This window comes from Zingiber officinale, chromosome 7B, assembly GCF_018446385.1.
Source record: "Zingiber officinale cultivar Zhangliang chromosome 7B, Zo_v1.1, whole genome shotgun sequence".
NCBI lineage: Eukaryota > Viridiplantae > Streptophyta > Magnoliopsida > Zingiberales > Zingiberaceae > Zingiber > Zingiber officinale.
Genome location: NC_055999.1, coordinates 82,168,133 through 82,240,221, shown reverse-complemented (window position 1 = coordinate 82,240,221; position 72,089 = coordinate 82,168,133). Strand labels below are relative to the sequence as shown.

Sequence of the window (72,089 nt, the reverse complement as noted above, 5' to 3'; positions counted from 1 at the left end):
TTCGAAGAATCTCATGGTTGGTGACCTCTACTTTCCCGTTGCTCTGAGGGTAGGATATTGAGGTGAAAGCTTCCTGAATGCTATACCCCTCGTACGATTCTTTGAGCCTCCGACCGGTGAACTGCTTCCCATTATCTTAGATGAGCCAGCGTGGGATGCCGAATCGACAAATAATGTTTTGTCATATGAACTTGATAACCATTTGTTTGGTTATCTTAGCAAGTGGCTCGGCTTCGATCCACTTTGAGAAATAGTCCACCACGACGAGTAGGAACTTCCGCTGACCTATCGCCATTGGGAACGACCCTACAATGTCCATGCCCCACTGGTCAAACGAGCAAGAGAACGTGGACGTCTTCATCTCTTCGGTCGATCGGTGTGAGAAGCTATGATATTTCTAGCATGACAGGCAAGTGAACACCATCCGAGCGGCATCTTCCTGGAAGGTCGGCCAAAAATATTCGGCCAGCAGAATCTTTCTTATCAATGAACGGTCACCCGGATATCCTCCACGAGATCCTTGGAGCACTTCTTGTAGTATGTAGTCGATGTCTTCCAATCTAACACACTTGAGCAAAGGTCGGGAGAAGACTTTCTTATATAACTGGTCTCCGATTAGAGTGAATCGTCCGACCCTTTTTCTCAACAACTGAGCCTCCTCTTGGTCAGAAGGGGTTATATAGGCTGATTTAGTGTAACTAATCGATTAACATAGACCTATGTGCACAATTTTATAATAATCTAGTTCAAGTAGATGACTTGACTTTTTCTACTAGAGTTGCTGGTAAGAATTTTAGATTTTCTCCTACAGTCCTTGTTGATCACGTAGGACTGAGGCCATCTTCTGTTAGCTTTTGTATTACCCTAGTAGGGAGTTACCACTTGACACATCCTATTCCCATATTATTTTGGATACCATCCATTTGTATTTTTTGAGGGCAGAAAGGGTTCCTATCGTGATTGACTTTATATCCCTCTCCCTGAGGGTACAAGACTATGTTTTGTATTGAATCTTTACTGTCTTTATCCTGCCAGTCACATCTTGCGATGTTGTTATGATGCGTCCTTCTTATTCTTTTTTTATGTATGCATTATGTCAGGGGTTGAATATAGATATTGTTCTTCATACGTTTCAAATCATTATTCATTCATCTAGCATTGTCATTAGGGGACGAGTCCATATATCCTATTGTCACATGTTGATGTCTATGTTTTCAACCATAGGAGTAGATGTCACCCAGGGTACTCTCACTCCCCTTAGTGAGTATGACGTCTTTGGTCAGAGGTCACTACAACAAAAACCTTCATAGACATCGGTTTTCCACCGGTGTCTATTTCATTTTCGACCGATGTCTATGAAGCCGATGTTAAAAGTCTGCCATTTTAGACATCGGGTTAAAACCGGTGTAGTATCACTTAACGACACCGTTTCATCAACGGTGTAAAACCGATGTAATATTGCATGTTAATAACACCAGTTTTGGCAACGATAAATGACCGATGTAATATTAGTTAATAACACCGGTTTTGCAGTGGTGGAAAACCGATGTAATATGTATATTTTTTAACAGCACAAATTTGATTTCCCAAACAATGAAAAACCGACAATAACAAAAAAAAATACACAAATATTCACAAATTATACTAATATTCTTCATTCAATAATATCCATAAAATACACAAATATTCACAAATTATATAAATAATCTTCTTACAACAATATTCATAAAATACTCAAACATTCTTTTTACATCAAAAGCTAGCTAATAGATATCAAAATCAAGGTAGAACATTCTTTTAACACATCAAGGTAGAACCGCACTTCAAATGTAATCTAGCATGCATTCAACCCACTCGAACCGTACTTCATCAATTTCAACTCTGGAGTACTTGAGATTTGTAAACTGTAAAAACACATAAATCCACCATATGTCAAATAACTAAAACAAATGTGTACATGTATCAAATAAAATAGAATACTGAGTTTTTAAAGGCTGCTGTGGAAGATAACGAATATAACATAGAATCTAAAACTTTCATATATGACACTTAGTATATGCTGCTTAGAATATAACATAGATAATTTGCTCCTTCTAATTCAAGTGTACAGATTGATAAGAACCGACAGCATCATACAACAACTTACTAGGCATACATGATAATGGTTGAACAAAGAAATATGACTACACAACAAATCCAGTGAAGGAAGCATAGAAGAACAAAGCTACCTCTGATGAAGAGATATACTATTTATTGTACTACCTCTGATGTCATCTTGGTATCCTGAATATCCTGCACTAAGCCCCCTATTTTCTGTGATTTCTGCTACCAACCACAGCAGCAAGGATGCGGCAAGAAAGCAGCTACCTCCTTAGTTCAGCACCCAAAACAGCAAGTTAGTAAGTAGAAACTATTTTCCCTTTGGTTTATGATGGATTTGGAGTGTCTTGACCTAAGATATAATCTTCTTGTAGCCCTCTATATTAAAGGCCAGCATACATGGAAAATTCAGCATGTTCTTCTGAAGTCATAACAGGGTAGGTAAACTTTACTTGTAGTTTTTATTCATTTGCTTCATGTAGGAGTAGATTCTAGTAAATTCCCACACATTTAATGTTTAATGATCGGCTAGGGATAAGATTAGGGATCAACATGATCATTTCCTCACTATGATTCAGTGTGTTTCTTTTTTGCGATTTCTATATAAATTCCATAAAATCATGGTTTAGTAAGTAATGAAGTCCTGTTGGGAGAAATTTTTCTTGCTAGTGAATTGATACAACGGTTACTGTTGAGCTGGGTGATTTTTTATCTTTTTTTATTTAAGGCTGAATTTGGATTCAGAAAAGGGTTAATCAGATAGATTGATGTAACAAATGCTAGATTTCATATACCATTGCTTGTTAGACTCTATATAATTTTGATAACATTTTTATACCATGATCTTGGTTGTTATCACATTGATAAACTGATTATTCTTGTAATATAAATTTTATGAAATTTAGTTGCATAAAATTATTTAAATGAATATCCTAAGGTTCAAAAAATGTAATCAATACTTTAATCCTAAGGTTACCATTTAAGATAGCTTATCCAGCCACTCTACTCACTGCAGCTCCTAATCTCTAATTCCTTTCTTCTTAGGCAATCATTTAGTCTCCAACTAGTATCTGGTTTGTAACAAAAGCATAGCATCCGGTTTGTATCAAAAAAATCATTGTAACAAAAGCATAGCATCCGGTTTGTATCAAAAAAATCATAGCAAGCACCAGGGGAAAAGCATAGAAATTATCAAAATCACCAGGGGAAAAGCATCCGGTTGTTCACAAAAAAATCATTGTAACATAGAAACACATCAAGCACCATGGGAAAAGCATAGCAGTAGCAAGATCTCAAAAGCTAAGAGACGTTTATAATCAATCAAAATCAATGAGTTTGTATCAATTATGATACTGAAACAGTGTTGGAAAATGAAAAATGGAAAATGGAAAATGGAAAATATTGTATTATTACCATTGCTGGAAGTGAATCCTTGTGGTCAACTCCAAAATTTTCAATTATATCTTTCATATATCGTATGACATAAAAATCACATTGCTCCACATCCGGTTGTTGAGGAGCCTATGTTAGAAAAGAAATATCGGAATAACTCCTTCAAGGATAGTGAAACAATTGCTAATCAAAAGGACATACCTTGACAACTACCCATGTTGGTTGTTTTTTCCCTTTCCTTCCAGCCTCCGCATTATACATTTTCAAGGTCCTACATGCATATAACCCGTGGGAATTGTATTGCCACATCAAAATACTTACATGTTTCAACAAAGGTAAGAAAAGAAGCCAAAAAACTTACATGTTGACAACATATTTCCAATCTTGGTCACGAATGCGGTGACTAAGAGGATCCAACAAAAAAATAATCTCCTTCTCAACATTGATGATAGTCAAAATCCAGTGAAAACTACACAAAGAAATATAATTAGTGTAAGGGTCTTGGCACATTCTCTGTTTCATCAAGACGCTGAAAATAACTATATAAGATGTGTAAGGGTCTTGGCACATTGGACGATTGTAACTTAGACTTCTCTTGTCTGTTGTCAACTTGTTTCTTCCTGGTCTTCTACATATGTAGATGCAACCATATATATATTAGATATGTGACATACTTTAAATGTACACAAAATTTAGACAACACTTTATCACATTTACCTCATCCCGTATGCTGATTAAGTGAACAGGCCAAGCCACATGGCAACCTACAGCATCCCCAATACTCTGACATGCAGACGGGATTGCAACAGGCAGTGGTGCTGATTGATCAATTGCTTTATCAATGGCAATCCTCATGCAATTCACGGGTAATGGAACATCATCAATAAAGTTGCCAGGTCCATTAACAGAGACAATTGTCCCATATGCAACAATCTTGTCGTTAGGCTGCAATAACAACATCACTGCTTTTCCCTATAAGACAAACAATTCATGAATCTTCAACAGATAGTGCTTTACAAGATTCATTAGATACTAACGATGGGATAATAATATCAACGTGAAATATATATTTAACCTGTAAAGCCGAATCCTTCTCAATAACTTGCACATCATCATCATCATGTTCTTCTAGGCCTTCATTTGAGAGGCGCCTATGACGTTCAACTTCAGGTTTTATATCGAGGAGGCATTGTGGTTTAACTGAGCAGCTACCCTTCTCCTCACTCTAAAATTCTCGACCAGAAAGTTTCAACACCATTGCTTCCAATTTTTCTATTCTGTCACCTTGGTCAGAAAGCATAGCTTTTGCCTCCTTAAACTCTTTCTGTTGCCTTTCATAGGCAGCCTTATCAATTTGCACCTTCCCTCTAACAAGCTTGAAGAAGGATGATGGAGTGACATTTGCTCCTATGCCTCTCACACGTCCACCATGTTCGTTAGAATTCAAGGCCTTCGTGAGAATATCCTCAAATGGTCTATGTTCTCTTGAAGAAAATCCTAGTACCATAGCTGTTAGTATGATAAACAAAAACCTTGTATCTGCCGTAATCCCAAGTTAAATTGAATACTTTCCTAGCTAACCTTAGATATCAAGACAAACGCTACCCAGAGAACTCGGATTATTACCTCAATTATTCATCTTTTGTATTCTCATGATAAACATAAGAGAGTTGTTCATTCCTCTAATTAAATATAATATCTGTTGAAGTATATTATAAATATGTAAAATTCATAAGCAAAACGATAGTTTGATCTCTATCTATAGCACAAGTTAGTGATTGATCCATCTAGAATTAAACAAAACAAGCTACGAAAGTGAATTAGCCTTTCAAAATCTCTCTAACAGCATGACATAGGTCTCTGCAAGTGGTGAACTATCCTAATAATGAAACAATGCAAAAGCGAGCAGCACTAAAAGCTAAGTAAACTCCAGTCAAACTGGTATCTTGCAATCCCAACCGCTTTCAATCTACAAAAATCTATGAACCCTAACTTCTGATAGATCACAGAAGATCCACAGTAACTTCTGGCGACAAATGCCCAATACAAAAGGAAGGAAACGTGCTAGGAGCTAAAAATGATCAGTTTTATTAAAATCACGTCTAAAAATGGAATTTGCAGCCGGATCCTCACAATGCAATTCAACCACGAGAAAAAACCAAGTCACGAAGCAGCTAAAGAATAAAGAAATAAAGTAGTTACTTGATGTAAGCCCGACCATCTCCGATCCGTAGGGGACCAAGGGCGTCGAGGCGGGACGCGACGATGCCCTCGCTGCCGCCGGAGAGGAGGAGCACGTTCCCTACCTCCCTGAAGGGCTCGAGGTCGTAGGCGTGGATCGGGGCCTCCGTCCCCAAGGTCACCACCGCGGCGACGAGGAGCACGGCGATTGGGGCCACCAGATCCATAGCTGGATATCGGAGAAGAGAAAGGAGGCTGGAGAGATCTCGCCAGGAGAGCGAGCGAGCGAGCGAGCGAGTGAAAACAGGGAGAGAGATGAGATGCTTCTTCAGAAAGGGACCCACACGAGGAGACCACGGTGTAGTCGCGCGTGAGGCGGTCGAACGACAAGGCGAGCGCGTTGAACTGGGGGGAGGAGCCGCCGGGGACTCAAGGAAGCAACTTCCAGTCTCTCTTGATGGGATTGCCGACCAATAAGCGATCTCCGTCATTGGTGTTCATCAAGCAAACCAGGCCACCGGAGGAGGACGTGCGCCAGATGCTCTTTTCTAAGCGGGGGAAGTCGAAGTTATACCACTGGACGAAGCAAGGGTCGTACAAGTGGCCTAAGAAGGCGCAATCGTGAAAGCAGAACCTGAAGAACAAGGGCTTGTGTGGCGCCATCATCGCCCACGACAACGGGGGGCTAGAGTGAACCACCTCGTGTCTTGATCCTGATCGGGAGAGGATCTAGGAAGGGGGAAGAGGGAGATGAGGTTGAGAGAGATGGTCGGAGGTTTAGGTTTAGGCTGAGAGAGATGGTCGGATGGTCAGAGGTTTTAGGTTTAGGTTTACGCGAGAGAGATGGTCGCGCGGAGGAAGGGGCGGGATATAGATTTAGGTTTGGAGGGAACTTCACAGTGTTGCAAATTTTGGCTTGTGGGGAAATTAAAATATTTTATTTTGGTTCATTAACATCGGATTTTAAAAATCGCTGTTAAAATCGGTGTCTATTAACGAAAAAAAGGGCGCTCATAGACATCGCCTAAAAAACCGATGTCTATGAGCTAAAATCTGCGCTCATAGACACCGGTTTTTAGAAAAACCGGCGTAAAATACTTAAAGACATCGGTTTTAGCTTAAAACCGTTGTTGTTCCACTGATGTCTATGAGGGATTTTGTTGTAGTGGGTAGTTATCATTAGTACATATAGAGGTTGTTGCTAGGGGGTCTGATTTGGCGAGGGGGTATCCCGCTAGCTATACCAGCCAAGGCCGATGAGGTAGCCAAACTTCACCTTCCCCGTTATATTTGCATCTCTCTCATCTCTGACCCACCTCCGACTGCCCATCCCTTGGAGGAGAGAGTTTCTAGGCTAGAGGAGTCAACATCTATTATATAGCAGCCAGTCTCCAGTCTTTGTGTGAAGGTTGCTGCTAGATTTCAGCGGATAGAGGACCTTATTCTTTCCTCACGTGTGACTCACCCTCCTCCACCCCCATCAGTTGACGATTCTTAGACTTTATAGTTATTTTGGATTGTGTCTTTTAGATATTCTTGTACTTATTCGATGGATTCTTTTCATCCATTTAACTTATTTACTAGATCTTTTGGATTATATTTATCTATTACTTTAGATACATGTTGATTGCTTTCTACTTGTTTTTCGCATATTTTGATATATGTTAAAGGGGGAGGATAATGGATTAGATAATTATATAACTCAAAAACTCAAGAAAAAAATCAAAACAAAAATCATGTTGTTATTTATGTTGTTGTTTTTCTGTTATTTTCTAACTTTAATTCTGGTTGTCATTATATAAAAAATGAGGAGATTGTTGATGTAATCAGCACTAATAATCAAACTCAAGCTTTGATGTATGACAACATGTTAAAGTAAGATTATGTGTGATTTAATTTTTACCAAACGTTTAGAGTAAAGGACTTGATGAGTCTAAAGGACTTGACACCAGGCTGAAGTACAGTTAGGTTCGAAGGACCTGATAACTGGAAAGAAACCCAGATAGGTTAAGAGCAGACCTGATATTTGACAGGAAATCCAGTTAGGTTTATAGGACTTGACAACTGTCTAAAGTCCAAATATGGCATCCGGCAGGAAGACTTGGTGGGTCAGACAACAAGTCAAGTGATTCTACAAATGGTAAGTAAGGTAAATCACTAGAGGAGAGAGATCCAGTGAAGACGAGTCTCGGTGGGACTGTAAGTGCTGGTCCAACTTAGATTTATTTTTAAAATATAAATTGAAATCAAGACTATATCCTGTCATGTCAGACAGGATCTAATTCATAATTTTTTTATGTGTGATAACTTTATTTTGTAGATATTTTTTTATTGTTGTTGGACTAACATGTTTTACATGAGTAAAAAATATGCCTTGGATAAATAGTATTTGAGGCGCCTCATTTGAATGGAAGATGCCTTGGATAAATAGTGTTGGAGGCTCTCTGGATGGCTAGAGGCACCTCAGTATAGATAAACTTCACGGATAAAGTTTCATTCATCGAAGGCACCTTGAGTTGGTTGGAGGCGCCTCAGACGACAATGGAGACTCCCTTAAACGAGTTGGGGTGCCTCCAGAAAGATAAAGTCAATAGCCTTTGGATCAGATAAGCTCGAATGGAGGCTCCTAGGGTCATTGGAGGCACCTCCAATGCAGCATAAAAGAAGTTCGTCTACCTCTTTCAATAAAGCTTTCACACAAGCATTCTAGCTCTTTCTATTGTGTCGTCTCTCTGATACTGTACTGCTACAACTCTACTATGCCTAACTACAGCAAACACACTGACATGAAGCTTCGATCCTTAGCTACATTTTTGTTGGTAAAATCAGTGTTTTCTAATCAAGTAATTGTCTATTATTCTTGCATAAGAGAGTGTAACATGTTGCACTTTCTTTATTTGTAACTGAGATTCAAGTTTTAGTAGATTACCCAATCGATACAGTTCAAGGGATCGTGGGCCTTGGAGTAAGAGTCGTCGAAGACTTTGAATCAAGTAAAATCAATTTGTATACTCTCATTGTTTTTGTTGTAATCCTTATTTTCGCTGCATACTCGTGTTTTCAAAAAGGTTTCAAAAAAGGAAAAGTTTTTAAAAACGTGATTCATCCTCTCGCTTTCATTCTTTTCCTTCAGATTCTCTCCCTTATTTACCTCAATAAATAATTAAAAGGACGAAGCTTGCAAACTTCGATGGAGATTGGTTTTTGGATCAAAGTCATGTCTTCTCAATAGTCTCCATAAAAGGGGAAAATTTAATTTGTCTATTCCCTTTAGTGTGATGTGGGGTGGCAGGGCATGGATAAGTTTGCTGACGCCAAAGCTGAGACCGGAGAGATCACCTCCTCCTTCATCGTCATGGCCCAAGATCGCCCAGCATCTCTGTTGGAACCCCAAGGTTGTTTTGATGTGATCAACAAGTTAAGTTAGGTCCTGTGGTGTTTTAATCTTGTGTCTAAGTGTGCAGGAGCTTAGGAGCATAGGGGGTTGAGCAAAAGACGCAGCTAGCGAGAAGGACGACACGGGAGAGAGCCGACGGGCTCGGTGCGCCCGAGGGACGAGGTACTACAGAAGAGTACGCGGGCGGACGAGAAGGAGGCGCGCGACATTTCTGAGGGACGAGAAGCCGGAGCATAAGGTTGCTCGAGAAGATTGAAATTGAGTTCAGGTGAGTCTTATTTCGGTTGACTGAAATCACCCAAGCGAGTAGAGCCGGAGCGGAAGACCCTGACCGAGGCGAGCTATACCGGAGCAGAGGAGCCCGGACCAAAAAGTCAACATTGTTGACTTTCTTGGTTCGGGCACCCGGACCTGAATTTTTATCCAGATCACGGTCAAACATGATCTACGCGAAAGGGATAAAGTTTTATCCCCTTCCCAGGCACCTGGAACCCTCCAGGCGCCTCGACCAAGGCTATAAATACAGCCTTGGTCCAGAAGCTATTCATTCATTCAAGAATTAGCAATTCAACAATTGTACGCTTCCTTGTTAGTTTAGCTTCGTTCTTTTTGCGCTTTCACTGTTGTAAGAGGCTTCTCCGCCTGAAAGAGATCTTTTAGTGTGTGATTCATTTCTTGGATTAACAACCTTCCCGGTTGTAACCAAGTCATGTCTGTGAGCCTCTTCTTTTGTTTATTGCTTTCTTTATTTAATTATATGCAAGTGTTTAAGTTATAAGTTCAAGAAGGGTATTTTGTGTTTATATTTTTTTAGGGTTATTCAACCCCCTTCTAACTGACCAACGCGCTCCAACAAGTGGTATCATAGTCAGGACGCTTCAGGAGGACTAACCACCGATCGAAGCACCAAATCAATGGTCGGACCAAGCATATACTCGCCGAAGTTCGAAGAGGAATTTGCTAGCTAGAAAAAGTGAATGCAGGTATTTTTTTAAAATAGACTTTGAGTTACTTTTAATTATGAAATTCGGTTTTATAGCACCCGAAGGTAAGGAAGAATACCAGTGGACAAAAAAAGGAGCAGGCCGACTACATGGCAAACGACAAAGCAGAGTTCCATCTTCTTAGCGTCCTTCCGCCATAAGAAGTCAACCGGATTAACACCTACAATTCAGCAAAGGAACTTTGGGAGAAGTTTCTTGAACTACACGAAGGGGCGTCTGAAGCCAAACTCGCAAGACGGGACTTACTTCGCAACCAGTTCACCAACCTGTGACTTGAAGAAGACAAGACAATTGCACATCTACACTCGAGAATTAAGGAGCTCATCACCGAACTTTCGAATCTCAGAGAAAAGGTAAGTAATCGAGATTCGCTAAGGTACATACTCAATTCTTTTCCTAGAAATACTAAATGGGCATCACTAGTAGTTGCTTTTTTTATATCTAAGGACTTAGAAACTATTTTCTTAGAAGAATTATTTTCCACATTTGAAGTGCATGAATCGAGATGTGCAGGTACAAAGGAGTCGAAGCACAACATCACCCTAAAGGCATTGAGAGACGAACAAGAGTCAGAATCCTCTCTCGACGATGAAGAAATGGTAATGATGGTAAGATGATTTAAGAATTTATGTAAATCTAGAAAAATTAACCATCTGCAGGGTAGAAAGAAAAAGACGATCCGATGCTACCACTACAACGAAGAAGGGCACGTCAAAGACAACTACCCCAAGCTAAGAAACAAGGACAAAGGAAAGAAGCCTATCCGACCGAACAAATTCAAGACACTAAAAGCGACGTGGGACGTGTTAGTGAGAGCCCTAGAGCCAATCATGTGATGGTTACTTTTTGGACTCTTTGTATCATATTCTTGTACATATATTTCTGATATATAAATAAAGGCATTGTGATTATTATACTTGTGTGTATTTGTGCTATATAAATAAGTATAATAATGTCCTAGGGTAGTAGGTTCATATCTATATCAATCGATTAGTTGAATCGATAGTGAGATGATATAGAGAACACTACACTTAATTATTCCTAGTCAAGTATTAACATAGAAGGACAATGTTAATGCATTGAGACTAGCATGTAGGTCAACATCATGACTTGATCTCACAAGTCATGGATATGAGATATCAAGTTGACACATGGGTATACATTGGAGAATGTATACTGAATGACCCGCCATGAGAAAGTATCATGGATCGTTATATGAGTGTCATATACTTTCTCAAGTGACTATTAGTATGACTTTAGTCCTTAGACATGAAGTCACCATGGTTCCCTACATAAGGAGTTATGTACTTTGGTTTCGTCAAACGTCACCCGTAACTGGGTGGACTATAAAGGCGATTATTGGGTATGTAACAAATTATGCGGAGGAATGTGAGTGATGTAGATGGGATCTATCCCTCCTATATTACAGGAGTGATATCATAGTCTTGATAGAGTGAGATCACTAAGTGCATGGCCATGCCCAAATAAGGCAATATGTGATATTGTGCTTATTTGATTATAGTGAGTCTACTTGGAGTTCAAGACACTTAGATTGATTGGAGGATGACACGGTCTATGCCTCATATAAGATCAATCTAGATATCAAGGATAGAAGGACAATGTCACATATTGTGAGAGTCACAATTATTAGTCATATTGGTGATGTTGGATCTCAACATTCTTGTAACTTGGGTAGCAATGATGTGTTGCTAGATACCTCTCATTGCTTATGTCCCTAATTGGATTTAGGGACATTGCCAACATTGACAAGAACCTATAGGGTCACACACATAGAGCAATAGATGGAGACTAGTTCATATGATGAACCAAGAGGAAAGATGAAGTCAAGTTTGACTTGGCTAAATATGGAAAGTCTATAAAAGGCAAGTTTGACTTGACCTAAATCCACAAGTTTGACTTGACTATGAGTTAGACTCAAGTATGATCCAAATGTTGGATAAATCAATTAAGGGAGTTAATTTGGTCATGTTTGACTTTGGCCAAATTAGGAAGGTTGAAAGTCAATATTGACTTGACTTGGATGCCACCACATTTGATGAGGTGGCATGGGAGAACCAATGGGGATGCTACACATCACCATGCCACCTCATGCTTGCCACCTCATGGGAGGTTACCCATGAGTGGCCGGCCACATTAAGGGGGCAATTAAGAGCATTAATTGCCCACTTAATGACATTTATGTGGCCGGCCACATGATATGGTGGATTGATTGAATTTTTGAATTCAATTTTTTTTTTATTCTTCTTCTTCCTTGGTGCTCTCGGCAACTTCTCCCTCTCTTCCTCCTCTTCTTGGCCGAAAACCACATAGGTGCTAGCACACCTTGTTTCGGTCATCTTCTCCACCTAATTGCTTGTGTGGACACATATAGAGGGGCTCTACTTTGTGCCCTCTAGATCCAACTTCAACCTTAGTCGAGCGGGATAAGCGAAGGGCACGCATCAAAGGTAGTTTTTCTTTAAACTATAGATCTAGGAGTAGATCTAACATATTCGGGTATTAAGCATGATATAAATACGTGGAATTTTTCGAATCGGATTTTTCTTTGCACGAGATCCTTGGCTAGGGTGTTTCGGGGTTTCCGCGACGCGAAAAGCGGTTTTCGTGGTCCGAAAAATTCTAACAGGACGATACGTCATCCGAATCGAAAGTCGATGCCTTCTCCAGACTTGCATTAATGGCAAGTAATCAAGATTAGGACTATGATTCAAGCTCGTCTGAAATGAGCATCGAGAGCATCGATGAAGGGGGAGCTACGCCGGAAGAAAGCAGCAGTTCAGGGGGAGACACAGATAACGAGATCGACAAGGTAAGTTAGGTACGATCTCTTCCTCCCGATAAATTATTTAAGTTCGTTAAATTATTAATTAAGGATTGTTGTAAGTTAGAAAAAGAGATTAAAAATTTAAAAGTAATTCTAGATAAATGTTGTTCATTAGAAGAATTAGACAAAGTAAAGTTAGCAAATGAAAATTTGAAAATACAAGTAGATAATTTGAAAATCATACATGTTCATCAAATACAAGCTATAAAAAATTTACTAATTTAAATTGGTATTATAGATATCACAAGGGATAAATTAGGAATATTCCAAAGAGTGCCTCTAAGAAATTCTTAGTTAATTAAGTTGGTTGGAACCTATAGTGGGTTCCAAAGTCTTGCTTAATCTAAAACATTGAATTAGACTTAGCGTTTTCAACAAGAAAATTAAACGTTAAATTTCTTTATGAGACTTTGTTTAAGAAAGTAGTTGTTGCTCCAATAACCAAGAAGGCCTAGTGCCTCGCCACTGTCTGGAAGCCAAAATATTGAAATAAAATGTTTAATTAACTTCCTGATAAAGAATTAAAATTGAAATTAAATAATGCTTTAAAAAAAATTTAAACATTTTTTCTAAAAAAAAAATTATTTAAAATTCTTTTTAATGGTAGAATTTTTAACTTAGAAAATTTTTCTTGCTTTAATTTTTTTTTTTGAAAAGTTCTCAAAACTATTTATGCTTGCAAATTTTTTTTTTTTTGATAATTTTTTACAAAATTGTCTAAACTTAGAATTTTTTTAAAACTTAAATTTTTTTTTAAAAAAAATCTTTTACTTATATTTTTTTTAAAAAAATAATTTACTTAGAAAATTTTTTCCTAAGTATTAAAATAAGTTATTGCGAATTTTTGATGATATCGATAATTTTCAAAAAATTTAAAGTTTTCAAAATTATTACCCTTAGAGTTTTTCTTAATACCCTAATTTTTTATGTGATCAAAGGGGAAAAAAAAATGTTAAGTCTAGGGGAGGTAGATTACATTTTTTTTATTATTTTTTTGTACTTTATTGCAATATTATTTGTTTTTCTTTTATGTCTATTTACTCTAGCTTAACTTAGGTTGCTCACATTAAAAAGGGGGAGATTGTTGAAACCCCAAGGTTGTTTTGATGTGATCAACAAGTTAAGTTAAATCTTGTGGTGTTTTAACCTTGTGTCTAAGTGTGCAGGAGATTAGGAGCACATGGGGTCGAGCAAAAGACGCAACTAGTGAGAAGGACGACATAAGAGAGAGCTGACGAGCTCGGTGCGTCCAAGGGATGAGGTGCTGCGGAAGAGTACGCAAACGGATGAGAAGGAGGTGCGCGACATTTCTGAGGGATGAGAAGCCGGAGCGGAAGGTTTCTCGAGAAGGTCGAAATTGGGTTCGGGTGAGCCTTATTTAGGTTGACTGAAATCACCCAAGCCAGCGGAGCTGAAGCGGAAGACCCGAACCGAGGCGAGCTAAACCGGAGCAGAGGGGCCCGAACCGAAAAGTCAACATTGTTGACTTTCTTGGTCCGGGCGCCCGGACCTGGATTTTTATCCAGATCGCGGTCAAACATGATCTACGCGAAAGGGATAAAGTTTTATCCCCTTCCCAAGCGCCCGAGGGGTTCCGGGCGCTCGGACTAGTCCGGGGCGCCCGGAACCCTTCCAGGCGCCCGGACCTGGATTTTTATCCAAATCGCGATCAAATGCGATCTACGTGAAAGGGATAAAGTTTTATCCCCTTCCCAGCTGCCTGGAACCCTCCAGGCGCCTGGAACCCTCCAAGCGCCCCGATCAAGACTATAAATACAGCCTTGGTCCAGAAGCTATTCATTCATTCAAGAATTAGCGATTCAACACTTGTACGCTTCCTTGTTACTTTAGCTTTATTCTTTTTGCGCCTTCACTGCTGTAAGAAGCTTCTCCGCCTGAAGGAGATCTTTTAGTGTGCGATTCATTGCTTGGATTAACAACTTCCCCGGTTGTAATCAAGTCAAGTTTGTGAGCCTCTTCTTTTAGTTTATTGCTTTCTTTATTTAATTATATGCAAGTGTTTAAGTTATAAGTTCGAGAATTGTGTTTTGTGTTTGTGTTTTTTTAGGGATATTCAACCCCCCTTCTATCCGGGCAACGTGCTCCAACAATCTTGACCCCCAATGTCACTACCCCCCTCGTAATGCCTATTCGACTCCCTTGATTCCTCATCGAAGAGATGTGCTGATGTATCTGACATCCTCAGTGGTGGAGGGTCGATGGATTTGCAAGAGGAAAATTAGGGTTTTACCTAAGAGTACAAGACGCGTGTGAATCAATTGCATGGATTCACATGTTGAAGAGCATCGAGGAGGGTATAGAGATTTGGGGTTTTTCGAGGGTCGCAAGCCACGTAGAGGTGGTGAGGGAGAGGATCCATGAACATTGGATATGCAACCTTCCCTCGCCACTGATGAGATCAGAGAACTCGAATCTGCTACTCGAATCTGCTGTGAGAGAGTAGTCAATGGTTCCGCACCTTCCCTCAGGTGGTGTAGGGTGGCGTTGACACAACTCAATGAGGAAGGAAGAAAGGACAATTTGTTTTAAGGCTTTGACTCTTCTTTGGTTCATTCTTTTAACAAGTGTGTATGTAAATTTATTAGTTTAATTAATTTTTTAAAAAATAATTAAAGATAATAGTTTATTAAAATGATTTCTTTGATTATATAAAATAATAAAAAAACTTAAGGATTTAAAAAATTTGTTGTCTTTTGACCCTATAAAATAATGTAAAAGGACAACTATTTAAAATACTATTGCCTTTCACAAAAAAAAAAATATACATAAATAATGATTAACATAACTCTTGTCGTAACCTCGAAAAAAGTGTTCATAGACAAGGATTTTAAAAAATCATTGTCTTTGATTAAAAACCATTCAAAGATTTGTAAAAAGGTAAAAAAATTTAATGATTTTGACATAAAATTGTTGTCTTGTAAGTGTTGTTGAATAAATATTTTCTTATAGTGTTAATTTATTATTACTTGGCTCCAGGTACCCTTCTATTCTTATGAAATCTATATTTCTATTGAGAATCTAATTTTAAATAGAAAGGTTTAAAATCTTGTTGATACCACTTGGGGGTTTGAGTTACAAATGGAATGAAACACTTTGATACCGACCATGTCTCGCCAAGACTTAATGTGATCTCAAAGGAGTAGATGTGAGTATTTAGTTAAAATCAAACTAAATTGATCGAATCCAACCAAACTAATTTTTTTAACAATTCGAACCAACTGAATTTTTTAAACAAATCAAATAAATCGAACTAATAAAATATCGATTAATTCAGTCAAAAATTAAATTAATTATTTTTTAATTCAATTCTTTTTTAATAAAATTTGATTTCAATTTTAAAAACAGAGTGTCTGCACATTTAATTTAGTCTAAAAATTTAGTTAATTAATTTATTTAGTTTAACTGATTAAGAAATTTTAAAATTAAAATTGAACTTAATTAATTAATTTTTTAAAGGAAAAAAATAGAATTTTTAAATAAATCATACTGAATTTTTGATTGATTGATTGATTTATTTATTTGATTTTTTGCACAGACAAAAGAGGGGATGAGGAAAGACCGAAAGTCAAAAGGAAGGAAATTACTCTTTTTCTCCATTTTTGGAATGAGAAGTGATCCTTTCCGGAATCTGAGTCAGACGGACCGCCGGGTGAGGTGGATGGAATGTTGACTGAGTTGCGACGTCCCGGAGGAGGGGTGTGCTGAGATGGCTTCTGTGTTGACCAAGTCTTCAGAAGTCCTTTGGTCAACGCTACCTGCAGCCAGCGACCGGGTTGACCCGGCCCCCGGTACCCCGATGCTCGAGGCAGATCCAACGAATATATGAGTACAAGATTAAACCATAAAATAATGAAATATGCATAGAATATGAACGAAGAACGTACCCTGGCCCAGGGGGCGCCCTCGGATGGGACGCGATGCGAGTTGTTGGGACCCGGAAGAGTAGGCGACGTCCGATCAGGATGGAGAGCTGGATCTGACGACGAGAAGCTCAACGAGGCATGGACCCGAAAGATGAGCTGCAGGTCGGGATATAATACCGACACGCAGATCGGGATAAGGCATCGGCACGTAGACCAGGATAAGGCACCAGTACGCAGACCGGAATAAGGCACCGGCACGTAAACCGAGATAAGGCACCGACACGAAGGCCGGGACCCGAGATCGGCACGTAGGCCAGAAAACAAGATCGGCGCGCAGGCCAGGAAATAAGATCGGCGCGCAGGCCGGGAAATGAGATCGGCGCGCAGGCCGGGAAATAAGATCGGCGCACAGGCCGAGAAATAAGATCGGCACGTAGGCGGGGATATAACGGCAACCCCAAGGCTAGACACAATGCACATAGTCCAGAAGACAATCGCGGCTCACGGACCGGGATACCAAGACGACCACACACAGATGGGGATTCAACCACATATAGAAGGCCGAAACGTAAGAGCGATGTGCGCTACGATTGTAGCTCGAGATATGACGCACGGCTTGATTGGCACAGGGGTCGTCATACAATAGCGACACAGAATCGGAACCGAGGCGAAGTCGCCGCATGGACCGCCGACGTAGGGACTGCCTGTGTGTGGCAGTTGCTGGCTACAGAGCTACCGTGCGTGGAACCTGCAGGCGAAGAGGCTGCCGTGTATGGAAGCTGCCCGCGCGAAGGGGCTGTCGTGTGTGGAAAGCGAGGTGGGGAGCGGCGCTCCGCCGCTAGACGCGTTGGCCGTCGCTAGGGAGAGAGGGAGATGACAGGCATGGAGGTGGCTCATAGCAACAACCGGTGGAGGATGAGCTGTGAGGTGAGGTGACGATGGAGATGGTGGTATCGGTGTGGAAGAAAGGGGCAATGGTCTGCCTGGCGACGGTGCAGGGAGGAGGAGACAGAGAAAGGCAGTGGTCTGCCCGGCAATGGAGCAACAAGGAGGAGACGGGGAAAGGCAGTGGTCTGCCCGGCGATGGCGCAGCGAGGAGGAGGAAGGAAGAGAAGAGGCAGTGCTGTGGCTGGTGTCGGTCGTCGCCGGCGGCTATGGCTCGATCGAGGACGACGGCGAGGGAGGAGAAGCTCTCCCTGTTTCTGTTGGCGGTTGTGGTGAGAAGGAGAGGGAGAGGAGAAAGGCGGGGGGCGGCCGACGTCGGCTCCGGCGACGGCGTCGCGAGGAGAAGGCCGAGGAAGGCCGTGGGCGGCGGCGCCTCAACGAACCAGAAAAAAAACCCCCTCTGCGTGATGAACAGTTGCCACTTTAAACCCTCAAAACTCTCCACAAGTGAAAAGACCAAATTGCCCCTCCTTCTCCCTTCAATTCCTTCACTGCCCTATACCCATATCCGTATCACAAGCCTCCCCTCAAGTCTAGTCGAAGGAGGTGCAAGTCCGACTGACTAGACCAATCCCAAAACAGAATCACTACTGAACGCGGAATCAGATCACTGGCTCGTCTTATCACATCGAACGAGTAGCTGCGGCGATGCCGAGCAAGTGACTCACTAGATTCGAGTGAGCAATGAGAAATCGCGACCGGGCCAATATAAAGAGTGATAAACAAGTCAAGTTGTGAGCGCAACCGAAAAAATACTGACTGAGCGACGATAAATTGTGACCGGGTAATAGAGAAACGAATCGACGAGCGAAGCCGTGAGCGCAACCGAGGAGGATGTCGACCGAGCGATAGTAAATCGCGACCGGGCGATAGAGAGAATAATGGACGAGCGAAGCTGTGAGCGCGAACGAGAGAATGCCGACCGAGCGACAGTGAATCGCGACCGGGCGATAGAGAGAATAATGGACGAGCGAAGCCGTGAGTGCGAACGAGAGAATGTCGACCGAGCGATAGTGAATCGCGACCGGGCGATAGAGAGAATAATGGACGAGCGAAGCCGTGAGCGCGAACGAGAGAATGTCGACCGAGCGATAGTGAATCGCGACCGGGCGATAGAGAGAATAATGGACAAGCAAAGCCGTGAGCGCGAACGAGAAACATACTGACCGATCATCAATAAATCGCGACCGGGCAATGGAGAGAATGATGGACGAGCAGAGCCGTGATCGCGACCGTGAAAAATACTGACCAAGCGTCCATAAATCGCGACCGGGCCGCAGAGAGAAGAGTCATGGGCATGACCGAGCGAGCGCTGACCGAACGACCGTAAATCATGACCGAGCAATAAAGAGAATGATGGACGAGCAGAGCCGTGATCGCGACCGAGAAAAAGACTGACCGAGCGTCTATAAATCGCGATCGGGCCATAGAGAGAAGTGTCGTGAGCATAACCGAGCGAGCGCTGACCGAACGACCGTAAATCATGACCGGGCAATAAAGAGAATGATGGATGCGCAAAGTCATGAGCGCGATTGAGCGAGTGTTGACCGAGTGATCGTAAATCATGACCGAGAAATAAAGAGAATGATGGACGCGCAAAGTCATGAGCGCGACCGAGTGAGGGTTGACCGAGCGACAGCAGTGAGCGAAACGCGAACGATGAGTGCCGAGCAGAGTGGCGAGTGAAGCAATGAGTGTCGACCAAGCAACAGCGGTGAGCAAAAACGCGAACTGAGAATGCTGGGCCGGGCGGCAAGTGGATCAAGTGTGATGAGTGTCAGGCAGAGCTGTGAGCGGTGAGTGGCGACCAAGTAACAGCGGTGAGCGAAAACGTGAATTGAGAGTGCCGAGCAGAGCGGCAAGTGAATCAAGTGTGATGCGTGCCGGGCAGAGCAGCGAGTGAAGCAAGTGTGATGAGTGTCAGGTAGAGCTGTAAGTGAGCGGTGAGCACCGACCGAGAGATCGTTGGGCATGAGAGCATGCTCACTTATAACTCGCACTGGGGCGAGAGTCTAGGACCCGACCGGGAAGGTGATCCAGAGGCCTGACCAGTACTTGATCTGGAGACCTGACCAAGAATTGATCTGAAGATCTGACCCAAACTTGATATGGAGGTCTTACCAGCACTTGATCTGGAGACCTGACCAAGAATTAATCTGAAGGTCTGACCCAAACTTGATCTGGAGGTCTGACTAGGAATTTGTCTGGAAACTCGACCGAGAGTTGGTCTGGAAGCTCGACTGAGAGATCGTTAGCGATACTTCGATCCGAGACCGGTGGTGATACTCTGGTCCGAGACCAGTGGTGATAAGTCGACCCCAACCGGGGGAGGATAAGCCTTGAAATCCAGAGAAGAGGAGCCTATAGCAATATGAGAGGACAGAGCCTTTATCATACCTGATGGCGAAGTGATGTCAACTGGCTGGCTCGAATCCCAAATGCCCGTACAATCAGTGAGAGAAATAATGTCTATCCCTTGACTCCCAAATATCCGCGGAGTCAGGGAGAGAATAATCTGAACATTGACCGTCCAAGGGAGTGAAGCCCATAGCCATATGAGGGAACAGAATCCGTAACCACAGAAGGAAGCAGAACACCACGGGTAGAGGTAGCAGAGCCTGTAGATGTAAGAGGATGCAAAACAGGTGGAGGATGCAGAGCATATAATAATAATAGAGTTCCTATATCAGTATAGCAGTAAGAGAATGCTGAGCCCCATGGTGAAGGGTGTAGAGCCAGTAGTGTAGAGCCGGTAGTAGTAAGAGGATGCAGAACCTCATGACGAAGGGTGCAGAGCCTATAACACACCTGATCTGGGAGCTGAGCCCCTGGTCCCTGATCGGAGAATAAGACCCCTAGCCTGTAATCAAAGAGCGAGGTCCCTAGATCCTGATCGGGAAGTGGTACTGCGAGTCAATGATCGGGGAGTTGTGCCCCTAGTGTATGAGCGGGGAGTTGTGTCCCAAGTGTATGTGCGGGGAGCTGGGCCCCTAGTGTCCGATCAAAAATCGAAGGCCCTAGTCTTTGATCAAAGAACTAGGATTTTACTCTTTTATCAGGGAGTTATATCAATTCCTATAATCGTAAAAAGGGAGCCGAGCTTGTCGCGTACCTGATCGGGAAGTCATGCCAACCGGCTAAGGGTTTGTCTCGGTCCCTTAACTCCCGAATACCCGTGGAGTCAGAGAAAAAACATAACGGAAAAACTAACCTGTCAACCAGGTGAAGCTCCACTCGATCCCTCGACTCCCGAATACTGGTGGAGTGAGGATAGAAGATAATATATGTGTCGAGATCCTCCGGGATTGTGATAATAGCAGAGAACCTCCCGACGTCGTCCATCTTCACGTTCCAGAACAGGTGAAGGATGTTCCCATAGACGGCGCCAAATTGATCCTGTCCGGAATCCGAGTCAGACGGACCGCCGGGTGAGGTGGATGGAATGTTGACTGAGTTGCGACGTCCCGGAGGAGGGGTGTGCTGAGATGGCTTCTGTGTTGACCAAGTCTTTAGAAGTCCTTTGGTCAACGCTACCTGCAGCCAGCGACCGGGTTGACCCGGCCCCCGGTACCCCGATGCTCGAGGCATATCCAACGAATATATGAGTACAAGATTAAACTATAAAATAATGAAATATGCATAGAATATGAACGAAGAACGTACCCTGGCCCAGGGGGCGCCCTCGGATGGGACGCGATGCGAGTTGTTGGGACCCGGAAGAGTAGGCGACGTCCAATCAGGATGGAGAGCTGGATCTGACGACGAGAAGCTCAACGAGGCATGGACCCGGAAGATGAGCCGCAGGTCGGGATATAATACCGACACGCAGATCGGGATAAGACACTGGCACGTAGACCGGGATAAGGCACCAGTACGTAGACCGGAATAAGGCACCGGCACGCAAACCGAGATAAGGCACCGACACGAAGGCCGGGACCCGAGATCGGCACGCAGGCCAGAAAACAAGATCGGCGGGCAGGCCAGGAAATAAGATCGGCGCGCAGGCCGGGAAATGAGATCGGCGCGCAGGCCGGGAAATAAGATCGGCGCACAGGCCGAGAAATAAGCTCGGCGCACAGGCCGAGAAATAAGATCGGCGCGTAGGCGGGGATATAACGGCAACCCCAAGGCTAGACACAATGCACATAGTCCAGAAGACAATCGCGGCTCACAGACCGGGATACCAAGACGACCACACACAGATGGGGATTCAACCACATATAGAAGGCTGAAACGTAAGAGCGATGTGCGCTACGATTGTAGCTCGAGATATGACGCACGGCTAGATCGGCACAGGGGTCGTCATACAATAGCGACACAGAATCGGAACCGAGGCGAAGTCGCCGCATGGACCGCCGACGTAGGGACTACCGGTGTGTGGCAGTTGCTGGCTACAGAGCTACCGTGCGTGGAAGCTGCAGGCGAAGAGGCTGCCGTGTATGGAAGCTGCCGGCGCGAAGGGGTTGTCGTGCGTGGAAAGCGAGGTGGGGAGCGGCGCTCCGCCGCTGGACGCGTTGGCCGTCGCTAGGGAGAGAGGGAGATGACAGGCGTGGAGGTGGCTCATAGCAACAACCGGTGGAGGATGAGTTGTGAGGTGAGGTGACGATGGAGATGGTGGTATCGGTGTGGAAGAAAGGGGCAATGGTCTGCCTGGCGACGACGCAGGGAGGAGGAGACAGAGAAAGGCAGTGGTCTGCCCGCGCGATGACGCAACAAGGAGGAGACGGGGAAAGGCAGTGGTCTGCCCGGCGATGGCGCAGCGAGGAGGAGGAAGGAAGAGAAGAGGCAGTGCTATGGCTGGTGTCGGTCGTCGCCGGCGGCTATGGCTCGATCGAGGACGACGGCGAGGGAGGAGAAGCTCTCCCTGTTTCTGTTGGCGGTTGCGGTGAGAAGGAGAGGGAGAGGAGAAAGGCGGGGGGCGGCCGACGTTGGCTCCGGCGACGGCGTCGCGAGGAGAAGGCCGAGGAAGGCCGTGGGCGGCGGCGCCTCAACGAGCCATAAAAAAAAACCCCCTCTGCGTGATGAACAGTTGCCACTTTAAACCCTCAAAACTCTCCACAAGTGAAAAGACCAAATTGGCCCTCCTTCTCCCTTCAATTCCTTCACTGTCCTATACCCATATCCGTATCAAGAAGACTTCACGATAAAGCTGAGAAAAGATACCAAGAAAAAGAAGCTTCTGCCGTCTTACTTCAGACCCAAAAGCAATTCACTATTCAAAGCTGTTGGGAGACACCATATTTCCTCACCTCTACCGTGCTTCTCGCTATCAAAGATGCGATGTCATTGCCCGAGCTGAAGAAGGCTATCGTGACTCAATAATCTAGCAAGCAGAGCTATTGGACGGATCGATCCGTAATGAGATGGGTCAGTCCATAAACAAATTATGATCTGACGGAAACAATATGGGCAGGCCGGTTCACTATCTTGATAGACTAAGAATTTCCTAACTTACGTCAACTAAGCCCAATCCAAGATAAGTTTTGAATTAGACGGATTAGACGTGTAAGTCCACGACAAAAAAATTCTATATTCCATTGAATTTGATCATTTTATAAATAAATATATTTTAAAAAATCTCTAATAATTTTTTTCACACTTATACATACTAATCAAAGTAATTGATAAAAAAAATTCATAACTTCATTAATGTAAATATATATATATATATATATATAACTTCACTTTAGTAATTGATATATCTGACTCAAGTGAGATTCGCTTGCATTATGGCTTCACTAACCAATTTTTTATTAATATTTTATTTTATTTTGTATTGATGACTAACTGAGCCCTTCTTCATTTTTCAGTTAAGAAAATTCATTTTCCTACGTGGTTAGCCGTGGAGAGCGGAGTGGTTGCAAACGGCGAGGTGCAAGTTTGCGGGCATCCGCTCGATCTTCGAATCGCCCACGCCTTCAACCATCGGATCGTTGCCACGTACCAACTAATGAATGCCCTATGATTTGATCCGAAATTGATCCGCGGACCAAACCCAAAGATTGTCGAGGTTCTGTTCTTTCTTCCATTTCCGATCCATTTGTGTCAGAGGATGATCTCCCTTCCCTCATGGAAGTCGCCGGGCTCTCTCGTCGCGGCTATCGGTTTCCTTCTCATCCTCGTCTCCTTCGCCCACATGTTTTTGCCCCCGCTCCTCCCCTCCTTTGACTACTTCGGCGGGAGGAACGAAAGGTTGTCTGGTGGAGGAGCGAGTGAAGATTTAGGGACCCGGTCTCCGGCCACCTCGCATGTCCCGGTGACCTACCGCGGCGCGCCTTGGAAAGCTGAGATTGGGAGGTGGCTCTCCCGTTGCGATCCTTTATCGGTTGCGGTCGAGGTCGTTGAGGTCAATGCAAATCTTATCTCTCTCTCTCTCTCTTTTTTGGCATTTATGGAGCAAAAAGCGAATTGTTTGACTTCAGAAGGTCTTATGTGTAGAATATAAGTGACATGATTTGCAAGGACGAGTGTGGCGGTCGAGGCGTATGCAATAGGGAATTGGGGCAATGCAGGTGCTTTCATGGATATGCTGGTTGGTAAAATTTGCAATGCCTAATTTGCTCATCCCTATTTAGTAACTTTGTATTCCTTTTTGGTCACATATTCACTTTAGTGTTTACGTGGGTATGTTTTTAGCGAGAAATAATTATCTGAATTTAGTTGGTTCGTTTCCACAAATGCTAATCATTCACCTAGATACTCGGATTAAGAACTCGAGTTTTTGTGATAATCTTTTCTTGCGATTGGTTGAAAGATGCTGATTAAAACATTGTAAATCTTGTATAGATGGTAAAAGGTCGGTATTGATTTTCAGTGTCCTCATGATAATATTGCTTCAATACTCCAATCAACTCACCAATTGACTCAACACTCCAATCAACCAACTTCACCTGGCTTACTCCTTGTAAGCCTATGCAAAGCTCCAAGATCGAGCTTGTCTGGACCAATCCTTTAGTTAACTGGAACTGTCTTTAGTTGACTCAATATTCAGTCGGTCCAAGTCCAACAGAGAACATTATGTTTTTGAATAAGGATTTTAGAATCAACTCGGCAGTTGACATAGCACTTCAATTGACTGAGCTAACCTTCAATCGGTTCAAAGATTCTAGCATTACTTGGTTTACCCTTTTTAAGCCTACATAAAGCTCTGCATAAACCAATTAGGTATCCCTTACCTAGTTTGTTTAATCCACATTATCTTCGGATGATGTTACTAAAAACTGTAAGCTTCAGATTACATTTTCATATGTACTCCCTTATAGCTCGTCATCTTCTAGGTTTTCAACTTCCATATTATCCATGATGATGTTGCCCAAAACTCCATTCTCCACGTCTTCAAATGCCCAAAGCCTCCATGTTCCTAGTCTTTAACCTCCACATCATCCACGATCCTATTGCTTAAAGCTCTATGCTTCAGATGTTTGCATGCTCAAAGCCTTTCTTCGATCTCTACATCATCCACAATGATGTTGCCAAAAGACTCCATGGTTTCAAGTCTTCATATGCCTAAAGGTCATGCCTACAGGTCTTCACATACCCAAAAGGTCTTTACCACTTGCCCAAAAGCATTGCCTCCATGTCTTCAACCACTTTACCAAAGTCCTTGCTTTTAGGTCTTCAACCAACATGACTCAACTCTGACCAATCGAACTCGCTAAAGTCCTTGGAAACTTAATGCACACGTCAATGTTATAGGCATAACTAACTTAAATCCTTTGTCAAATACATTAAAACATCCTCACGACAACGTGGTTGAAAACTACCATTTATGAGCATTGTTGCACTTACAATCTTCCTAAACCACTTAGAAATATTGTTGCACTAACTTAAATCCTTTGTCAAACACATTAAAACATCCCCAAGACAATGTGGTTGAAAACTACCATTTATGAGCATTGTGGCACTAACAATCTTCCTAAACCACTTAGAAATATTGTTACACTAACATATTTCTCCCCTCCCTCCCTTTCCTTTAGGGTTCAAGGGATACTCCACTCCTTTCTTCTTCTTCTTCTTCAATATATATCAAATGCATTTATTCTTCGCCATCTATATCATAAATCTTCCACTTACCTCTTTTTTGCCTCAAGTTGACACACTTCTAGATTATTTCATAATATATTTTTTTATTTCCATTATTTTTTATCTTCTGTGAAAGATTTCACAGGATACTATTATCGTTTCTCTCAATTTCGCTCTTCTCTCAAAGTTGTCTATAAATTTTCTCTCTTAACATTTTCTTCCTTTGTTAAGGAGAAGGTAAGAGTACAAGTATTAGGTGAAATATATGGTGACTCTAATACGACATGGGATAAGATGATATTAAAGTTGAAAATAGTAGTTAAGAGTGTTCTCGGTAAATCAAAGGGAGATACACTACTAAATAAGGAATTTTGGTGGTGGCATGAGAAAGTACAAGAGATAGTAAAGGAAAAACGAACAACTTATATGGAATTATATATTTGTAAGAATGAGGAAATTTTAAAAAATATACAATAGCCAAGAAAGAGGCTAAGAAAGTAGTAAATGAAGTAAAGAATGAAACTTTTGAATGATTATATCAAAAATTGGATACAAAAGAAGGAGAAAGAGACATTTATAGAATAGCTAAAGTGAGAGAAAGGAAGACAAGAGATCTTATCCAAATAAAATGTATTAAAGATAAATGTAATAGAGTACTAAGTAAACGATGGAGAAATAAAAGAACGGTGGAAGAGATATTTTTATCAAATTTTTAATGAAGGTTCAGGTGACCAACTTAACTTAGGTAATTTAAGTAGGTCAAATGAGTATTGAAATTTACATTTTTATCGTAGAATTCAAACTTTAGAAATAGAACAAACTTTAAATGGAATGCATAATTGAAAAGCCGTTGGGCCAGATGATATTTTGATAGAGGTATGGAAGTGTCTAGGGAAATAAGATATTGAATAATTTACAAAATTATTTAACATGATATGAAAAATGGAAAAAATGTTTGATCAATGGAGGGTAAGTATTCTAGTTCCTTTATATAAGAATAAGGGAGACGTACAAAATTGTGCAAACTATAGGGTATTAAGCTAACGAGTCATACCATGAAACTTTGGAAAAAAGTAATAGAAAAAAAAATTATGAATGAGACCACAGTTAAGCAATTTGGGTTCATGCCTGAAGGTCGACAATAAAAGCTATACATCTTCTTAGACAACTAATTGAAAAACATCGGGAGCAAAAACAAGATCTATACATGGTATTCTTGACTTAGAAAAAACTTATGATAGAGTTGCAAGAAAAATTATATAGAGAATTCTAGAAAAGAGAGGTGTTAGTGTAACATATATTGAACTAATTAAGAATATATACGAGGATGTAATGACCAGAGTAAAGACTTAAAGCGGAGGAACTGAAGTATTTCCAATAAAGATAGGTTACATCAAGGATCAGCTCTAAGTCCCTATCTTTTTACACTAATTATGAACGAACTCACTACACATATTCAGGGCACAGGATCGTGGTGCATGTTGTTTGCAGATGATATTATTTTGGTAGGTAAAGCACGTATAGGAGTAAATGCTAAACTAGAATCTTGACAGAAACACTAAAAGGGAAAGATTTTAGTTTTAGTAGAATAAAGACAGAATATATAGAATTTAAGTTTAGCAATATTAGATGTAATGAGACAATTGTTAATGTAGCATCCCTAGAGTGTGTGTGTATAAACTTAAATCAACACCGTCGACATGAAGGAAAAATACTGAATTCTTAACATGAGTTCCTGAATTATTTGTAAACAATAAACTACTAGACTATTCGGAAAGGTAACTAAAGAGGGTCTTCGGGTTGTGCCACCAATACCCTAAGCTGGCTTATTGGTCATTTCCTCCTGCCTTATTCGCCACATTTCCTGAAAAAGAAAAAAGTCATAATCTGTGAGTCTAGAGACTCAGCATATTCAAATTATGTTATGAAATAGTTAGCACCCATGATCTAGTGTGCTAAGGGATATCTAGGCTAGGTAACTTAGGACTTACCTACTAACATATTATGGGCATGCTCATAAGCGTCGACATAGCATACGAGTATAAACATAAACTAAGCATGAAATAGACATAATCATGAGCATGTACATATGCATAGGCATAAACATACTTGCATGGGATACACACCTAAGTATAGACTTAATCATAAGCATTAGCGTGTAATTAAGCTAAGCATGGAAATAAACATAACTACATAGGGTTAGTGAGCTCTCGGGTTAAGGTTATCGGTCACACTCAACTACTTAGGGTTTGACGAGCTCCTGGGCTATGATCACCGGTTATACTCAACCACATAGTTTTGGTGAGCTCCCGAGCTAAGGACACCGGTCACACTCGATCACATAGATTTGGTGAGCTCCCGGCTAAGGACACCTGTCACACTCGACCACATAATTACATAAACATGGACATAAGTATAACCATGCACATAACATAAGCTTGATCACTACTTAAACATGGACATAATCGAAAATCATAACATAAGCATGCCAAATCATAACATAAGCTTAAGCATAGACTTGCGCATCAATATAGCATGAGCATGCATAACAACTTAAACACAGCATAATCGTAAACCCTAAATATAAGCATGCAAATTCATATAATAAGCTTAAGCATAGACTTGTGCATTAACATAGCATGAGCATGCATAACAATTTAAACATGGCATAACTGCAAACATAAACATAAGCATACAAATTCATATTATACCTATAGCCTACTAAACTATCATGTTGTGAAGCAAGAGTAAACACAAGCATACAAGGCGAATTCTGAAACTTGCAAGTTCTAGGAGCTAACATGGCATCATCTTCTAAAACACAATAGAGCATAAGGATCTTAAAAAAAATTTGGACCTTACAAAATTCATAGGAGCTCACATGGTATCATCCTTTTAAAACACAATAGATCGTAGAAATCTATAACATCCGAAACTTGGACCTTCTACTCTAGAATTTGAGCATACATATTTTCTAACTTCTAAGGGAAAACAATTAGTAAGTATGGAGCAAAAAGGTAATGCATCATTCAAATGAGTAACTCCTAAAATAGAATTTTAAATCCCTCTTAAAGAATCTGAATCTTATAATTCCTATACTACTAGTTGAGCATGCAAGGTTCTCAAACTTCAAGGGATAAACACATGGAAAACATGAAGCTATTGTAGAGATTCGTCAAGATAATTAACCCTAAAATCAGTGAATAAAACTTCTCTAAAATAATCCGGAACTTGAGAATTCTATAACATAAATTCAGCACACCAAGTTCTCTAATCCCTAAGGATAATCACATGGAAGGTCATAAAACATTTATAGAGTTATCCTCAAGATAAGGAACCCCTAAAATCAGTGGTTAAACTAAGATACATGTCTTTCATAGAAATAGAATTTGCAACTAAGTTGATTAGCCACAAAATCGGATTTAACTATGAGGATGGTGCACATAAAATCCGAATTAAAACTCAAGGTTCATAAGCTAAACAAGGGGTTTTAAAACCACTACTTACAATATCCGAAATTCCACATCTATCCAAACAAGTTGGAGCATAAGAAGAGGACCTAACTAGAGCACCATACTCACAAAACAATCAAGAACAACAAGCTATAGGATCCGAAACCACACAAGGACATAGAACTAACAAAAACATAACCCAAGTAGAGAACATGCCTTAAATCTTCAGCTATTAACTCTCCTTTCTTGGTCTTCCCTTGGAGCTCTAGAATCGGTGGAAGAGCAATGGGGAGGAGGAACTTCCTAGGGCCAGTCGAATCCTCCAAAACCACATAACCAATTTAAGAGAACATCTCAATTTTTATCAACTAAAAAGAATTCCTCTAATTGACATACAAATTTTCATTATGCTAAGTCATCAATTGCATATAATTTTCATCCATATATATATATATATATATATATATATATATATATAATTCATATTTTATAATATTATAGTTTCTTAATTTTTATGATACTAAGTCACCAATCTGACATTGCATTATATATATATATATATATACCTAATTATATTTAGTTCATGTATTATAGTTACTTAGTTATTATATATACTATTTATTTTACATGTTACACGTTATATATATATAATATATTAATCTTATATATATATATATATATTTTATATATATGTTTATGTCCTACTATTTTCCATAATTGTAGACTAAATTAATTTTTAGACTATCTACATTTATAAATTCTCAATTAAATCGAATAAACTCTCTTAGCCATTGGATTTTCGGATACTACAGTTAAGATAGGAAATGCTGAGTTGCAAGGAATCGAAAGCTTTAAATATTTAGGATTATTTTTGCAAAATAATGGAGGGATTGAGAGAGATATTTTATATAAAATACAAGTAAAATGGTTGAAATGGAGGAGAGCGTCGGATGTTTTATGTGATCGTAAAGTACCTTTAAAAATTAAAGGAAAGTTCTACAAAACCACAATTAGGCCTGCTATATTATATGGAGCTGAATTTTGGACTATAACTCGAGCACATGAGCAGAAAATGAGAGTTGTAGAGATGAGGATGTTAAGGTGGATGTGTGGATATGAAACGCCCGACCTTCAAACCTTACCTTATAAAAGCAGGACGTTACTCTTACAATTCTGATATTTTATTTTAGTTTCTTTTATATTATCTACTGCTCAGTTCAGAGATCTACTCTGAACTTGTTTCGACTGATAGGACGTGGTTTGGAGCAAAGCGGAGCTGGGAGGGAGTCTAGAGCTTCTAGAGGGTCTGGGTCGTGTGGCCCTGATCGACCGTGTAGCCCTACCCGTGAAGGAGCAAGGCAAGGTCGTGTGGTGATGACCGACCGTGTGGTCTTACTCGAGAAGGAACATGACATGGCCGTGTGGTGATGACCGACCGTGTAACTTTACTCGAGAAGGAACATGGCATGACCGTGTGGTGATGACCGACCATGTAGCCTTACCCGAGAAGGAACATGACATGGCCGTGTGGTGATGACCGACTGTGTAGCCTTACCGAGGCCAAAATTTGGCACGGCCGTGTGTGCCACACGACCGTGTAAGGCATTCCCTGCTGGCCCAGGGCACGACCATGTGAAGGTCACACGGCCGTGTCACCCTGGCCGAGAAGAAAGGGTCCAAGGCTGTGTGAATCCACACGACCGTGTCCCCTTAGCTGAGAGGAAGGGGTCCGAGGCCGTGTAAACCCACACGGTCGTGTGTGTGTGGTGTGGGGGGGGAAGGGTCACACCCTGCTCTACAAAAGGAGTTGTTCTCCCCTTTGTACACATCCGTGGATTAGGGTTCTCTTCCATTGCTTGAAGAGAGGTCCTCCCCCTTGGGGAGACCCTAGCTTTTCCCTCTTTGCCACTCTAATTAATGCCAAACTGATAATTTAAACAACTCTTGGTAGTATTTCTTTGCAGAGCGGAGATAAGAAAATACAGCAACACCAAAACCTAACACGTTCCATGCATTAGTAAATTCCAAGATCTTCTTCCACTGTTCCGTCACACGCACACATAACACCGCTCCTGCTGCCTCCTCTTAATCGAGCTTTCCTTTAGCTTTATCTGTAGTATAAGGAAATGCAAATCTATAAGCGAATGCTTAGTAAGTACCATCTACTCACAAAACAAATATTAAAAAGGGAACATGCTTTTCAAAACTGCTTGGGGAAAACACAAAACTTGCACTTGACAGTAATTCACACTAAAACACTTAATTCGGAAATATGTACATGACATGCTTTCAAGACTGCTTGGGGAAAACACAAAGCTTGCACTTGACAGTAATTCACGCTAAAATTCCTAAATCGGGAATATGTACATGACATGCATTTTTAAATAGGTTTGTCATGTAAAACGTCCACTTAAAACCATGCTAACAATGTAAACATGTAATGGAAACATAAGTCTTGCCATTCTATAGAGTTCATCAATGCTACACTTTATACCTCAAGTTCTCAAACTTAGGAAGGTTTCCACTAAGACAAACAATGAATGTTGAAAACTTTATGTTACATGACTAGTGAAAATAATAATAAATTTGCTTGGGCCCGACATTATACCACTTTGCGCGCATCCTTAATAAGATCCGAGGTAGCTAATCCCGAACCTATTAAGGTACTACTAAACGATCTAGGGCCTAGGGGCGATCTAGGAGCCCACCTATGGACCTTGTGTCCAGTACATGTCACTTTAAAGTAAAATACTTTCTTTTAAACATTGCTTCCTTATACTTGCACTTACTTGTCATTTAAACAAGCACCTTATGTGCGCTTAATCCCCCATACTTATAGGGAAGCACTTTAGGGCACTTGAATATGCTTCTTAACCCCAAAACTAAATGGAAAGCAAATCAAGATACTCCAAACATGCTCTTAATCCCAAAACTTTAGAGGGTCTCTTACAATTATAACATGTATCTTGTTTAACATGCATAAAATATATCACAACATGTATTTTCTTTAACATGCATAAAACATATCACAACATGCATCATCGAAGCAACTCATATTGCAGGTGAGTAGTACTTACATCCTTTCGCTATATCTTACTATTATAGGGTGCAGGAAAAACAATCCTCTCTTATATGCCTTAATCTCCAAGTCACTCTTCCCGCGCGTAGTAATCCTTGTGAAAACTCTCCTCTTAGATTCTCCTCTTGAAGAACTTAGAACCTTGGAACCCTAGGGTTCTTGGCTGAAAACTAAAAAGAGGGAAAAGGAGGTTTCGGCTAGGGAGGAGAAGAGGAAATGAAAAGTTAGGTTTTTTTCTCTTCCCTTTCCCTTTTATACTAAGTGGAAGTTGAAACATCTCTTCACACATAATCAACATATAATGAATAGTTTCCTTTTCCAATGTGATACTTTACCACCACCCTAATGGCTACTTAAACCAATCTTAGATTAATGGTCTAGGGTTCAAATCCTAGCCGGGGTCATTTATGTATATATTTTTATTTCTTTTCTCTTCTTCTATTCTTTTTTGCTCTTTTGGAAGAGAGGAAATTTAAGGGTGTTACAATCCCCCATACCTTATAAAAAGTTCGTCCTCGAACTTAGAACAATTGTGGATACTTTTGTCTCATATCATCCTCGTGTTGTCTCTTCATACTGTTGACTTTGCCACAACACTTTTACTAACGGTATCTCTTTGTTCCTCAACTTCTTAACTTCTCGATCTATTATCTGAATAGGTCGACTTTCATAACTGAGATCCTCTTGAACTACCGTCTGTGACTCAATCACTTGGTTTACATCGGGAACATGCTTCTTTAGCATTGAGACATGGAATACATTATGGATGACTCACATTTCTTGAGATAGTTCCAGCTCATAAGTTACCTTGCCAACCCTTCTAGTGATCAGGTATGACCCCACATAACGTGGACTCAACTTTCCTTTCTTTCCAAACCTCATCACTCCTTTCATAGGAGCTACTTTGACGAACACTGAGTCCCCAATCTCAAATTCCAGTGGTCTACGATGCACATCCGCATAGCTCTTCTGCCGGCTCTGAGCAGTTTCTATTCTCTGGCGAATGTTCTGAATGACTTTGGTGGTGTCCTCGATAAGATCTGTCTGGAGTCCCATTTCTTTCTTTTCACCACCTTCATACCATACCAACAGATAGGAGATCTACATCTCCTCCCATATAGAGTCTCGTAGGGTGTCATTCCGATAGTAGCTTGATAGCTATTATTGTATGCGAATTCTGCTAAGCATAGGTATCGACACCAGCTCCCTTTGAAATCTAAGGCACAAGCCCGTAGTATATCCTCCAAACTTGATTTACTCGTTCTGTTTGCCCGTCAGTTTGAGGATGAAACGCAGTGCTAAACCGCAGCTTAGTGCCAAGAGCTCTCTGAACACACTCCCAGAAGTGTGAAGTAAAGCGACCATCTCTATCAGAAATTATGGTTTTGGGAACTCTATGTAATCTGATAACCTCTTTAACGTATATTTGCGCTAGCTGTTCAATAGAGTAGGATATTCTAATAGCTAGAAAATGAGCAGACTTGGTCAATCTGTCCACTATTACCCAGATAGCATCGTAACCATTTGTGGTTCTGGGTAGTCCTACTATGAAGTTCATTGATATATCCTCCCACTTCCACTCTGGGATCTAAATAGGCTGCAGAACTCCGCTCGGTCTCTGATGTTCTGCTTTAACCCGTTGGCATGTCAGGTAGGTACTGACATATCTTGCAATGTCTCTTTTCATTCCAGATCACAAGAAGTGTTCTTGTACATCGTGGTACATTTTGGTGGAACTAGGATGCATAGTGTAGGGTGTTCCATGGGTTTCATCTAAAATTTTCTGTCGCAGTTCTTCTTGATTAGGGACACAAAGGCGATCACCATAATATAGTATCTCATGGCCTGATACTCGGAACTCTTCATTTTCTCCTTCCTGTGTTCCCTGCTTGATTTTCTGAATATTAGGATCTTCATCCTACCCTTTTTGTATATCTTCAAGCAGGGTTGACACTAATGTCAAAGTGGAGAGCTGCCCAGTAATAATTTCAAGCCCAAAATTTAGTATTTCTTTTGTAGGGGATGAGACATGGCAAATAAGGACAATAAAGCTGCGCAAGATTTCCTACTTAGTGCATCTGCCACTTTGTTCGCCTTCCCTGGATGGTAGAGGATTTCACTGTTCAGGTCTTTCTGAGTGAAGAAATACCTAAGACTCTGGTGATCTATGTAAATCTTGCACCGAGCTTCGTATAAGTAATGCCTCCAAATTTTGAGAGCGAAGACTACCGCTGCTAACTCAAGGTCATGAGTAGGATAGTTCTTCTCATAATCCTTGAGTTGTCTCGAGGCATAGGCAATGACTTTGCCATTCTGCATCAGTACAACCCCGAGCCCCAATTTAGAAGCATTACTGTAAATATCGAAGCTTTCGCGATTCTCTGGAATAGTCAGGATTGGAGCACTGGTCAGTCTCCTTTTCAGTTCAGTGAAACTCTTCTCACAATCCTCTGTCCACTCAAATTTTGTTCTTTCTGGTAAGTACTGTCAATGGGGAGACGATCCTTGAGAAGTTCTCTACAAATTTCCTGTAGTAGCCTGCTAACCCAAGGAAACTCCTGATTTCACTGGCATTCTTGGGTCTATTCCAATTACTCAACTTCTATTTTTGTCGGGTCCACCATAACCCCATCCTTGGAAATAATGTGACCTACGAAGGACACTTGATTGAGCCATAACTCGCACTTGGAGAACTTTGTGTACAACCGGCTCTGTTGAAGAATCTGTAATACTGTCCTCAAATGTTCAGCATGCTTTTCCTGAGTTCTGGAGTATATAAGGATATCTTCTATGAAGACGATTACAAACTTGTCCAAATATGTTTTGAATACTCTGTTCATCATATCCATAAACGTAGCAGGAGCGTTCGTCACTCTAAAAGGCATAATTACAAACTCGTAGTGCCCATACCTCGTTCGGAATGCCGTCTTCGGTACATCATCCGCTTTCACTTTCACTTGATGATATCAGGACCGCAAATCTATCTTGGAAAAGACTGCGACTCCCTTTAACTGATCAAATAAATCATCAATTCTCGGCAGGGGATACCTATTCTTGATTGTTACTTTGTTCAGCGCTCAATAATCCACACACATTCACATGGACCCGTCCTTCTTTACGAACAACACCGGAGCTTCCCATGGTGAGTGACTAGGGCGAATAAAACCCCTGTCGAGCAACTCCTGTGGCTGTCCCTGAAGTTCTTTCAATTCTACCGGAGTCATGCGGTAAGGTGCCTTTGAGATTGGATGGGTACCAAGGATGAGTTCAATCTCAAATTCAATTTCCCTATCCGGAGCTAAGCCTGGCAACTCATCCGGAAACACTTCTGGGTAGTCACATACGACTCTAATTTTCTCTAGCTTTTGGTCTTTTTCTTGCTGGGTATTAACCACATAAGCTAGAAACCTGGCACATCCATCGGCTAACATTTTCTGAGCTTTTATGGCCGATAAGAATTTCTGGGTTCTCTTCTTTGATTCTCCGATGAACTCAAACTCAGGTTCTGCCTCGGGTTGGAATAGGACTCTTCACTTACGACACTCGATGGAAGCACCATACTTGCTCAAAAAGTCCATCCCAAAAATAACATCATAATCAAACATGTTCAGTATTATCAGATCACTATACAGTTCTCTGTCTGAAATTTTGACTGACATAGCACGTAGCGCGTAGATGTCATTATCTCTCCCGAGGGTAGTGTCGTCAAGAATTGTCCGCGTAGGACCTCCGGAGTATACCTATTCTTTCGACAAATGCTATGGAGACAAACGAATGGGTTGCCCTAGTATTAAATAACACAGTTGCATATTGACTAAAAATGCGTATCTGACCTGTGACAACAGTGGAGGCGTTTGCTACCTCCTCTCTGGTAAGGGAGAAAACTCGAGCATTGTAGAACTTGGTGGAGCCTTCAGTCTGCCTTGGCTAATATGAGGACCCTCCAACACGGTCTGCATCTGGTGTAGCTGTGTCTACTTGCCTCTATACTGAATAGATTATGCTGGAGGTAGGTTGATCTTGGTCGGGCAATACTTGGCCATATGCCCCTCTTGACCACACGTATAACAGCCACTAGTGCCCTTGCGACAGATTCTAGGATGCATCTTTCCACACGTGGGACATGTAGTATACTTAGGCTGCTTGCTTACGGTTCCTCCCTTTTTATTACTCCACTGCTTTCTCTTGGAGCTCCCCTTCCAGGTTGAACCATGGCTTTGGGGTTTCTGAGTGCCAGAACTCCCTTGACTTTTATTCTCAATCAGTACTGGCTTCTGTTGCTTGATACTGTTCAAGTAATGCTCCGTGCACTACTAATCAGTTCTTCTGCAGTCTGCGGTCTATTAATTCCGCCAGCTATATTCAGAGCTATCTCTAGTCTCAGCATCTTGAGCATTAGCCTTACCCTTTCTCTTTCTGTGCTGACCAGCTCAGGGCATAGGCGAGCCAGCCTATTGAATTTTTTCATAGCTTTGCCAACTGATAAACTTCCTTGTCGGAATTCTGTGAACTCGTCGTAATGTTTGTCCGTGACTTGCATATGAAAGAACTCTTCAAAGAACTCAGTCTCGAAGTCAGACCAGGTCATTTGATTCACTACTCTTTTTGCCTTGACCTGTTCCCACCACATTCTTGCATCACCAGTGAGGCAGAAGAAAGCGCACTTTATCTTTTCTACCTCCGGCCAGTCCAGTAGCTCCATTATGCTCTCCAGGGTTTTGAACCATGCTTGAGCATCCCATGGTTCGTTAGTGCCAGATAAGCTCTCTGGTTTCAGTTTCTGCCACTGGATAAGGTATGCTTCCTGCCTCACTACCCTTGCAGGTGCTGCAGGTGTAACTGATGGAACCTTGGCCACAATTGGTGCCACCACATTAGCTTCCGATGCGACTACAGGAGAAGCTTGCTGGTTAGCAGTCAAGGTGGCTATAACCTGCTGCTGTTCTGCCAATTGTGAGTTACTACTTCTAAAAGGTTGGGCGGTGGGGCAGACTCATTTGTCTCTGGTTGAGGTTCATTAACTCTCGGCTGTCTGGTCGGCTGTCCTCTGGCCATCTACATATTCATAACTCAACCAGTGAGACTTATGTCAGCCCATCATCATTCTTACTTGCTGTCATAATACTTTCATGTATAAGCATGCTTAATCTTAACAAACAGTTCTTATTAATCATAACAGAAATAAAATGCATAAAAGTTGTGAGAAGGTACTTCCTTACTTGGAAGCTGCATGATGAATGCTTGATGTGTGTGTGGCGGAAAGGTGGAACTTGCTCTGATACCAAACTGAAACGCCCGACTTTAAACCTTACCTTATAAAAGCAGGATGCTACTCTTACAATTCTGATATTTTATTTTAGTTTCTTTTATTTTATCTACTGCTCAGTTCAGAGATCTACTCTGAACTTGTTTCGACTGATAGGACGTGGTTTGGAGCAAAGCGGAGCTGGGAGGGAGTCTAGAGCTTCCAGAGGGTCTGGGCCGTGTCGCCTTGACCGACCGTGTAGCCCTACCCGTAAAGGAGTAAGGCAAGGCCGTGTGGTGATGACCGACCGTGTGACCTTATCCGAGAAGGAACATGACATGGCCATGTGGTGATGACTGGTCGTGTAAGGCATTCCCTGCTGGCGCAGGGCACGACCGTGTGAAGGTCACGCAATCGTGTCACCCTGGCCGAGAAGAAGGGGTCCGAGGCCGTGTGAATCCACACGACCGTGTCCCCTTAGCCGAGAGGAAGGGGTCCGAGGCTGTGTAAACCCACACGACCGTGTCACGGGCCGTGTGGGACACCCTGGTCTACAAAAGGAGGTGTTCTCCCCTTTGTACACATCCGTGGATTAGGGTTCTCTTCTTGAAGAGAGGTCCTCCCCCTTGAGGAGACCCTAGCTTTTCCCTCTTTGCCACTCTAATTAATGCCAAACTGATAATTTAAATAACTCTTGGTAGTATTTATTTGCAGAGCGGAGATAAGAAAATACAGCAACACCAAAACCTAACACGTTCCATGCATTAGCAAGTTCCAAGATCTTTTCCACTGTTCCCTTACACACACATACAAAACACCGCTCCTGCTGCCTCCTCTTACTCGAGCTTTCTTTTATCTTTATCTGCAGTATAAGGAAATGCAAATCTATAAGCGAATGCTTAGTAAGTATCATCTACTCACAAACCAAGTATTAAAAAGGGAACATGCTTTTCAAAACTGCTTGGGGAAAACATAAAACTTGCACTTGACAGTAATTCACGCTAAAATGCCTAAATCGGGAATATGTACATGACATGCATTTTTAAATAGGTTTGTCATGTAAAACGTCCACTTAAAACCATGCTAACAATGTAAACATGTAATGGAAACATAAGTTTTGCCATTCTATAGAGTTCATCAATGTTACACTTTATACCTCAAGTTTTCAAACTTAGGAAGGTTTCCACTAAGACAAACAATGAATGTTGAAAATTTTATGTTACATAACTAGTGAAAATAATAATAAACTTGCTTGGGCCCGACATTGTACCACTTTACGCGCATCCTTAATAAGATCCGAGGTAGCTAATCCTGAACCTATTAAGGTACTACTAGGCGATCTAGGGCCTAGGACCGATCTAGGAGTCCACCCATGGACCTTGTGTCCAGTACATGCCACTTTAAAGTAAAATACTTTCTTTTAAACATTGCTTCCTTATACTTGCACTTACTTTCCATTTAAACAAGCATCTTATGTGCGCTTAATCCTCCATACTTATAGGGAAACACTTTAGGGCACTTGAATATGCTTCTCAACCCCAAAACTAAATGGAAAGCAAATCAAGATACTCCAAACATGCTCTTAATCCCAAAATTTTAGAGGGCCTCTTACAATCATAACATGTATCTTGTTTAACATGCATAAAATATATTACAACATGTATCTTCTTTAACATGCATAAAACATATCACAACATGCATTATCGAAGCAACTCATACTGCAGGTGAGTAGTACTTACATCCTTTCGCTATATCTTACTATTATAGAGTGCAGGAAAAACAATCCTCTCTTATATGCCTTAATCTCCAAGTCACTCTTCCCGCGCGTACTAATCCTTGTGAAAACTCTCCTGTTAGATTCTCCTCTTGAAGAACTTAGAACCTTGGAATCCTAGGGTTCTTGGCTGAAAACTAAAAAGAGGGAAGAGGAGGTTTCGGCTAGGGAGGAGAAGAGGAAATGAAAAGTTATTTTTTTTTTCTCTTCCCTTCCCCTTTTATACTAAGTGGAAGTTGAAGCATCTCTTCACACATAATTAACATATAATGAATAGTTTCCTATTTCCAATGTAATGCTTTACCACCACCCTAATGGCTACTTAAATCAATCTTAGATTAATGGTCTAGGGTTCAAATCCTATCCCGGGTCATTTATGTATATATTTTTATTTCTTTTCTCTTCTTCTATTCCTTTTTGCTCTTTTGGAAGAGAGGAAATTTAAGGGTGTTACAGGACATACGAAGATGGACAGAATAAGAAATGAGTGCATTAGAGAGAAAGTCGGAGTTGCATCTATTGAGGGAAAACTCCGAGAGACACGTTTAAGATGGTACGGGCATGTACTTAGACGACTAATAAATGCTCTAGTTAGGTGATGTGAAACTATGACAAACACACATATCAAACGAAGAAGAGGAAGACCAAAAGAGACTTGGTTAGCCGCAATAAAATAAGATAAAATTTATTTAAGTATAGATGATGATATAGTAGGAGATAGTACTTAATGGCGTAAAAGGATTCATACAGCCGACCCCATCTAGTGGGATATAGCTTGATTATTGTTGTTGTTGTTGTTGTTGAACATTTTCTCCCTTTGTGAAGAAAAATGATTCAACATTTATTTCCTTCTCCCAGCATATATATACTCAAATGTTGGAATTCTTTTCTACTTTTTTTTATTTTCAACATTTTTCCGAGCTTATTAATCTCTCAATTTGTTCATGTTCATAACATAATTGACAGAATCAACTGACTGATACCAGCATGATCACCCAAGTGGGATTGCTATTGTGAATGACTATCTGATTTTTTTTTTCTTGAGAAACCAGCATCATATAAAGATTGAGGAATGTTTGGGGGGAAAAAAATAAAAAAAACACACTAGAGATTCAAATTAGCTAGCAATTAGTTAGATTATATTAGAGTAGAAAATTGATGAAATCGATTGAAATTTGGTTAAACTGAGAGTTAAATGGATGAAATCAGTTAAAATTTGGTCAACTTGAGATGATTTTGAAAAACTTGACCGATCTACTCTTCTATAAGTAGATAAATCAGGCAGAAATAAATCTTAGTTCTGTTTGTTCTGAACAAGATTGATTTGTTTATACATGGTTCCATTTATTTTGGTCACGTTTATGCTGATTGACCTAGGAAACTGCAGAATGTTTAAATTTAAAGATAAGTGTGAAGTTCGGCAAATGTTGAACAAAACCATAAACCTAGCTTATGGACATATTGATTGGAATCTTTGAATAAGCAAACAATCACTGAATTTTAGTAAAAAGATCTTAGGAAGTCTAAGAGTTTTAGGAAATAACTATTTGATAATATGCATATAGGGGTGAGCAAAATCTCAGTTAAACCAAAATAATGAATTTGGAAGTTTGGTTCGGTTAATTTGGAAATTTATTTATTTTTTAAAAAACCTGATTATTTCGGTTTATTTGATTCAGCTTCAGTTTTAAAATTTAGAATTCGGTTAAACCGATTAAATCGAACGGTATCAATCGATTAAACTAGACAGCAGAATAGTATGTTTAGCAATCGATTGGTAGATGCAACTCTGTCCAATAGTGGTCAATTGATGATGCAGTATCAATTGACTACTATGAAAAGTTCGATTAATTCAGTAACCGACTGAATTAACTGATTTTTTATTGGTTTGATTTGTTCAATTTTAGTGGCAAAGTTCGTTCGGTTCAGCTTGTCTAAAACATAGTTCAGTTTCGGTTTGTTCAGTTTGGTTGGTTCGGTTATTAACCGAATGCTCACTTCTATATGCATAGACACAGGAAGAGAGAGAGAGAGAACAAAGGCATTTGCTTGTTTTTTGTTTGTTATTGAGTATTCTTTTATCATTTTAATTGACCTTTATTTTCTCAATGCTGAATTATGTGGTTTCATTTGATAAGTTCCTCATATTGAAAAATAAAAGGTTCACTTTATTCCATGATACAACTTTGAAATGAGCAACAGATTTGTAAGATAAAAATGCTATTGTATTCAAGCAGGTGAAGGATGTGAAACAAAGTTGGAGCTTAAGTGTAATCTTCCTCATTCACCAGAACAACCTTATGGCCCATGGATTGTATCAATATGCCCTGCTTATTGTGACACAACACGAGCAATGTGTTTTTGTGGACAAGAAACAAAATATCCAAATCGTCCAGTGGCAGAGGCTTGCGGATTTAAAATAAAGTGAGTTAGTTTTCTTTCAAATTGTATTTTTCTGTCACTTATCGTGATGCTTATAGTTATTATCTCTGATCAGCTCACCTTCCAAACCTGGTGATCCAAAAGTTACTAATTGGACAAAGGCTGATTTTGAAAATATTTTTACAACTAATGGTTCCAAACCTGGATGGTGCAATGTAGACCCAGAGGATGCATATGCTTCAAAAGTAAAATTTAAAGTGGAATGTGATTGCAAGTATGACTGTCTTTTGGGACAGTTCTGTGAGATTCCAACATTATGTAGTTGTGTCAACCAGTGCTCTGGACACGGACATTGTCGTGGTGGATTTTGTGAGGTATGCTAAACTAAAAAATAGCCAACCCCACCTAGTGGGATAAGATTTGGTGGTTGTTGTATGCTAAACTAAAAAAGGAACTCCTAAGAGAAACTAAGTACCATAAATTTTCTTCCATTTTCTGATAGTCTGCCAATGACATCATTCTAAACTTACTAAGTCTAATTGTGTTCTAATTAATGAACATATTGTACTTCTGAATTATGATGTTTAGTTACTTCTATAGTTCTACTTTATAAAACTGTAGCACACCCAACCATATGTCATGTGCCAGAGTGTTGAATAGTTAAGAAACAATACATACAAAAAGTTAAATATAAATGAAAAGGTCAAAATGAATGTATGAGGATGTTATGAATACTATTATCCTAGAATAGTTAGGTATAATTCTAAAAGTTAAATGCAAGACAATAGGATAAGATAGTACTATCATGACTAAAGACAATAAGTTTTACATTCAGGGTAGTTGAATCAATTGAAGTGTTGATGGTGTAAGGCTTAGAGGGACACCAAAGAAAATTCTATTAAGCTTAATCAACAGTGAGACATCTGATATTACTAGTAATATAGTCTTGTATAAAGTTCAATGCTCGGATATTATTTATGTAGCTGTTCAGAAATAGTTCAGTTCATAGCAGCTGCTTGTTGTTCATGTATCTACTTTTATTCTGTTTCTAGTTGTTATACTTGAAGTTATGATACATTGATACTCATAAGACATCCTCTTTACAATTTTATAATACATGAAGTTTTTCAGTGTGACAGAGGCTATTATGGGATAGATTGTAGTGTTCCATCTGCCTTATCACCTATGCAAGAATGGCCAGTATGGCTTCGACCAGCTAAAGTTGATTTACCTGACAAGGTATCCATCAATGGTGAGCTTATGACCATCAAAGCTGTAGTAAAAAAGAAAAGGCCACTAATCTATGTTTATGACCTGCCACCAGAGTTCAATGCACACCTTCTTGAAGTAAGCTTGTGACTTATTGTCTGTTTGATTTAATGTTCAGAAACACTTCATTTCTTCACCTTTTTTCCCTTATAGGGTCGACATTTCAAGTTTGAGTGTGTTAACAGAATATATACAGACAAGAACAGGACATTGTGGACAGATCAATTATATGGGTCACAGGTGTGAACTTACAAAACCATAATCTATTATTTCACCTTAACATATCCTTACAATTATTTATTTATGTTTAGATGGCACTCTATGAGAGCATTCTTGCTAGTCCTTATCGAACAATGAACGGTGATGAAGCAGATTTCTTATATGTTCCTGTTCTTGATTCATGTATAATTACTCGCGCAGATGATGCACCTCATTTACGGATGAAGGTATGAGTACATTTATGAAATCTTATAATTGCTCCTTTGTTGATTTACATTGTTTCTTCTAATGAACAAATCTTGCAATGCAAAATGCTTCATTTGTTTCTTTAAAATACTCTTCTAACAACAACAACAACAACAAAGTTTTATCCCACTAGGTAGGGTCGACTAAAATACTATTCTAGGAAAAAATTTTAAATTTGTTAAGAAAACTTATTTTTCATATATTTGGTAGTGCATGTTAGAGGTGTTAGTGTTAAGGGATATTAGTGAAGGAGGTTTAGTTAAGCATTAGTTTTTTTAAGTTTAGGGTTACCATAACAGTTATCCCATTAACAGAAACAATACATTATTTTCTCTCTCCTAAACTCTATAGAGGACCAAAGTCACCCATTTAGCTTAGAGTATTTTGTATTCCTAAGGGAGAGGTCAACATCTTTGATCCTTTCTCCTTTGTCTCATTCTCCATCATGGCTAAGTCATCTGCACAATTACTTCCAAGCCCTCTATGCAATATCGTGCGATCTTGACAGCATGACTATGGATAACCAACTTTTGGAAACAGGTGGAGGGGAGCAATGCAACACTGCAATATATAGTTGACAGGGGGGAGCACGTCTCTGTTAAGAACTCTTATCTTTTGAGTTTGTTGCAAGGGCATCCATTTGATGGTCATGCTTCAAATGAAGGCAAGCACAAACACTAGCAACCTTTCCTTTGCTTGTGGTCCTGTGTACTCCATCAACTATATTGTGAGCTTTGTTAATCAAGGTCAAACCATGTCATTGGTTGCTTGCTTTATTCACTATATTTTTGTTTCTCGAGTGTGTGAATATTATATTTTCATCACATAATTGTAATATCTTATTTGTTGCCGACCTATAAGCGGTTCTTTAGTTCAGGTAACAAAGTGAACATGGATAGTATTTGTACTCTAGTTTGAGAGGGACCATTAGAGGAATTAGTTTTAATAAGGTTATTAGTGTAGCAGGGTTAATCTTGCATTGGTATTTTAGATTTAGGGTTATGTTTATAGCCCTAGACATTGTAATAGCTATCCCATTAACAAAAGCAATACAATATTTTTTTCTTTCCTAATTTTTTTTACCTTTACTAAATTCTATATTATGTATGAAGATGAGATGGATACTATCCTCTAGCTTCTGGGTAATGCAGGAAAGTAATATATGACACATGAATTAAGCATGAACATGGTAGCTCCTATCCAAATCATATTTTATTTCTTGTTTTTGGTATCATTTAAATATTTACAGTCATAATTTAAACATCATTTATGTATCTAAATCTTGCATATTTTAATGTATATAATTTATTTAATTATTTTAATCTCAAGTATTTGTGAATTTTATACTGTTATCTATTATATTATACATTTAGTTTAATATACTGCCCCTTCAATGGCTATTTTTTACATTTACAAATTTTAATTTAATTTATTCATATTAAATATGCATAGCATCATGATGTTCTTGTCATTGTCTTAGAATGATCAAATGATTTAACTAGTAGATCCTGTTTAAGTAGAATTAACTTCAACTTTAAAATTATTGAAGAACAACAGCTGAGATGACTTTTTCTCCAAGTTTAAGTTGGTCCCTCCTATATGGAGGTATCTCTATGTCCTCTAGCCCTTAAAGTGAATTAGGTCATGCAATCGACCAATCCTCCATGTGCTAAGTTTTTATGGGGCCTTTGATATCATTTGCGTGGATTCACTTTCTACATGTATATGTTGCTTTAGGAAGCCTAAAGGTAAGTTAACCACAAAAAAGTACGTGATGATTGCATTTCCTCTTTTAGTTCTTTCTATCTCTCCCTATGATATGTGTGCTTGGCAACCTCATGTTTGCCCATCCCCTTGCTTACCCAAACCTTGGCTCCCCTCCTTTGCGGAGAATCAACTCGACACCATGTTACCACACTATAAGCCTTTTTGACTCTTCATGTTTTTACTGTGTACCTCCAAGCAAGTCATATGGGAGTACAACTGCTTGGGTGGCATGTAGATTGAACCCTCTTTGTCACAGCAAGGATCACTTCTTCGTTGAATTGCCTGTGTAGGAAATTCTTGTCTGAATCAGTAGGCCACCGGCTATATGCATCAGTGATCTGCTAATCCATTGATGTTGTTAGCTGCATGCAGACAAGGGTGGCTTGGAGAATCTGGTTTGATCAGTGAGTATTTGCATTGAACCTGCCATCCTTGGAGTGGATTCAATAGATGGTTGAGTCCATTATCTTTTGCTCTGGTTCCATGGGCATTATTGATGAGATTGTGAATTAGGACTCCATCACGATGTTGTGAATTATGAATTCTGACCCCAATGGAGGTATCTATGTGACATGATGCTCTGTAGTTTATTGAGGGGCCACATTGCTTCATTCTGTTCTCCTCTCCATTTACCAGTGGAGATGAGACTTTTTCGTATATAGATTTGTTAGAACTTAAAATTTTTGTTAGATTGGTTAAAAATTCATGCTAGATTTAGCAATTATCTCATTTTTTAAGAGTGATTCAAGTTATTGTTTTTATTGAATAGCTATGATTCTTAACAAATTTCATTGAAACCCTAGCAATTATATATCACTTTAATCTTAGGAACAAAAAGGTCTAAGAAGTTACTTTGCTTTGGAATTCTACAAGAGAGTTTATGATCATATAGTTGAGAAGTATCCTTACTGGAATCGCTCTGCTGGGAAGGACCATATTTGGGTATGACACTATCCCAAGTGAGAATTTAAAATTTTCAACTTTCTGATGGGAACCTAACTTTATTGCTTCTATCTGACAGTTTTTTTCATGGGATGAAGGTGCTTGCTATGCCCCAAAAGAGATCTGGAATAGCACTATGTTAGTTCATTGGGGCAATACAAACTCAAAGCATAATCACTCTACAACAGCTTATTGGGCCGACAACTGGGATCCAATTCCTTCTTCTAAAACAGGTACCCACCCCTGCTTTGATCCAGAAAAGGATCTTGTCCTTCCTGCATGGAAAAGGCCTGAACCAGGTGCAATATGGGCAAAACTTTGGGCAAGGTACATATCAAGAGTATCCATTTGTAGGCTTTTCATGATTACTTTGTCTGACATTGTTATAACTGAACGTCATAGACCACGCAAAGAGCGTACTACATTATTCTACTTCAATGGAAACTTAGGACCTGCCTATGAGAATGGTAGACCTGAAGACACGTGAGTAAATTATCTTTGAACATCATGGGATTGGCATCAGTGATTTTACTGTCAGTCATTTAGTAGCTTCTTTTTCCAAACAACATTTCAGATATAGTATGGGCATTCGACAGAAGCTTGCTGAGGAATTTGGTTCTACACCTAACAAAGCGGGCAAGTTTGGGAGACAACATACTCCAAACGTAACTGTTACCAATATGCGCTCTTCCAAGTATTATGATGATGTAGCTAGCTCTATCTTCTGTGGTGTCTTGCCTGGGGATGGATGGAGTGGACGCTTGGAAGATAGCATTTTGCAAGGATGCATTCCTGTAATAATTCAGGTAAGCAGACATTCTTGCTTTGCTTTTAAAATAGAGTTAACCAATTGCACACCAGGAGTTTATATGCAATGTTGTCCCATGTACCATGGCTCTTTTCTTTTTCAAACTTGATGAATTGAGTTTCAAATTGTACAATGGCGACATTAATGAAACCAAAGCTTGATCTTGGGTTTCCCACTTCACGTATTTTGGTCCAATTTTCTCCTTGGAGCACTTCCTCACAACATGCCTCATAAAACTGATGTGGTTGGAAGGGCTATTGTTTGTTATACTTTGTTAAGTTTGTTAAATTATTAAGAGGTGTCCAAGCTTTAAAAGTTTGTTATACTTTTAGGGCACATTAGGCCTTATATTAGTGTTTAATTTATCACATACATTGTCTTACTAATCTTGACACATTGGCGTAGGATGGTATCTACCTTCCATATGAGAATGCCCTGGACTACAGTAGCTTTTCGGTTAGAATTCAAGAAGATGAGATTACAAACTTGCTTCAAATTCTTCAGGTAGTATACCAGTCCTCTCATACTATCTGTTGCTTATGTAGAAAATTCCTGATGATCTTGTTAACATTTTATTTTATTTTTTTGAATTGGACAGCGGTTAGATGAGACAGAAATAGATCTTATGTTGGCAAATCTACATCAAATCTGGCAGAGGTTTCTATATCGTGATTCTGTGCTGCTTGAAGCTCAAAGGCAAAAGAAAATTTTCCCCGATGAGGAAGGATGGGCAGTAGAATTCTCTAAATTGGAGGAAGATGATGTCTTCGCGACATTTATACAGGTAAAACAATCATCTTCATCAGTATGTATTAGCTGAGTTTCCACAATTTTTCCACATGCTTTCGCTGTAGCTAAAAGTTAAGCAGTAATAAGGTGGCATTTGGTTTAGAGGTTTGGGAATGAGGGAATGAATTTATTCCTAAACCTTGTGTTTGATTGATAAGAATGGAATCAAGATTTTGAAATGAAATCCAAAAACTTGGGTATGGATGAAACTCACCCCCTCCCTTGGGTTTTGATGGAATGGAAAATATCCTTAGTATATTTGTTCAATTTTTGTTTCATTTCACTCTCTCTCCTCGTTCTCTCCCATCATACTTTCTTTCTCCTCGTTCTATCATCACACTTTTTCTCTCAACGTACTTTCTCTCTCATCACACATTCTCTATCATTTTCTCTTTGCATTCTCTCTCATCACACACACTCTCTTATTATTTTCTCTCTTCATTATCTCTTATTTTTTCATCATAGTTTCTCTCTCATTGTGCTTTCTCTCTCCTCAATATCTCTTACCATACTCTCTCTCCACATTTTATCTCATCACATTTTCTCTCTCTTCATTCTCTTCCATCACACTCTCTCTCCTCATTTTATCTCATCACACTTTTCCTCTCTTCATTTTTTCTCATCACACTTTCTCGCTCATCACATTTTCTTATTATACTTTCTCTTTTCAATATCTCATTTTCTCTCATCACACTTTCTCTCTCTTCATTTATCCCCATCACTCTTTCTCTCTTAGCACACTTTCTCTCTCATCATACTTTTTCTCTTCTCAATCTCTCCTATCACGTTCTCTCTCCTCATTTTCTCTCATCACACTTTTCTTCTATTTATTTTTTCTCATCACACTTTCTCTCTCATTATATGTTTATCTCACATTCAACTTTCTCTTCCATTAATTTTTTCTCTTATTTTCCTTTAAGGGTAAAAATGAAAATTTATGTTCATTCCGATTGAAACTATTCAACTAACCAAATATTATTTTTAAGAATGATACCCAAGCTCGTACTCATTCTCATTCTCATTCTATAATACTATGATATCCATTCCCATTCTGATTCCTAGGAGAGAACCAAACGCCACATAAATCTTTCATGTGTTATTTATCCCTAACTAGTGGTTCGAGGTAATCTATTTGAGCTTTGGCTAAGAATAAGATTAAGACAATAGACTTGGGTCTTAGTATCTTACGATTGTGTCAATACTATCCTCAAATCTGAACTTAGTAGATTGGTCAGCCGAATTTGTTTATCTTGTTAATTATCTCTCTTCTCCCTCTGTTTTTTTTTTAATCATGCAGATGCTGCATTATAAACTGCATAATGATCCATGGAGACGAAATCTAGCCCGAGCGAGGGATTATGGCATGCCAAATGCTTGCTTGAGAAGAAAACTTTAGTATTCTTCAAGAACATTAATTCCACGCAAATTCTTTGGATCCCACAACAGAAGAGGTAAATTGTACAGATAGCTGTTCCCCATCAATTATTTGGCACGTACATGTTTCCACAAGCATACGGAAGCATTCTCTTGGCCCATATTTTGATCCAAATGAGGAATTATTTAGAGAGAAGATTGGACAATTTTGTCAAAGGTACGCTGGATTCTCCGTCTTTTTTAAGTGAGCTTCTGTTCTTTAATATCATCCAATTACTTCTCAATTATACTAGAACGTATTCATTTCATCAATTCTCATCAGAAACTTCTCCATCTTCTTCCAGAAAACAAGGCCCTCGTACATTAATTTACATGCACCAAATTAAAACCAAAATGACAGCACATATTCCATTCACAAATCACAACCAGCAGTATCTATACATGAGATATTACTGCGTTTCCAGATCTCCCTTTACACACGAAGCCACCAGCCGCTTCAACCCTTTGCCACGCTTTCTCTTCACCTTCTCCACATTACTCCTCTTCATCTCTTCGCCCCCACTCCTCGTCTTCTCCTCCTCCAACTCTCTCGCTTCCTCCAACTGCAAAATTCCACCGAATAAGTTATTCAAAATAAATTAATTGTAAAGGAAAAGCGAATACAGTATAACTCGCCTTAAGCAGGCGTTTCTCAAGGTATTCCACGCGGTCCATGAGGTTGCCTTTGACCTGCGTTTCGACGACGACTGCTCCGATAGGCCGACACCGGCGCCGGTCGGTGCTTCTAGGTGAAGAGTCGACCGAAGAGATGCTGACTTCGCTCGTCGTCACGGCTCCAGCGTCGCCGGACGCAGCGGCGGAGGTGCTGCGGCTGCTGTGACTGCCACGGAGCTCCTCAAGGTAACCCAGCATGATATCCAACCGATCCACGCGGGCCAAGATGCCACCGCCCGACGAGGGCTGCGAGCGTACAACTTCGCTGCTGGCGACGTGGGCTGCCATTGCCGAACCGAATCCGAGGACGCGTGCGTTTTTATTATCGAGAAGAAGCGCGAGAGCTTTCTGAGACGGGGAGAGAGGGATGGAGCGGTGACGAGAAGGGCGACGCGTGTGATGCGGCTCTGCATGCGTCGACTGCTCGCGTTGCACGCGTGGTGCGTGGGTGCTCCGTTGGCGGGTGATTTCATGCAATATAAATATATAATCGTAGACGCCATTTGTGGGAGATTGACCAAAATAAAAACTTGCAAGAGAGTATATATATATAATCTGTACAACCATTCCGTGGATATTCTTAGATGATCTTCGTATACTCGGGAGTTCAGAGTCTTTTCCGGATGTCTCAATTTACTTTTGAGAATTAAGATGTTTGGGAGGGACTGTAGGTGTTCGGATATATAAAGGTCGTCTAAGAATATATATTGAACAGATGTAAAAATTAATAAATTAAATCTCTTTTTATATACATAGAGAGAAAGATATATGATATATAGTGTGACGCAACCTCCGTGACCTTAAGCGACATCTAATGAGGACTATATGATACAGTCAAAATTTAATTTTTTTAATTTTTCTCATATGTATATAATAATTTTTCTCTTTTTTTCTCTTAAATTAAAATAAAATTTTATCTTCTCTCCTATTATTACATATAACAATCATTGTAGTACTGATGTTACAATATTGTAGTTGTTGCTATAATGATGTTATAGCTGCTACAATATTATAATAACTATAGCTATAATAACTGTGCAATAGCTGTTACAATGATACAGTAACTACATAATAATTGCTACACGTTATAATAGCTACTATATAGTAGTTGTTATAATATGTAACAGTTATACACTATCTTTAAAAATCAGTATCACAGTAATTATTGCATGTAATCATAGGAAAGAGAAATAAAAATTTTATTTTAATTTAAGAAGAAAAAGAGAAAAATTATTTATTTTAATTTAAGAGAAAAAATAGAAAAGTTATTACACGTAGATGAAAGAGATTAAAAAATTAGATTTTCACCGTCTAAAATAGCCCATACCAATCGAATTTCGCTTACAGTCGTTAAGGAGGCGTTGGGTAGCATGTCAATTTCACTCACATATAAATTAAAGTGTAATTATTCTTTTGGCATTTTAAATAGTTTCATCGGTTAATTTAAGATAAAACTGATTGATAGATTTATATCATTCAGAAATTTAAAAAATTTAATATTTTCAAATCAGAAAAGTCTTACAAATTCATTAGTTAGTAAGTATCATTATCTTACATCTTATAATAAATTTGTGACAAATTTTCTCAAGACTTTATAAGTTTAAAAATTTAATGCTCTCAATTTCTCCTATCAAATTCAAATATGAGAGTATGAATACATTAAGGAGACTTGTAGAAATATATTAATTTTGATTTGAAGTGATTTGTAATTCTTTATGTTTACTAGTTAGTTTCGGATAAAATCAGTTGATGAATCTATACCATTTAAAAATTTAAAAGTTTGATATTTTTTGAATCAAAAGAATTTTAGGAACCTATTGGTGGTATTGGTTAGTAAGTATCATTGTCGTATGCCTTATAATGAGCTTGTGATAAATTTTCTCAAGATTTAGCCAATTTAAAATTTTATTGTTCTCAATTTATACTATCTAATTCAAATTTGAGGGCATGAATACTGATCCTGTTCGAGAGTGAGTCGACGGACGTTGGGGAGGTGGCGCTCACGTTGACTGGATGTCGACTGAAGATGACGTGGACTTCTAATGAGCTGAGCCTACAACCATAAGTCGTTAGTGCCGAGCCAGGGAGGAGTTCCCTGGCGATGGCCCTCCGACGCTCAAGTCAGTTACCGGCGGCAAGCGAATGAAGAAGAGAAGAAAGTGTTAGGATCTTCGGATGGCTAGAGAGCGGGGGGTGTGAATAGCCTCCACTAAAAACTCAATTAATTCCTCACAAAAATTTGTTAGCACAGCGGAAATAAGCAAAAGGAAAACTGATGCAAGGAAAAGAAACAACCCACCACTAACACAACAAGGATGTACGAGGTTCGTGGATAACTTTCCCCTACTCCTCGGCGTGTCCGTAAGGTGGACGATCCCTTGATCTTTCGGTAGATCACATCCGGGACAAATTCCGGTTAAGTATTTCTCCTTCTCGGTGGAGTAACCTCCCCATAAAGTCTCAGACAAGATTTGAAATGAAACACAAGACTTACAGAGTTTAGTGGCTAAAAGGAATGAACAATAAACTTACAGCCACGATGAAAGCAAAGCGCAAAGACAGAAGAAGTTCCTCAGCCAAGAGCTCAAACACACAGCACTCTTGCTTGATCGACAGAGAGTTTTTCAAAAATCCTTCTTCCAAAACCTCTCTTCTTCCTTCTTCTTATCCCTCTGCTTTCTCACTGTCTTCAGCCAGAGCCGAATCACTGCAACCAACTCAGGCGTCACCAATCACTCTTCCTCCTCATCTGGTTCTCTGAACTCACACCAATACCATCCATGGTCTTCACTGGTGTCTCTGAGCTCGAACCAATAAGCAAGAGTCAAGCTGTTGCCAACTGATCGCAGCCAGTGAACGTTGACACTCCAATTGCACAATTTACAGCGAAACACAGCAGAAAGAGCACTTGGTCTTATTCTTCTGATGGAGCTTAGTTTGAATTCAAGCATTGGCACGACACCGCAAAGAATAAAAAGCTTACGGAGATGGTTAGATCGATGATGAAACAGAGAAACAGCAGAAGACAACGACATCGTTGTGGATCGGTCAATGCATCGATCCATAGTCGGACCGATCGGACACATCCCGATCGGTTCGATGATGCCGATCGTGGACCGATCACCTATAGTGGTCCACGCACGATCCCCTATTGTTCTAAATCTTCATCGCTTACCGATCGGTCACCCGTCGATAACCCATGAAAGCACCGATCGTCCACGACCGATCGATAACCAGACACCGATCGGTCGACCGATCTAGATAACAATATCCGGATCGGTGCTTGACCGATCCATGCTCTCGCTGGTTTTAGAGCTCCTAAACCCTAACGTCTTCCTGGTCCAGAGAACGAGCTACCGAGCCCTCTCTGACCTAGTATGGAGAACAAGCTACCGAACCCTCTCCGACTTCCACGTTCGGGTCAGAGAACGAGCTACCGAGCCCTCTCTGACCTAGTCCAGAGAGCGAGCTGCCGAGCCCTCTCCGACTTCGTCCGGTCCAGAGAACAAGCTACCGAGCCCTCTCTGACATAGTCCAGAGAACGAGCTGCCGAGCCCTCTCCGACTTCGTCCGGTCCAGAGAATGAGCTGCCAAGCCCTCTCCGACTTCGTCCGGTCCAGAGAACGAGCTACCGAGCCCTCTCTGACCTAGTCCGGAGAACGAGCTACCGAGCCCTCTCCGACTTCGCGTGCCAAGTATCCGTACTTGGACTTGTCCTCTCCACATGATCAACATTGATCATTAATTAGTCTGAGTTTAATTAATATCTGATACAAATTTAAATCAGTGTCAATATCAAAACAATAGCCAGGTCAGGCTGTATCAACAATCTCCCCCTTTTTGTTGTTTGACAACACGATTTAAGTTTAGATCAGAAATGTTCATATTTCCCTAATTTTAGGGGAATCAAGATCCTCCCCCTAAGACAGATACAACACCATGTAAGGATAGGGGAATCAAGATCCTCCCCCTAAAACCAAACTTTCATTTATCTCTAAACTTAGTTATCTTCTCCCCCTTTGTCAAACACCAAAAAGGTGCGAATTAGGTAAGAAAACGTTAAAGGACTCCCCCTTAACCCATACTGTCTTTTTCTTAATCCACCTAGAATTCCCTCTAAGTGTATTATAAGACAGTGATAAAGAAATAAGAGACATACGAGACATGACATATGAACAGCATATTAATAGCCAATAGGAAGTGAAACATAAAGAAAAACAAGAAAATGAGCAGCATAAATATATGAAATCAGCAAGTATCCAGGTCATACATAAGTATCCAACAAACAACATCCAAAACATAGATAATCAAAATGACAGCATAGTACAATGTGTATCAATCAACCTCCTCATCATGAGGAGCATCAGCATCATCAGTTGGAGGAGTGGGTCCCTGAGGTGGCATGCCGCTGCTCGAGGATGGATAGCTCGGGAAATACTACGGAGGTGGGTATCTGGCCATCCATCCCATAATCGCCTGATGTGTCGCCAACTGCTAACTGCGTTAATCATCGTAGCGCTGGTCAATCCGAACGCGCAGCCCGTGGAGCTCAGCAACCAGCAGCTCATCGTGTTGATCAATGCGGCTCTCCAGCTCGGCGATCTGCCAACGCAGATCAGGATCTGCCTCTCCATCGTCAGCAGCAGCAGCAGGAGGAGCGGTAACTCACCTAGTGCTCTCCCATCCTTCCACCGAACCTCCCCATTCTGTCCTATGATGCCGACTTGGAAAATGCCCGCTTCCCAAGTCCTGCCTGACCATCTTGACTATTCTACCCTTGGAGAGATCAATCTGAAGGGTCTCGAGCCAATCTGTAATTATATGCCCATAAGGCATATAAACAGTGAAGCTGTTTGGCTCACTATAGGAGATGATCGAAGAATAGATGCTAGACATGATGTCAAAGTCGAGACGCCGACGCAATCCATAAAGCATCAGGCAATGATAAGGTCGGATCTCAGACAGGGGTTTAGATGTGATTGGCAGAAGGCAGTTCGTGACAATCTTAAAGAGAATGTAATCTGGGGCAGATAGTCGTAGGGCTGCAAAGGTAGGAAAATCAACATCTAACTCATCTAGTCCACCCGGTCTAGGATATCCGAAGAAATACTCATAAATGGAGTCAGATGAGATATCAAAGGGAGAAGGTAAGGGGTCTGGTAAGTCAGGATATATGGAAAAGACATTTCCAGAACACCTACGGCAAGCTAGATAAGCAAAGAAGGCTGAGAAACTGAAATCAAGAGTCTGCTTAGCAACTTTTGTTTTATAACTTACATCATTAGTTTGATGAAGATTGTTATAAAACTCAGATACTAAGTCATAATTGATATCTCGTTCTAAATAGACAAGTGAATCAAGGTTGTAATAGGCAATGATTTCTGACACAGATGGACAAAATTCGTCCATGAATTTTCGATCCACAGACCTACAAGGGAGCAATTTGAAGGTCCGTTGTTTAAAGGCTTGTTCAAAATGGTGGTTTGGGAATCTCCCGGAGACAGATGGTTGAGGTCGGGAGGGAGCCTTAGACTTAGACTTCTCATGTGACTTAGAGGTTCCTTCACCCACTTGTTTCTTCCTAAGGTGTAACAATGTGATACAATGGGGCAAATAAGTGAGCACCGGAGCCACCAATAACCGAAACCAAAACAAAATGCACATATACGGTGAGAAATGAAACTGAAATGGCAAGGTGAGTAGTTCTAGGGAAGTATGGAGTTACCTTGGTGCCATTGAAGTATCTTTTGGCTAGGGCTTGGGCAAGGGCTTCGGCGTGCAAAGAGAAGAGAAGAGTTGAGGTGTAGGAAAATGTCGGCTAGGGCTTCAGCGTGAAAGGAGAAGAGAAAGGATCGGGAAGATTTAAGAGAGATCTTGAAATGATCGGACGGCTGTCCGATCAGGAGATATCAGAAACTTCCTGATCGGTCACCAGTCCGATCAGGGAACCTCCTGATCGGTCTCCTGATCGGTCTCTGGACCGATCAGGGAACTTCCTGATCGGTCTGTAAACCGATCAGAAAATGATCAGTAGCCCCCTCTGTGTACCAGACTGACCTGATCGGTCCCCGGGCCGATCAGGGAACTCCTGATCGGTCTGTAGACCGATCAGTAGGCTTCCTGGCGTACAAAACAAACCTGATTGGTCCCTGGACCGATCAGATTACAAACAGAAGGTCTGGAGAGATTTTTTGGATCGGTCGACAGACCGATCCACCTTCTCCTAGTCGGACTGTAGACCGATCAGTGTCTGAATTTTCTCCAGTAATTTCAGTAACTGAAATTCGTAGAGGTGTTCGATAATTCGTAGAAGTTTCTCCAGTAATTTTCAGTAACTGAAATTCGTAGAGGTGTTCGATAATTCGTAGAAGTTTCTCCAGTAAAACTTCCAAATTCAGTACCTAGAACCTGAAGAATCTACAAGCATAACTATTTCCTAAAGATTATGGTCTGAAATTGTTTATAGCCCGAAAGTTTCAGACATTTAGAAAAACAGACAACTCAAGGCTTGAAAACTGAAATTTTTGACCTTGTTATGTTCAAGTTCAAGTTTGTCAAAATATAACCAAATTGCTATCATTATTTCAAGGACTTATCCTAGTTTCAATCAAAATCACGAAAAGTATCGGTCAAAGGTATCAAACAGTCCATCAACCAAAGTTACATAATTTCTAGGTAAAGGTCCAACCAAGTTTCCTTGGTTGGAATATATGAGTAAGATCTAAGAACCAAATACACATGAATTATGTAATGGTCTTCCCCATACTCAATTTATGTCTCGTCAACCTAATTATTAAAGGGATGCATGATACATTCTGAATAATTCGGCTGATCCTAGCATCTCACCCCATTTCTAGCAAACAAAAATAATTAGTTACACCTTATAGTTTGTGTGAGATGTTCCCAAGTTGCCCAAATTAATTTCCCCTTTTTCTCTTGTTGTTTTAATTGTCCTTATTGATCATGACGTGGTCCTAATGACCTATTAAGTCAAACACATTCCCAATTCTCTCCTCAAATGACTAAATTCATTTTCCGGAAGAGGTTTGGTGAAAATATCGGCTAGGTTTGACTTTGACTCAACATATGTGAGTGCAATGTCTCCCCTAGCTACGTGATCTCTAATGAAGTGATGACGCACTTCAATATGTTTGGTCCTTGAATGATGGACTGGATTTTTTGTTAGGTTTATTGTGCTGATGTTATCACACAACACTTGCACTCCCTTATATGAAAGTCCATAATCTTCTAGGGTGTGGATCATCCACAACAATTGTGATACACTCTCTCCCATGGCAATGTATTCAGCCTCGGTTGTGGAGAGAGCAACGCAATGTTGCTTCCGACTTGACCAACTAACCAATGATGAACCTAAAAATTGGCAACCCCCACTAGTGCTTTTCCGATCCAATTTGCACCCAGCATAATCGGAGTCGGTATAAACTATCAAGTCAAAAGACTCCGTACGAGGGTACCAAAGACCTACTCTAATTGTGCCCTTAAGGTATCTCAGGATTCTCTTAACTGCAATTAAATGAGATTCCTTGGCACAGACTTGATATCTAGCGCACATGCCCACAGCAAAAAGTATGTCCGGTCGACTAGCTGTGAGATATAGAAGACTACCGATCATGCTTCTATATTGCGTTAGATCAACTGGTTTTCCACTCTCATCATTGTCAAGGCGAGTGTTCGTCGCCATTGGAGTGAATACTTCCTTATAGTCATTCATTTTGAATTTCTTGAGCATCTCTTGAGTGTATTTCGTCTGATGGACATAGATGCCATCTCGAGTTTGTTTGATTTCAAGTCCAAGGAAGAATGTCAATTCTCCCACCAGACTCATCTCAAACTCACTTTCCATGTGAGTGATAAATTCATTCAAATAGTCCTTATTATTTGAGCCACAAATTATGTCATCGACATATACCCAGGCTACAAATATGTTTTCACCATCTCTACGCAGAAATAGTGTTGGGTCTATTTGACCTCTTACAAAATCCTTTTCTAGTAAGTAAGTTGACAACCTTTCGTACCATGCTCGAGGTGCTTGTTTAAGCCCATAAAGAGCTTTCTTGAGCTTGTACACGTGGTTTGGAGCTTCGGTATTCACAAACCCCGGTGGTTGTTCAACATAGACCTCTTCTTTAATGAAATCATTTAAGAAGGCTGATTTAACGTCCATTTGATAGAGCTTGAAGCCTCTATGTGCAGCAAAAGCTAGCATTAAACGAATGGACTCTAATCGAGCCACGGGAGCATAAGTCTCATCATAATCGAGGCCTTCGACTTGACTATAGCCCTTGGCTACAAGTCTTGCCTTGTTTCTTACGACTTCTTGGTTTAACTTATTTTTGAAGACTCATTTGGTTCCAATAATGGTGGTCTTCTTAGGTCTAGGAACTAAGTCCCACACTTGGCTCCTTTCAAATTGACCTAACTCATCTTGCATAGCTATGATCCAATCAGGATCGTGCAATGCCTCATCAACTAATTTTGGTTCGATTTCTGAGATCAAGGCGACCTCATTAGACTCACTTCTAAAGAATGATCTAGTCCTAACCCCTTGTTGAATGTCTCCCACAATCTGGTCTTGGGGATGACTAGAGGCTATCCTAGATTGCCTTGGTGTTGGCGGTGCCTCATGAGTGGTCTCACTAGACACAGGCAAGGGCTCAGTATCAGGCAAAGGATCAGACTGAGCCCTCTCTTGCCTTTGCTCATCATCATCGGAGTCAATTTTGACTCTTTCTATGTTTTGATCATTTAACCTTAGATTTCTAAGTTCAAATTGAATTTCTCCTACATCCCTTGATTGATCATTTGATTTAAGAATTTCTTCAAATGCTACATCCGAGGACTCTTCAATCAATTTAGTCCTATTGTTGTAGACTCGATAGGCTTTGCTGATGAGAGAGTACCCGACTAGTATCCCTTCGTCAGCCTTAGCCGTGAACTTTCCAAGATGATCCTTGGTGTTCAAGATAAACACCTTACAACCAAACACCCTAAGATGTTTAATTGTAGGGGGTCTCCCAAACCAAAGTTCATAGGGAGTCTTTCCTAAAAACCTATGTATCAAGACTCGGTTTTGCACATAGCAAGCGGTATTTACAGCTTCAGCCCATAAGTAGCTCGGTAGTGAGTACTCATTGAGCATGCTTCGTGCAGCCTTTCTCTCCACAACCCCATTTTGTTGTGGGGTCCTTGGAGTAGAGAACTCATGCCTATATCCTTTTTTTTTGACAAAATTCTAAAAATCTATGGTTTTGAAATTCTCCACCATGATCACTTCTAATTGTTTTAATTGTTGTTGATTTTTTATTTTCAGTTCTTCTACAAAAAGAAACAAAAACATCTATGGTTTGATCCTTATTTTTCAAAAAGAAAGTCCATGTATATCTAGTAAAATCATCAATGATCACTAAACAATATCTACTTCCATTCAATGAAATAACATTACTGCAATCAAACAAATCCATATGCAATAAATCTAAAGCAGTAGATGTACTTACAGCGCTTTTACCTTTATGAGACGCTTTTGTTTGCTTACCCTTTTGAAATGCATCACATAATTTTGTCTTTTGGTACTTGATGCTTGGTAAGTCTCGCACTAATCCTTTGTTGGCCAGCTTTCGAATATTCTTCATGTTTACGTGGGTCAACCTCCTATGCCACAGCCATGATTCTTCTTCTTTTGACATGAAACACTTAGCAGAGACATTAGTAGCACTTTTAAAAAATACTTGATAAATGTTATCTACCCTTGTGCCTACTAGTACCGTGTCAAGTGTGTCAATGTGTTTGACCAGACATTTGTTGGTGCAACCTTAGGTCAAGGTTGACCTGGTTGACCCGACTCGAGGTGACTTGACTCGAGTTGTATTTTGATGTTTGACTTGGGAAGATTGTCGGTGCAACCTTAGGTCAAGGTTGACCTAGTTGAGTTGCATGTTGATGTTTGATACTCGTGAGAGAGTTCTATTCTTGATGTGAGACAAGAATAGATGGTTGGGAGATTATTGGTGCAACCGTAGGTCAAGGTTGACCTGGTTGACTTGATTCGGGAAAAAGTCCAAGTATGGAGACTTGGCACTGGAAAAGTCCAAGTAGGGAGCTTGGCACGCGAAAAGTCCAAGTATGGAGACTTGGCACGGGAAAAGTCCAAGTATGGAGACTTGGCACTGGAAAAGTCCAAGCAGGGAGTTTGGCACGCGAAAAGTCCAAGTATGGAGACTTGGCACTGGAAAAGTCCAAGCAGGGAGCTTGGCACGCGAAAAGTCCAAGTATGGAGACTTGGCACGGGAAAAGTCCAAGTATGGAGACTTGGCACGGAAAAGTCCAAGGCTTGGCACGAGGGAAAGTCCTAACGGGATGTTAGGCAAGTGGAAAGTCCCGTGAGTGAAGCCGGGCAGTGGGAAAGTCCTAGTTGGAAAGTCCCGTGAGTGAAGCCGGTGGGAAAGTCCTAACGGGATGTTAGGCTGGAAAGTCCCGTGAGTGAAGCCAAGGGGAAAGTCCTAACTGGATGTTAGGCGTTTGGAAAGTCCTGAGATGAATGAGAAAGTCCTAACGGGATGTTAGGGCAGGAAAACCCTAGTGAGTGAAGCTAGGTGAAAGTCCCGTGAGTGAAGCCGGGCAGGAAAATCCAGATGGATCAAGGGTGATCGGACATCGGTGATGGGAAGTCCAAGTAGGTCATGGAGTGACCGATACTGCACGAAGAGGAAAGTCCAAGTGGGTCAAAGGGATTGACCGGACACTTGGTGGGGAGTCTTAGAGGTCAAGGGAGTGACCGGATGCTAAGCATGATGTACCAATAGGTCAAGGTTGACCGGATATTGGTTTGAAAGGTTTGGGACTTGGTTTGGGCAAAAGCTCGGATCGATCTGATCGCTTAGGTATCCGATCGATCCGTGACCGATCATATAACAAAAAGGCAAAGCGCAGAGCTACCGATCGGTCCGGGACCGATCGATGAAGCTCGATCGGTCTCCACGACCGATCGGAGACGCAGCGAGGTGGGATCGGCCTGGACCGATCATCGATCAGGAAACGAACAGAAAGTTGGGCACTTTCTGGAGAAATCTGATCGGTCTAGGGACCGATCAGCCCAGGGCCTGATCGGTCCCCAGACCGATCAGGGTGGAGCCTGATCGGTCCACGCTACCGCTGTAAGTCTCTCCTTCCTTCTTTCTTCTCTTCTGCTGAAGATTTGTGGGCTGCGATAAGAGCTCTATTGAGTTCCTCCCGAAAGCTTCGCGTGAGCTTCCCCGACTGGAACAACTGCTGCTGTTAGGGTTTTTGAAGCTGCTGCTTCATCCGGACTCCAGTCGACGAGAAAGCAAGATTGGTAGAGTGCTTGTGTATTCTTATTGTATTTCTTGCTTATTCTTTGTACTTGTACTCCTGTTTGCTGTTGCAAACAAGTGTGGCGAGGTTTCTCCACCCAGAAGGAGTTTTTATTAGCCGGTTTTCCGGGGACTCATCCATCGATGGATTGATTGGGTTCGTCCACCTTACGGACACGCCGAGGAGTAGGAGCATCATCTCCGAACCTCGTACATCGCTGTGTTAAGGTTTGACATTCTTCCTTTCGTTTCTAGTTTATTTTTCCGCTGCGCTAACGAATCGATTTGGGGCGGCTATTCACACCCCCCTCTCTAGCCGAGTACGAAGAGATCCTAACAAGTGGTATCAGAGCGAGGCCGCTCTTCGACGGATCAACACCCGTGAGAGCAAAGCTAGAGAATGGATCTCTATGGAGAAGACATCACCATTCCACCCTTCTACGAATGCGGCGACTTCGCGTATTGGAAGGTAAGGATGAAGTACTTTCTTATGACTAACATAATGAATTGGTTTTGTGTACAAGAAGGTTTTACTCCTCCGGTGGATAAGGAAGGAAAACCACTTGAGAAGAAGGAGTGGACAAGAGAACAAATTCACAAATCCGAAATCAACGAAGAGGTAACGAGAATAATTGAATTTTCATTGCCTACTAACATCTTGTGTAAGATAGGTTACAACAATGCCAAGGAATTATGGGATAACTTGGCCAAGTTCCATGAGGGAAGCTCAAATTCAAGCCATGAAGAGGAGCTAAGTGAGCCAAGTAGCTCACATCATGGAGGTGAGGAATTAGAAGTTGAGGGCTACTCAACATCTAAAGAAGAAGAGGAGGTGAGTTCTTCTTCAAGATCGGAGCATGAAGAAGAAGCTTCTACCTCCGGGAGGGATGAAGAAGAGAGCATCCATCCATCCTCGACCCTAGGTAACTCAAACACTTTAAGTTCAAGTAAATTGCATATAATGTGTTTTGAGTGTAGGGAATTTGGACATTACAAGAGTAAATGTCCAAAGAAGACTAAGAAGACTCCACCGGCGCCAAAGATCAAAGAAGTCGGAGTCCCAAAACGCAAGGGCAAGGAGCACGTGGTGTGCTTCCAATGCAAGCAACGGGGACACTATAGGAGTCAATATCCAAGGGGGAGGCAATCTCACAAGGACAAAAGACCAAGCACATGTAAAGGGTGAGCGAAGGCAAACCCTAAGGTATCCTCTAAGGTTCATTCTTGCACTTCTAATAAGATACATGCTAGTAGTCTTATTGCAATTGTCAAGAATGATAAGCATGTTAACCTTAGAAATCAATACATGTGCTTAGGTGCTAAACATGTCAACCTAGATAGGGATACTACTAGGAATGGTAACCCTAGGATTAACACCTCTAAGGTTAAGGAAAACCTAGGTAGAAACCCTAAATCAACTAGACACATGCCTAGGAACACCTCAAGAAAAAATGACAAATCAAAACTTGAGGTATTAGAAAAGGAAAATCAAGTCTTGAGGTCAAGGCTTGATACCCTAGAAAAGACCCTTAAAAATTTAGAGAAGTCAACTCTAGGGCCTAAGGGTCAAAAGTCCCAGGACAAGAAAGGTTTGGGTCACAAATCTAAGTCCCAAGTGGTCAAGCCCACTTACCACAATGTTCCATTCGATTATGGAACAAAACCTAGGGCTAGGAAGACCATTACCAAGGTTACAAGGGGAGTCACCCCTATAGTTGACCTTGATGAGACCCAAATGACCAAGGCTTCAAAGCCTAAGAGGGTCATTAGGAGGGTTGCTAGGGAAGTCATCCCTAGTGAATATTTAGTGAACCCAATGAGCTCAAATAGGTATTGGGTTCCTAGGAGCATCTTCTCTACCCCATAGATGGGTTAGAGAGTGTCAACTCCAATAAGAAGGGTAGTTAACCCAACTTTGAGGAAATTGACACTCAAGGAACATTTTCAAGGTTTTGTGAACCTTTGAAAATGAAATGGAATTATCATTTACTCCTTGGAAGAGTAAAATGTGCCATTATGGAAAAGAATGATTTTAATTGGCACAATTTGGGAAAATCTAGAGAACTCTCGAGGAAAAATGAAACATGCCAAGTTTTGAGGATAAATTTGATCTTTAAGTGGCATGAATTAATCTAGAGTTCAAGAAGTGTCAAAATTAGGATTTTGGCATTTTAGGGCAATCAAGGGTTAAATTTTAGGTTAGCAAAGTGGTTAAGGATACTTAGATAGGTAATCTAGGTATATTTATTTATGCTAAATCTTGACATGATTGTTTGCCCTCACATGTCATGACATCATGTTTAGTTTTATTATCATTTGAAATGTCATGATAATGCTTAGGCTAGTTTTTATGTCATGTTTATTTAAGTTTCAAACTTTATGCCATGACATCATGACATTGGCACATGTTTTCATTTATGATACCATTTTATGCCATGCCATCATCTCTTGCATTAGTAATCAATTGAATTGATTTAAGGATGAAAAACACATTTTGATATTGAGATCAAATTTGTGTTTATAAAATGCATGAGACCTTAGTCTAAGATACCTAAACCCATATCTCACATCAAAATTGACATGGATGTGTTTGATACACTTTAGATGTGTGTAAGATATTAGGATCATGAGTTAGGATCAAGGTGCATAGTTCTTGTACCTAGATGAGCCTAATTCAAGAAATGGAGGATCATAGGGAAAACTTGTGTACAAGTCATGTACATCTAACCCTAAGATTATGGTCCTAAATTCAAATGGTTTTAAAAGCATTTTAAAATTGATTTGAAAAACCTTGATGAAGTTTTCCTAGTGATAGCATTCATCATTGAACATTGTGATACAAAGTTGAGTTAAAACTTGAACTATTTCAAAGTTTTTGAACTTTGTATCAAGATTGAAAAATGGAAACTAGTTTCATAGAAAACTATTTTTCCTTGATAGTGTATGATATGAGGAATGTATCCTCAAAGTTTCGTAATTTTTGGAATTTTCTGTAATTTTCTGTGAGTTTCTGAATTTCTCCCGGGGAGAAAAATCAGAAATCTCTGATTTCAGAGGCTGGATCGGTCACCGGACCGATCCAGAGAAGTCCTGATCGGTCTGGTGACCGATCAGTGAGAGAGCTAGGAGCGATCCGGAGAATGCCTGATCGGTCTGGGGACCGATCAGGGCGTGCCGAATTTCTGATTTTTCAGCTGTTGTCTGAAATTTCAGTTATGGAAATGGTGTTTTTGGATTTCTAAAGGTTTGGAACTCACAAAGACATTGTTGGTGCAATGGTCAAGGGGGAGTTGACCTTTAGGGGGAGTTTTACCTAATTGTCAAGGGGGAGTTGACTTTTAGGGGGAGTTTTTACTCCTTAAGACTTTTGAGGATTAGTGATATGGGATTATCACTAAGTTGATTGTTGAGTTTAGTATCAAGGGGGAAATTAAGAGTTTCAATGAAAGGTATGGGACTTTCATTAGGAAGAAACTCTTGACCTTGATACCCTCCTTTTCTTTTGATGTGTGTCAAAAGGAGAGTGTTATTGGAGAACTATTGGAGAACCCAAGTTAGGTTATCGGGTTAACCTAAGCTAGGGAAGAATGTCGAGGAATGTTCGAGGAAGAACATTGGAATTCTTTTGATGTGTGTCAAAAGGGGAGAATAATGGAGAACCCAAGTTAGGTTATTGGGTTAACCGAGGAGAATGTCTAGAGAATGTTCAAGGAAAGAACATTGGACATTGGAAGATGGTTGGAAAACCTAAGTTAGGTTATCGAGTTAACCTAACTTGATTATGGGTTTTGTCAAACATCAAAAAGGGGGAGATTGTTGGTGCAACCTTAGGTCAAGGTTGACCTGGTTGACCCGACTCGAGGTGACTTGACTCGAGTTGTATTTTGATGTTTGACTTGGGAAGATTGTCGGTGCAACCTTAGGTCAAGGTTGACCTAGTTGAGTTGCATGTTGATGTTTGACACTCGTGAGAGAGTTCTATTCTTGATGTGAGACAAGAATAGATGGTTGGGAGATTATTGGTGCAACCGTAGGTCAAGGTTGACCTGATTCGGGAAAAAGTCCAAGTATGGCACTGGAAAAGTCCAAGTATGGAGACTTGGCACGGGAAAAGTCCAAGTATGGAGACTTGGCATCGGAAAGTCGCAAAGGCAAGGGACCTGGTTGACCTGATTCGGGAAAAAGTCCAAGTATGGAGACTTGGCAACGGAAAAGTCCAAGCAGGGAGCTTGGCACTGGAAAAGTCCAAGTATGGAGACTTGGCACTGGAAAAGTCCAAGCAGGGAGACTTGGCACGGAGAAGTCCAAGCAGGGAGCTTGGCACGAGGGAAAGTCCTAACTGGGATGTTAGGCAGTTGGAAAGTCCTGGTGAGTGAAGCAGTGGGAAAGTCCTAACTGGATGTTAGGCAGGTGGAAAGTCCTGTGAGTGAAGCCAGGCAGGGGAAAGTCCTAACTGGATGTTAGGCAAGTGGAAAGTCCCGTGAGTGAAGCTGGGAAAGTCCTAACTGGATGTTAGGGGTGGAAAGTCCAACGGAAAGGTTGGCAGAAGATGAAACTAAAACTGTGGGAAAGTCCTAACTGGATGTTAGGCGTGGAAAGTCCCGTGAGTGAAGCTAGGAAGTCCTAACTGGATGTTAGGCGGTGTGAAACCCTAGTGAGTGAAGCTAGGTGAAAGTCCCGTGAGTGAAGCCGGCAGGAAAATCCAGATGGATCAAGGGTGATGGACATCCGGTGATGGGAAGTCCAAGTAGGTCATAGGTGACCGGACCTTGCACGAAGAGGAAAGTCCAAGTGGGTCAAAGGATTGACCGGACACTTGGGCAGGTCAAGGGAGTGACCGGATGCTAAGCATGATGTACCAATAGGTCAAGGTTGACCGGATATTGGTTTGAAGGTTTGGGACTTGGTTTGGGCAAAACCAAGCTCTTGATCGGTCTGCAGATCGATCCAGCGATACGTTTGTGTATCTGATCGATCTGGTGACCGATCGGATAACAAACAGAAGGCAAACCAGAGACGCAGCCGGGAGAGGTGGGATCGGTCCGTGGACCGATCCACTGTGGCCTGATCGGTCCACAGACCGATCAGAAACGAACAGAAAGTTGGGCACTTTCGGAGCAATCTGATCGGTCTAGGGACCGATCGGGGCCCGATCGGTCCCCGCATCGAAGGGTTCTGACCGATCGGTGGAGCGATCGGTCCACGATTCACCGCTGAGTCACAACGGGTCGCCCGCCTTCTCCGGCTTCGCTCGGTGTTCGCAGTTATAAAAGGAGATCAAGGCTTTGGTGCAACTTCTACTTCTTCCTTCTTTCTTCTCTCAAGATTTGTGGGTCATGATAAGAGCTCGCTGAGTTCCTCCCGAAAGCGCTGCGTGAGCTTCCTCGATCGAACAGGGTTTTTGCCGCCCATCAGGACTCCACGGTCGAGAAAGCAAGATTGGTAGAGTGCTTGTGTATTCTTATTGTATTTTTTACATCCCTCGTGTCAAGGTTGACCTAACCAAGCTGAGTCTTGGTTTGGGTTTAGATGTTTGACAACAAGATATTGATCAAGAAGAGTCAAGTAGGTCAAGGTTGACCTGGATGACTTGAAGCTAGGCGATGGAAAACCCTAGTGAGTGAAGCTAGGTGAAAATCCCGTGAGTGAAGCCGGTGAAAGTCCTAGTGAGTGAAGCTAGGCGGATGGAAAATCCTGAGTGAGGCGGTGAAAGTCCTAGTGAGTGAAGCTAGGCGGATGGAAAGTCCTAGTGAGTGAAGCTAGGTGAAAATCCTGGTGCACGTGAAAGTCCTAGTGAGTGAAGCTGGCGGATGGAAAATCCTGGTGAGTGAAGCCAGTGAAAGTCCTAGTGAGTGAAGCTAGGGATGGAAAACCTAGTGAGTGAAGCTGGGTGAAAGTCCCGGTGAAGCCAGGTGAAAGTCCTAGTGAGTGAAGCTAGGATGGAAAGTCCTAGTGAGTGAAGCTAGGTGAAAACCCTGAGTGAAGCGTGAAAGTCCTAGTGAGTGAAGCTAGGATGGAAAATGAAGTAGGCAGCGTGAAAGTCCTAGTGAGTGAAGCTAGGCGGATGGAAAGTCCTAGTGAGTGAAGCTAGGTGAAAATCGTGAGTGAAGCCGGTGAAAGTCCTAGTGAGTGAAGCTAGGCGATGGAAAACCCTAGTGAAGCCAGTGAAAGTCCTAGTGAGTGAAGTTATGGAAAACCCTAGTGAGTGAAGCTAGTGAAAGTCCCGTGAGGAAGCCGTGAAAGTCCTAGTGAGTGAAGCTAGGCGGATGGAAAACCCTAGTGAGTGAAGCTAGGCAAGGAAGGAAACCGGATGGATCAAGAATGATCGGACATCCGGTGTTGGAAGTCCAAGTAGGTCAAAGGATTGATGGATACTTGGCAGGAAGGAAGTCCGATGGGTCAAGGTTGACCCGACATCCGTGGAAGTCCAAGTAGGTCAAAGGATTGATTGGATACTTGGCAAGGAGAAGTCCAGGGTCAAGGTTGACGGACATCCGTGGAAGTCAAGTAGGTCAATGGAGTGACCGGATACTGCACGACGAGTAAAAGTCCAAGTGGGTCAAAGGAGTGACCGAACCTTGGTGGGGAGTCCTAGCAGGTCAAGGGAGTGACCGATGCGAGGCATGATGTACCAACAGGTCAAGGTTGACCGGATGTTGGTTGGAGGTTTGGGACTTGGTTTGGGCAAAACCCAATCGATCCGGGATCGATCAGCTATGGATCGATCGGTGGATCGATCCGATTCTTCCAAGAAGCTCGGATCGATCCGTGATCGATCCAGAGGTCCCGATCGATCGGCCGATCGATCGGACGAGTCGCCGCGATAGCGCCGGATCGATCCGTGGATCGATCCAGCGCTTCGAGCATTGAGCGCCCGATCGATCCGTGGATCGATCAAGCCTCCGATCGATTCGAACATTCGAATCGATCGATCCGACCGCCGGGTTTAAAGCCGCAGCGAGCGTGGTCTTCGGCATATCTTCACGAGCTCTTCTCGATTCATTCCAGCTCCTCCACAGCTCTCTACAAGCACGTGATCGCCAGTTCTTGAAGGTTCTTGGAGGCTTTCCAAGTCAAGAGGCGGATCTATTGCAAGAGGAAGAAGTTAGGGTTAGGGTTTTTACTGCACATCTTGTAAGCTTTTGCTTAACTTGTATTTCCCTTTCTTCTTCTTGTATTGAGAGTGTTGTAGGGCTTCTCCGCCTTTGGTAGTTACCATAAAGGAGTGTTATTCATAGTGGAGGGTGTGTGCGTTGGTGTGGATCCTTGGATTAGTCACCTCTTGTGAGGTGGATACCAAGTAAAATCCTAGTGTTAGCGTGCTTGTGTTTGTTTCTGTATTTTCCGCTGCACATCCAAGAAGAAACAAGCAACGCCGAGCACCGAGCGAACGCGACGAGCTATTCACCCCCCTAGCTACTTTTGGTCCTAACAAGTGGTATCAGAGCGAGGCCGCTCTTCACCGGAATCATCGCCGGAAGGGTCAAGCATATCAAGAAAAGCTAGAAGGTGAAGAAGTTGGAGCAAATTCTTCAAGTTCAAGATTTTATCAAGCTCAACTTCAAGATGCAATTCCAAGATGGACTTGGATTTGACACAAGGGTGGCTCCACCATACACATCCACAAGCTTCGATTCTTGGAAATCAAGAATCGAAACCTTTCTTATGATGGAGATAGAGCAATGGTTTGCTCTAATGGAAGGCTTCGAAGCTCCAACAAACTCCAAGGGCAAGCTTCTCAAGAAAAGCAAATGGAGCTCGGAGAAAATCCAAAGGTGCGAGGCCAATGAAAAAGTGACCAAGCTTTTGGTCAATTTATTGCCAAGCACCATCCTTTGCAAAATTGGAGAATTTGAAGATGCAAAGGACTTATGGAGCAAATTGGCCAAGCTTCATGAAGAGATCCCCTCCACTGTACAAGAGCAAGCAGAATCCAGAGAGGGTGACTCTTTGGAGCAAGACCAAGAGGAGGATTCCGAGGTTGAGAGATGCTCAACCTCCGAAGAAGAGGAAATCCAAGAAGCTTCATCCTCAAGGGAATGCAACGAAGGGAACAAGGAGGGAGCATACTCCTTGTTTCATATTCAAGATGATGAAGCCTCCACTTCTAGGATTGAGGGGGAGCAATCCTTGGTGACACCGGATCAAGAAGAAGGAGAAGCTTCTACATCCGGGTCAAGAGAAGAAGAGGAGGAAGAAGCTTCTACCTCCACAAGTCAAGAAAAATCAAATGGAGGAGAATCAAGGTCCGATCAAGAGGAAGCTTCTACCTCCGGATCCAAAGAAAAAGATGCCACCCCTACAAGCAAAGGTATAAATATTTCAATTAATAATAAAAATCATATTATATGCTTTGAATGTAGGGAACATGGGCACTACAAGAGCAAGTGCCCTAAATTAGCCAAGAAGAAGGGCCAAGTGGCACAAAAGGGCAAGGTGAAGACCAAGGAGACCATCCCCAACACAAAGAAGAGCAAGGAGCATATTATATGCTTCTCTTGCAATCAAAAGGGGCATTACCGGAGTCAATGCCTCAAGGGGAAGAAGATGGTCAAGGCTCAAGGAGGCATTAGGCAAGGGGGAGCCTCCAAGGTAAAGAAGAAGGTAACATTTATTGAGCCTACTCCTTTACATTATGGTAAAAAGCATGATAGTTCTAATTTTTATCATTTTAATGCGATTTACCATGAAAATAGGAGGCATGATGTTATCAAAGAAAATCATGTGGCTCTCCATGCTAAGACAACCAAACCTAGGTCTAGGAAGGTAGGTAAAAGTCTAGGCAAGAACACTAAGGATTTTAGCTACAAGCCTAGAAACAAAAATGCTCATGGACTTAATGAAAAACCAAATTCTAAGGATTTAATGATAGAAAATCAAGTCTTGAGATCAAGACTTGATAAAATGGAAAAGACCCTAAAAAGGATGGAAAATATCCTAAAAGGGCAAAATGAGCAAAACCTAGGGCTAGGAAAGTCAAAGCCATCAAATAGCCATAGAGGTTTGGGATACAAATCAAAGGCCAAGAAGGATGTGCCTAGTTATCATAGGGTTCCATATAGTTATGGAACAAACCCTAGGTTTAGTGGTCAAGTCAAGAATACTAGGGAAGTCATCCCTAAGAGTATTTTTGCAACCAAAGTGACTAAGACTTCTAAGAAGTCTAAGAAAGTCACTAACAAGGTCACAAGGGAGGCTATCCCTAGGGTTGACCTAGAAAATGTGACCAAGGCTTCTAAGAAGCCCAACAAGGTCACTAGGAAGGTATCTAGGGAAGTTATCCCTAGTGAGTACCTAGAGCATCCAAGGAGCACCAATAGGTGTTGGGTTCCTAGGAGCATCTTCTCTACCCCATAGATGGGTTAGAGAGTGTCAACTCCAATTAGAAGGGTAGTTAACCCAACTTTGAGGAAATTGACACTCAAGGAGCATTTTCAAGGTTTTTGTTAACCTTTGAAAATGAAATGGAACTATTATTTACTCCTTGAAAGAGTAAAATGTGCCTAGTGGTGAAAATTTGATTTTAATCTTAAAAGGCACATATTGGGAAATTCATAAGAGCTACCAAGTTGGGATTTTGGTATGTTCTTAGGAAATTTAAGGCAATCCGGGCCTTAACTTTAAAGTGCTACTCTTGTGGAAAAATGAAATATGCCAACATTTGAGGATATGCTTAATTTCGACTGGCATAAATTAATCAAGGGAATTAGAAATGCCAATTTAGGCTTTGACATTTTCTTGAAGCACTTTAGGGCAATCTAGGTTTAAGTTGTAAGTTTAGCTAAGGTTTTAAGGATACTTAGATAGTTAATCTAGGTATATTTTATTTATGCTAAATCTTGCCATGATTGTTTGCCCATCATATGTCATGACATCATGTCTATTTTTGCGTTCATGTTTTATTATGAAAAATCCAAAAATACCATGTCATGACATTCATACATCATGTAGTTATAGGATATTTTCTTTTGAAAATTATTTTCTTTTGATGTATGTCATAACATTATCATGCATTAAGTTTAATTCCTTGTAATTAAGGACAAAAGGCATTTAACAACACTTATTAACAAGTGACATCCTAGGTGGGTGTCTAATATCTCCAAAATGCCTAGATAGATATGCATGATCCCTAGATTAGGGCAAAACCAAAATCTACATCTCACAAAGACCTATAAGATGACTTGTATGTGTTTTAGTGCACATTAGATACAAGTGAGATGTTAGGATGATGAACAAAACTCAAGATGCTGATTTAGTGCATTCTTTTGAGTTGAGTTTCATCAAAACACATAGATATGTGTTTTCCCATCATTGGGAAAGCTAATGTACAAGTCATGTGCATTAAGCCCAAGGAATATGGTGGGATATTGGTTTGAAAAAGTTTTCAAAATGATTTTGGAAAACCTTGGTGAAGGCTATCTTTTGATAGTAATCACCATTGAATAGTTAGACACAAACTTAAAGAAAACACTAAAGTTTTGCAAGTTTTCAAGTTTGTGTCAATCTTTGAAAATATGATGTATTTTCATAGAAAACTATTTTTCCTTGATAATATATGCCCTAAACAATGTCTACACGAAATTTCATAATTTTTGGATTTTTGTAGAATTTTCTAGGGGTTTCTGAAGTTGACTGAAATAGAATTTCAGCAACTATCAGAACTTCGATCGATCCATGGATCGATTGGAGTGCCCGAATCGATCCGTGGATCGATTCAGAAGGCAATTCTCTCGCGAGCAGAAGCTCGCTGGATCGATCAGCCGATCGATCCAGGTAGTCTGAATCGATCAGTGGATCGATTCAGAAAGGTTCAATCGATTGGAACCCAACTCCAATCGATCCAAGTTGCTGATTTTAGCTGGGAAAGCCTGATTTCAGCACTTTGAACCTATTTTTAGTCTAGGTACTCAT

The 72,089-nt window shown here is 41.0% G+C and overlaps 2 protein-coding genes across 3 annotated transcripts; one reads left to right on the top strand and one right to left on the bottom strand.

Annotated features, from left to right (window-relative positions):
* Window positions 1–23,765: 23,765 nt before the first annotated feature.
* On the top strand, window positions 23,766–49,402 carry LOC122006135. 2 transcript variants are annotated; one of them, XM_042561501.1, is made up of 14 exons: window positions 23,766–24,094; window positions 24,187–24,280; window positions 41,558–41,744; window positions 41,818–42,076; window positions 42,834–43,049; window positions 43,125–43,211; window positions 43,283–43,417; window positions 46,032–46,145; window positions 46,225–46,472; window positions 46,548–46,628; window positions 46,720–46,951; window positions 47,359–47,457; window positions 47,552–47,737; window positions 49,040–49,402. In XM_042561501.1, the coding sequence occupies exons 1-14, from the start codon at window positions 23,801–23,803 to the stop codon at window positions 49,136–49,138; spliced, it is 2,331 nt and encodes a 776-aa protein (XP_042417435.1). In that variant the 5' UTR covers window positions 23,766–23,800; the 3' UTR covers window positions 49,139–49,402. The 2 variants fall into 2 exon arrangements, with proteins under 2 accessions (XP_042417435.1, XP_042417436.1); XM_042561502.1 differs by having other exon boundaries at window positions 23,955–24,094; window positions 24,171–24,280.
* Window positions 49,401–50,158, bottom strand: LOC122006136. The gene is made up of 2 exons (XM_042561503.1): window positions 49,792–50,158; window positions 49,401–49,718 (listed from the first exon to the last, which is right to left on the bottom strand). The coding sequence occupies exons 1-2, from the start codon at window positions 50,116–50,118 to the stop codon at window positions 49,566–49,568; spliced, it is 480 nt and encodes a 159-aa protein (XP_042417437.1). The 5' UTR covers window positions 50,119–50,158; the 3' UTR covers window positions 49,401–49,565.
* Window positions 50,159–72,089: the final 21,931 nt, after the last annotated feature.

What these genes read in the sequence shown, in the direction of transcription:
- LOC122006135 (XM_042561501.1), top strand. Translation starts at nt 23,801, where the DNA reads ATGATCTCCCTTCCCTCATGGAAGTCGCCGGGCTCTCTCGTCGCGGCT. An exon ending in GTGCTTTCATGGATATGCTG is followed by an intron (nt 24,281 to 41,557) that starts GTTGGTAAAATT and finishes GTATTCAAGCAG; the next exon opens with GTGAAGGATGTGAAACAAAG. An exon ending in ATCAATTATATGGGTCACAG is followed by an intron (nt 43,212 to 43,282) that starts GTGTGAACTTAC and finishes ATTTATGTTTAG; the next exon opens with ATGGCACTCTATGAGAGCAT.
- LOC122006136 (XM_042561503.1), bottom strand. Translation starts at nt 50,118, where the DNA reads ATGGCAGCCCACGTCGCCAGCAGCGAAGTTGTACGCTCGCAGCCCTCG. An exon ending in TTGAGAAACGCCTGCTTAAG is followed by an intron (nt 49,719 to 49,791) that starts GCGAGTTATACT and finishes GGAATTTTGCAG; the next exon opens with TTGGAGGAAGCGAGAGAGTT.